General features: G+C 46.3%; 2 protein-coding genes across 2 annotated transcripts; one reads left to right on the top strand and one right to left on the bottom strand.

Annotated features, from left to right (window-relative positions):
• The first annotated feature begins 37,374 nt into the window (after window positions 1-37,374).
• LOC147662852 (uncharacterized) lies at window positions 37,375-39,822 on the top strand. The gene has a single exon (XM_086950851.1). The coding sequence runs from the start codon at window positions 37,375-37,377 to the stop codon at window positions 39,820-39,822; it is 2,448 nt and encodes an 815-aa protein (XP_086806977.1).
• A 22,744-nt stretch (window positions 39,823-62,566) lies between these two features.
• On the bottom strand, window positions 62,567-63,618 carry LOC147662851 (uncharacterized; the record flags this gene model as incomplete). Its single annotated transcript, XM_086950852.1, has 1 exon — window positions 62,567-63,618. A coding segment is annotated over one exon (680 nt), but the record flags the coding sequence as incomplete, so codon positions are not given.
• Between the last annotated feature and the right edge of the window lie 8,471 nt (window positions 63,619-72,089).

Below are 72,089 nucleotides of genomic sequence, written 5' to 3'. Positions count from 1 at the left end.
CTTTCTTTCCGATTGAGTTATTATTGATTAAGTACTTACCTGCATAGAAATTAAGAGAGTAAATGATATATTTACGTCAAAGAGCTCGTCTTCAACCTACGCTGACATATGGGAGCGAATCAACTCTTGGAAAAGATGCGCCGATCCTCGATAAAGTGATCAGTAAAACCTACAGATCCATCTTTCAGCTACCCAGCTATGTATCTCTAGCCCAAATATGCCTCGAATTCGGCCTTCAAAAGCAAACAGTGGAAAGAAGGGGCAGTTACATAAAATGCTGGAACAAGATCAAAAACGCAGAGCAAGGTACCTTAAATGCCCATCTTTGGATCGAGCTGCAACAATGAGAACAATCACTTGCCAGAGAGTATCTGACGGAATCATTGGAAAGACTCGAATTGACTGATCTCTGGGACACACCAATAGATCATAAGAGCTTCAAAAAGGTAGTAACCAAAGTAACAAAAATAATATCGCTAACAGAAGATAAGGAAGCTCTAGCAAAGAGGGCACATGGATGTCCTAAACGACTACAAAACACTTAAGCCTCAAGCTTATTTGGATCATGGATTCAAACAGAAGGCAAAAGAAAAATTTCTAAAGCTGCGGCTCGGTATCTTACCAATCCTCCCTCATCTGCCACCATGGAAAAGGAATCAAGATGATCAGACTTGCCGTCTTTGTGGAGTTGGATCGGAAGATTTAAACCATATAATATGTATTTGCCCAGGCTTATTGGATAAAAGGAAATCTTTACTATGTGTAATATGGAATCAGAAGGGTACCAGAACCTGCAGACAGGCAGTCAAATTATGTTTTAACCCGCAGGAGACCCAATTAAACTGCCGTCTCTCAAAATTCTTTGATGCAGCAACGGAAAGACTCAAGAAAAAGCAAAATGAGGAAGCATACTAACAGGCAGACAGAGCACTAGAGCATAATTCTGGGTCTGCAGTTCTTACAAACAACATTAAAAAGTAAATTGGAAACATGAACTTTATATACTATCACAAAATAAGGCGATCGACAAATTGTAATCTTTGATAATCACTTTTATCTTTGACATATATTTCTTTTTAAGCTGTGTATTTTAAAAAAATTGTGAGTTTTTATTAACTGTACAATAAAGTTATTTACCCTCTACAGCGCTAGGGTCAAAACGTCGACGATTCCCCCACTCTCTTTATGCCTGCACCCCGTCTCCCCCCTCCTTCTGAAAGATCATAAATAAATCATATGATTGATTTTTTATGGGGCAGGATCAACGCTAAGCGAATTGAACCTTAGTCTTTGTCATAACCACTGGATTTACTTTTTTATTCATTTTTATTCATTTTTCACTCTTTCACTTGAGCACTCACTCTTTGCACTTTCTACTGCTCCTGGCAGAACTCTCCCAACCTCTGGGATTTATTGAACTATGTATATATGAATGTGGATTAAATTGTGAATTTGTATTACCATACTGAAATCCGTTTTGGGTACTTTTTTGACAAAACTGCAAACGCATTTGGCCTGTTGTTTTTCTTCCTTTTCTCTTTCAGGATTACGTCCTAAAATGACCATTCAGATGTTAAAATGAATATTGCATCTAAATGTGTTAGATAAATTGTGTCTAGGACCACCTTATTTTCTATATCATACGATACCCAGGTCCTTTGACCCACTCTGGGTTATACCCCATTTTCTTAAGGGAGCACTTACTCAGAGCAGACCACTCCCAGGTCACATAGCCCCAGGTGACTACGACCAATTTGCAGCTGTAGGAGGAGGTGCTTCGTTAGGAGCCAAACATCGTCAGCTCCTTTTTCCTGACCGGCCAGAGACCGGAGACTGGATACCGGTGAGATCGGCAACCGGAGTAGGAGCTCGATCCAGAGCTAGATCGGGACTCGCCATCGCCGGCTTGCTTCTCGCCTCCCTGGGGAAGGTGCTGGGGAAGAAGTTCTCACGCAGAGGAGCCTGGTGCTGAGCCGAGATCATACCGGAGGCCGGAGACCGTTGAGACTCGCCATTGCAGGCAAACTCGCACACATTTTGCTCACCCCTGCTTGGTCATTTGCTCCCTCCCGCTCCCTCCTGCCCACATCAGCTGCCCCAGTTCTGACTCGCAGCGGTCTCGCGGAGCCATGTAGCTCCCACAGCTCTGGCATCATCTTCATCGCACCCTCGAAGGCGCTGGAGAGGTGGAGGTCGTGAGGGGGCGAGGAGCGGTGAGTGGCGGCTGATGACAGCGGCTGACTGTACAACACAGAATTCCCCGGTGGCGTGGTGGGAAGCAGCTCCAACGTCCACCCATCCACGCATTAGACATCAGCGGCAGGCCAAAACTGCAGGCCAAGGGCCCAAAGCAACAAGCATCACCATTCTATCTCTACTGGCAGGTACGCGCACGCGCGTGCTTCGAGCATGGGACTTAAAGCCACTTGGAGCATTTGGAAAATCGTAAGTGACTAGCTGCGTGATTCGTTGTTGAAGTGGCAATTGGTCCGGAAGGCGCAGGGCTGTGTGAGCAGATCTGTAAAGATCCGTAAGAAAAGGAAGTAAAGCTCCCAGTAGTAGCCCCAACTGACAGAGACCAACAGCGAACAGCCGATCAACATGGAGCTGATAGGGAGCAGGGAGCAGGCAGCAGACAGCAGGAGAAGAAAAAGAAAAAAGAGAGCGGTCACCCTTAAAGGCCCAGTGAGCGCCGGGTGCGGCTAGCTAATCAGCAGCGAACCCTGCTCTCATCCTTATCCCTCCTGCACTCCAGCGCGCTTGGACCACTTGCAACTCTTAGGCCGCCTGCACGGATACCTTGAAGGCCCAAGACGGGGCGCCTTGGCTTTCTGCAATAAAACCGGACAAAGCAAAGGATGCGATCAGGGAAGCAGAGTGTAGCCCCACAAAAAATAAAGAAATGGAGAGAAAAGCAAGAGACATCTACTGTCGACACAGGTCGCATACTCGACCTGTCGCCAAGTGCATCTGGAAGCACTACAGTTAGTACTTCCTATCTGCACACGCAGGAAGCTGGGTACTTTGGTTACAAATCATCTGGTACTCAACCAACAATAACATCAAAATTTGCCTTTCTGAAAGACGCAGGGTCAGCAGTCTTCTTGAGCAATACGAAAATCAAGGGATTACCTATACCTTTGAACCCCACAGTGACCATTTGCAAGGGCAGCTCAGGCGGCAACACGGAGATAGGCAAGCCACGAACCAACAAAGCTACAGACATCAGCAACTTTGACAATCCAGAACCGTTACAGGGGGAGGAGAGCCTAATATAACCATGCTGAGCAGTCTAGGGTTCCCACCTCCAGTCTTGGCTGAAGGGAGCTTTCAAATTAGAACCGCATTAACACACCTAGAGACAATGACCGACTTTGAAGCCAATACTGCAGTCTTCCTCCAATTCAGCTCAGACCTCACGTCCAAGCACACTGATCCACCAACAAAGCGAGGCACAAAGTGCAGCACAACCGACACAACGGAAGGGGGAAGCGGACACTCCTGCGATCACACCATCCGTATCACAAGAGCATCCACCACATTGGGGGGGCGGCCAAAGAGACCTTGCCCAGCCCTCACACCATGAGCAGAGCTGGACTATGCCATTGCCATGCAAGGAGGATGCTTGTGCTGTGGAGAGATACCTCTCTTTTTAGAATCAAAAGAATGAGAGAACATGCTTTCATCATATGGCAAAGACGCTCCCGACCATCCCAGGTCATCCCCGGTCCCAAATGAGAGGAAGTGTTAGAAATGGGATTTCCGGTTAGCTAAGGCTTGCGCCAAAGTCAGGCAGAAACCACCAATCCAGTCAGGGCAAAGGAGTTACACGCCAAGATAACTCTGCTAGCCCCCTTGGTAGCGTGACACGAGCAGTAAGGCTTATCCCGGAGGCAATGTAAGTTAAGTATTTGCGCACGTACCCACCAGCAACAACATCCTAGGCCCCCCACAAAAGGAACTCCACACAAGGTTATATATAAAAATAGCCTTTTTATTATACCAAACACATTAGATAATAAACACAATTTACACTGTGCCACTGGCACTGGGCAAAATTTACAGGGGATTATATATACATAAGACAGGGCCCCATGGACCACTGTCAGGAATAGCACTTGGTCGAAATTGGTACTTAGAACATAGGATAATTTGTAGCATAAAATAGCAAATGTAGCACACAAACAGTAACCACTGGTAGAAGGTAAGTACACCCTACGCAATCCTAAACACCTTAGGCATATATCACGCAGGGAACCATGAACTCACTAGCATAACCTATACTAGGAAACACAACCTCCTAAGCATAAAAATACATTTAGAGGTATCAAGACAGGGAGCGCAAAAATGCCTACACACAGTACATTTCCTAACACCCAAAAAGTAGTACATATATCACATTAAGGTCCAGGTTGCGCCACTGCGCCAAAACCTAAACGTAGCAGCTGCCCACTACTTGCTGGGCAGCTGAGGACAAGAACAGGGCCTAAACGCTGCAGCTGTCACTAAGTGCTGCGCAGCTGTGGAAGTGCAAAGTAGGGGCGAAGGAGTGCAACTTACTCCTGAGTCCAGAGACATGTCCCCAGAAAGAAAGCCTAAACGGTGCAGCTGCCCACTACTTGCTGGGCAGCTGTAGACTCAAAACTGCGACATGGGCCTCATGGGCCCTTAGGAGCAAAACTGTGCAAAGGGTTGGAGCCCCCCATGTGCGTGGAGCCTAGTGGGCTCTAGATACAAACTGCCCCCTTTTGAGCCTCATGGGCTCGAGAAACAATGCTGCCCGCTGGGGGAGCGGCCCGCTGCCAACCGGGGTCGCTCTACCCTCTGCAATGCCCCCCAAACAATGGTCGGCCGGAGTGACGACAGCACCTGCAGGAGTGGAGGGGCGGGCACCAGCAATGTGCCCCGACGCCCTCCTCTTCAAAAATAAACACAGGAGGCTCCACTCACAGGAGCTTTGCAGCGGAGCTCCTCTTCACTCGGGTGGCGGCATGCGGGGCTCTCCCCCAATCCTGGGAGCCCAGCGCAGACCAGTGCGTCACCTGTTTCTCCCGGCGGCTCTCCTCATGGCGCGGCACAAGGGGGGCGGGACTTCCTGGTTATCTCCACACAGGAGACCGGAAATGCGGGCAATGGCTTCCCCCAGGCAGGGGGAAGCTGAAGGGATGCACTCCAGGCCCCGCCCACAGTCAGGCGGGCGCAGGCTTCCGGTTTTGCCGCGGCTGCGGCATCTTCTTGTACCCGCAGTACCGAGGGGTAGGCACCCTCGTAATACAAATAGAGTTGGCGTGCGGGGTGGCACCTGCTAGGATAAATAATTAAATATAAAGCAGGGTGGGCTCCTGCTGTATCAAAGCCACCATTACTCAGCAAAAGAAGCAGGGTGGGCACCCGCGCTCGAAGCACAAGGCGAGGGGAATCCCCAGGCAGGGGGAATCCTTTGCACACGATGCAGCCCAGAGCTGCAGGGCTGAAATAAAGCGCTCCCCCAGGAGAAATAAAGCGCTCACTAGGATAGCATTTTTTTTAAGTAAAATACAGCGTTTCCAAGCTACCAAAGGTCCTGGAAGAAGGTAAAGCCACAAGGGTTCCAGGGCAAGGCAGAAGGGCCCCAGAAAGAAGTCCTCCAGTAAAATCCAGGGGCTGGGCAGGGCCCAGGGAGGCAAGGCTTCCCCTGGGCCCCAGCAGCAGCACGCCCCTGGTAGATTCAAGTCAGGAAAACAAGAACATTTTACAGGAGGTTACAGCCTCTTTGTATACACACAAATCCTTTGTCTCTAGGGTGCAGGGTGGGGGAAAACCATACGCAGCTGGTTCTGGAGCACTCTGTTGTGCTCTGCCTCTCTCCCCATTCACTGGACAGGCTAGGGCAATCAGTCGCACCACAGGGGGCGGAGCCAGCATTGTGGGGGGAAAGCCCAGCCCTATTCAGGTCCCAGGTGCAGCTCCTCCTTGCCATCAACATGCAGATCTCCCCATTCACCACCTGGGCAGACCAATCCTGACTCCTGGAGCCAGGCACACCAGCCAGCTCCAGCCAATCACAAGCCAGACAGCCAAATCACATTAACTGCACAGACATGCCAACTTCTAGAAGTGGCACTTCCACACTCGACACAGTAAAGCCGCACACATCATCGCGCAGCATTTACTCTCACGGGTTCGCACATACCAAACTCGACCTTGCACTCCCCACACATCAGGAACTACCATGGACACACATCTCCCCCATGCATTCTTATGGGAGGGCAGGCCCTCCCATAGGAATGCACATAGGAATGCACATAGGAAAGGCAGACACGCACTCAGAGTGCACGCACTTTACATTGCGCCACAGTGCTAAAGTGCGCAAAGACCAGAAATCACTATAATGATGCAACATTAAAAGGCACCCCGTCAGGTGATCCCAGCAGTGCTCAAAGACCCCCCTCAGGTGACCCCAGCAGTGCTCCGAGCATCCCCCCGCCCCCGGTGACCCCAGCAGTGCTCAGAACAGACCTTCCCTCAGGTGACCCCAGCAGTGCTCCGAGCAGCCCCCCCCCTCAGGTGATCCCAGCAGTGCTCAGAGAACCCCACCCCCTCTCAGGTGACCCCAGCAGTGCCCAGAGCAGCCCCCCTCAGGTGACCCCAGCAGTGCTCCGAGCAGCCCTCCCTCAGGTGATCCCAGCAGTGCTCAGAGCTGCTCCCCCTCGGGTGACCCCAGCAGTGCTCAGAGCTGCTCCCCCTCGGGTGACCCCAGCAGTGCTCAGAGCAGTCCCCTCTCAGGTGACCCCAGCAGTGCTCCGAGCAGCCCCTCCTCAGGTGACCCCAGCAGTGCTCAGAGCAGCCCCCCCCTCAGGTGACCACAGCAGTGTTCAGAGCAGCCCCTCAGGTGACCCCAGCAGTTCTCAGAGCAGCCCCCCCTCAGGTGACCCCAGCAGTGCTCAGAGCAGCCCCCCCCCCAGGTGACCCCAGCAGTGCTCAGAGCAGCCCCCCCAGGTGACCCCAGCAGTGCTCCGAGCAGCCCCCCTCAGGTGACCCCAGCAGTGCTCAGAGCTCCCCCTCAGGTGACCCCAGCAGTGTTCAGAGCAGCCCCCCTCAGGCGACCCCAGCAGTGCTCAGAGCAGCCCCCCTCAGGCGACCCCAGCAGTGCTCAGAGCAGCCCCCCCCCCCCCCCAGGTGACCACAGCACCTCAACAAAGTTAAATAAAAGTCTGCTGGCTAAGCATTCAGCCTCCAGAGCCACTCCCAGGCAGTGGTGGAATGGACAGCAGCAGTCAGGTGAGTCATAAGCATTCAACCTCCAGACCCACTCCCAGGCAGTGGCGGAATGGACAGCAGCAGTCAGGTGAGTCATAAGCATTCAGCCTCCAGACCCACTCCCAGGCAGTGGTGGAATGGACAGCAGCAGTCAGGTGAGTCATAAGCATTCCGCCTCCAGACCCACTCCCAGGCAGTGGCGGAATGGACAGCAGCAGTCAGGTGAGTCATGAGCATTCTGCCTCCAGACCCACTCCCAGGCAGTGGCGGAATGGACAGCAGCAGTCAGGTGAGTCATAAGCATTCAACCTCCAGACCCACTCCCAGGCAGTGGCGGAATGGACAGCAGCAGTCAGGTGAGTCATAAGCATTCAGCCTCCAGACCCACTCCCAGGCAGTGGCGGAATGGACAGCAGCAGTCAGGTGAGTCATAAGCATTCAGCCTCCAGACCCACTCCCAGGCAGTGGCGGAATGGACAGCAGCAGTCAGGTGAGTCATAAGCATTCCGCCTCCAGATCCACTCCCAGGTAGCGGCGGAATGGACAGCAGCAGTCAGGTGAGTCATAAGCATTCAGTCTCCAGACCCACTCCCAGGCAGTGGTGGAATTGACAGCAGCAGTCAGGTGAGTCATAAGCATTCAGCCTCCAGACCCACTCCCAGGCAGTGGTGGAATTGACAGCAGCAGTCAGGTGAGTCATAAGCATTCAGCCTCCAGACCCACTCCCAGGCAGTGCCGGAATGGACAGCAGCAGTCAGGTGAGTCATAAGCGTTCAGCCTCCAGACCCACTCCCAGGCAGTGGCGGAATGGACAGCAGCAGTCAGGTGAGTCATAAGCATTCCGCCTCCAGACCCACTCCCAGGCAGTGGCGGAACGGACAGCAGCCGTCAGGTGAGTCATAAGCATTCAACCTCCAGACCCACTCCCAGGCAGTGGCGGAATGGACAGCAGCAGTCAGGTGAGTCATAAGCATTCCGCCTCCTGAGCCACTCCCAGGCAGTGGCGGAATGGACAGCAGCAGTCAGGTGAGTCATAAGCATTCAGCCTCCAGACCCACTCCCAGGCAGTGGCGTAATGGACAGCAGCAGTCAGGTGAGTCATAAGCATTCCGCCTCCAGACCCACTCCCAGGCAGTGGCGGAATGGACAGCAGCAGTCAGGTGAGTCATAAGCATTCAGCCTCCAGAGCCGCTCCCAGGCAGTGGCGGAATGGACAGCAGCAGTCAGGTGAGTCATAAGCATTCCGCCTCCAGAGCGACTCCCAGGCAGTGGCGGAATGGACAGCAGCAGTCAGGTGAGTCATAAGCATTCAGCCTCCAGAGCCACTCCCAGGCAGTGGCGGAATGGACAGCAGCAGTCAGGTGAGTCGTAAGCATTCCGACTCCAGAGCCACTCCCAGGCAGTGGTGGAATGGACAGCAGCAGTCAGGTGAGTCATAAGCATTCCGCCTCCAGACCCACTCCCAGGCAGTGGTGGAATGGACAGCAGCAGTCAGGTGAGTCATAAGCATTCCGCCTCCAGACCCACTCCCAGGCAGTGGTGGAATGGACAGCAGCAGTCAGGTGAGTCATAAGCATTCAGCCTCCAGACCCACTCCCAGGTAGTGGTGGAATGGACAGCAGCAGTCAGGTGAGTCATAAGCATTCCGCCTCCAGGCCCACTCCCAGGCAGTGGCGGAATGGACAGCAGCAGTCAGGTGAGTCATAAGCATTCCGCCTCCAGACCCACTCCCAGGCAGTGGCGGAATGGACAGCAGCAGTCAGGTGAGTCATAAGCATTCCGCCTCCAGACCCACTCCCAGGCAGTGGTGGAATGGACAGCAGCAGTCAGGTGAGTCATAAGCATTCAGCCTCCAGACCCACTCCCAGGTAGTGGTGGAATGGACAGCAGCAGTCAGGTGAGTCATAAGCATTCCGCCTCCAGGCCCACTCCCAGGCAGTGGTGGAATGGACAGCAGCAGTCAGGTGAGTCATAAGCATTCCGCCTCCAGAGCCACTTCCAGGCAGTGGCGGAATGGACAGCAGCAGTCAGGTGAGTCGTAAGCATTCAGCCTCCAGGCCCACTCCCAGGCAGTGGCAGAATGGACAGCAGCAGTCAGGTGAGTCATAAGCATTCAGCCTCCAGACCCACTCCCAGGCAGTGGCGGAATGGACAGCAGCAGTCAGGTGAGTCATAAGCATTCAGCCTCCAGACCCACTCCCAGGCAGTGGCGTAATGGACAGCAGCAGTCAGGTGAGTCATAAGCATTCAGCCTCCAGAGCCATTCCCAGGCAGCGGCGGAATTGACAGCAGCAGTCAGGTGAGTCATAAGCATTCAGCCTCCAGATCCACTCCCAGGCAGTGGCGGAATGGACAGCAGCCGTCAGGTGAGTCAAGCACTCTGACTAGGGTTGTTACATTCCCAAGAGAAGTATATTTGTTTTATCAAGTCTGCTAATGACTGGACATAATACTAAATAGAACTGGAAACAAAATCAGATTTATTCATTTGGAGCTTTCGATTTCTGTTTTTGGTTACTCTAAGTAATAGTCATGTTATCAGCACTAGAACACGTTTAAAGTGCTGTCTTATATATTTTATTTATTTTCAAAGTTTTATAGAGCGTGAACAAGATCCTTGCGGATAACAGAGCGCTTTACATTAAATAAGGTTGGTTTTACATCAATTTAATGCATGTTAAACACATGTACATGACGTCATAAAACAGTAAAGCAGTAAGTTTAAGCAAAGAGAACCATCCACTTGGAGCAAGTAAGGGCTAGAAATAAAGACTCAAGTGTCTAAGTGGACAGTTGTCATAGTAAAGATTATGAGCACAGGTAGGTTTGGTCTCGCAATTTCTTTAGAGAATGCTCAGGAGCATTTTGCCACGAGAATCGCTTTTACTTCCTGTTCGAAAGAAGCCATAGAAGGGCTCAGTCTGATTTCTGGGGGTAAGGCATTCCATATCCTGGGCGCCATCCCTGAGAAGGACCGTTTATAGGTTTTCTTCTTCTTGAATCTTTGGGACTTCAGAAGTAGGTTGTCCGCGCTTTACTTCTTTGTAGTATGTTCAGTTAAAGGTTGCAAATTTTACCAGCTTTGGGTGATTTTGCTTACTTTTTTACATGCTGGAATAACATATCTACCCTGTGTTCATTTGATTTCTGCAGCATGTGCTTACCTGTATTAAGCCGCAATAAAGTGCAAAGGGATGGGAATGTGAAATGCTTCATGATAATTTCTTTACTTTCATATCTTCTATGCAGACACATCATTTCGTATCAGTATGTTAATCTTCTATTTCAAGTGTTTTGAAACAGTTTCAATGTATTTTAGGGTTTCTCGTTGATAAAAAACGTCTAATATTTTATATTTATCCCTTTTCATGCACTTCATTGCTTTGTTTTACTCGAGAGAAAATGTCCCCTCAAGTTTCACACATTTGGCAGTTCGCTGACAACACTAAAAGCCCTTCCATTTCTGGTGTGTTGAGCAGTTTTAAGATCTTAGAGTTTCTTGTTAGTCAGTTGGGTGAAATGTCTGATTTTTATATGGTTCGCTGCTCTTTAGTGTTTGGTTTTGCTCGCGTGACAGTGTCACTCACAGACGCTGAACGTCACTCGTAGACGCAGAACGTCACTCACAGATGCTGAACGTTACTCGTAGACGCTGAACGTCACTCACAGATGCTGAACGTCACTTACAGATGCTGAACGTCACTTACAGACGCTGAACGTCACTCGTAGACGCTGAACGTAACTCACAGACGCTGAACATCACTCGTAGACGCTGAACGTCACTCGTAGACGCTGAACGTCACTCACAGACGCTGAACGTCACTTGTAGAGGCTGAACATCACTCGAAGATGCTGAACATCACTCACAGATGCTGAACGTCACTCGTAGATGCTGAACGTCACTCACAGATGCTGAACGTCACTTGTAGAGGCTGAACGTCACTCGTAGATGCTGAACGTCACTCACAGACGCTGAACGTCACTCATAATTCGGTATAAATTATGAGAATGACGCAGGCAGCGATCGGAAAGCTTGGCAGCTGTGCGTCACATGGCCAAAGCTGAGCACTCACCATAGCCCCCGGCAGCGCAGAGACGGACCCCCCCGGAGACCCAGCGGCTGTGGCCGCAGACCCCCGCATCACACGCCTCTCCCCCGGTCCCCTTCACCTCCAGCCGGGACCCGCGGGGGCGGCCGAACCAGGAGTCCTTCTTCCTGTTTGACGTGGTCTCGTAGCAACTGCGCCGTGACGCCATCATGCAGAGCGTCCTCCAGAGTCACCGCTGACTATGGGCTGGATCCTGAAAGCGCAGGGTGATGTCACAAACGTGTTGGCTGTGCCCCCTCCCCATGACGGCTGCTGTGCGCTCGCCCCAAGGGATCCAGATGCCGTTCCACGCACCAATCCACCCAGCTCTTCCAGGCCGAGGAATAACGTTTCCTGGTAGAGGGTGCCCAGGCTTGTCTGATAAATTCAGAAGCCTTGTCCGAAACTCCTGGCAGGTGCCACTGTTCCCTGAAAGCCTCCATGCCATCAGCGAGAGGCGCCCATCCATCACCATAGGGTGCCGCTCCTGAAGAGGGCCCAGCAACAACGAGTTCGATTCTGGGAGAAACCTGGGGAGATCGCAGCTCCACTACAACAACTTCGGAAACCACCGCTGAGACGTCCACCACGATGTCACCAGGACAATCTCTGCCTGTTGTCTGATCACCTGTGTCATCACTCTGGGAATCAGTAAGAATGGGGGAAACGCCTATTGGATCGCGCCCGACCAATTCTGGAGAAAAGCATTGGTTGCCTGTGCCATTGGCTCCGGCCTCCAGCTGGAGAACTGGGGAATCTGGCACGTGATCTGGAGGCGAAGAGATCCGTCTGGAAGGGGCCCCAAACTGCCTGAAGCCACTGAAAGACTTCGGGAAGCAACTTCCAGTCGCTGTAGTCTCTGAGGTGTCTCAAGTTCCAATCCGCTACCTGATTGGACTGACCCGGGATGTACTCCGCCATCACCGAAATCTGATGAGTGAGGCAGTATTGCCAAAAGTCCTTGGCTATTTCTACCAGAAGAGACGACCTTGTGCCGCCCAACTTATTGACATACCTCACCGCGGACACATTGTCTAAGCGGACGAGGATGCAACAAGAGGTCTGCCTCAGGGACAGTGTCCGAATCGCGAAAGACCCGACGAGAAGTTCTAAGCAATTTATATGCAAGTATAGCTCTTGCTGAGACCATCTGCCGCCCGTGGAGATGTCGCAGCAGCATGCGCCCCAGCCCCAACGGCTGGCGTCTGACTCAATAACCACGTCGGGTTGAGAGTCGACAATTGCCCTGCCCTTCCAGGCGTCAATATGATCCGTATCGCCACTATTCTACCTCCCCCTAAAAATAACATCCCAGCCAGTTTCAGACGTCCCTGGAGAAATTTGAATTTAGAGCATTTCCATCAGCTACTGATGAAATACCATCCTTCACCTCCTACTGAAGTCTCCCGGGGCTATGATACTTTCTGCGAATGGCTCAATCAATCCTTAGATATGCTCATTCCGGCCAAGTGGAGTAAGACCAGATCGAGTCCTTCAAGCCCTTGGTACGATGAATCCCTTAAAGCCCTTAAAGTCTCCTGTAAAAAAGCAGAACGCGCTTGGCGTAAAGCGTATGATACTGACCTCAAGGCGGCCTATAGGGCTTGCACTAGAGTGTATGTATGTAGTTGAGCTTATAGAGCGCACAGCTACCCGCAGTGGGTGTCCCGGCGCTTGCTTAGGGAACCCGTCCTGATATTCCCCTGTGTGATAGCCCCAGCGGGTATCCACAAGGTGAAAGTCAGGCATCCCGCCGCGAGGGGCCGTTGTGGAGATTAAGCAAGCTATTGCCCAGAGTCGCAGAGTGTGAACCCGTGAGTCGAGAAGGCACCGGAGCGAGAATTATCGAGTCCGTAGAATTTTTAGCCCAAGACCCGCCGAGGCGGGGAATTGAACCCTGGTCCAGGACCGATCTCAGCTTCCGGGTCTGCCGCCTCTAACCCCTGAGCCACACTTCTCCACTGTATCATCGGGCCATATGCACTGCTAGGGCTGCTTTTTACGCTCAGGAGATTAAGAATAGTACTAACCCCTCTAAGGTCATCTTCAGGGTGTGTAAGGACCTTACAAGCAAGAGGACGGACATTGCTACTATTGAGCCCTCCTTGGCACACTGCGAGGATCTAGCCTCGTTTTTTGTCGAAAAGGTGGAGGCCATCTACAGGTCATTTTCTCAGCTTCCCATCAGGGAGGAAATGTCTACATCTATGGCTCCTAAATCATTGCTAACTATTTCCAGTCCGACCTGGGATGAGTTCTTAGCTTTGACAACAAAAGTCAAATCCGGTTCTCCGGATGATCCCTTGCGACCCGCTCAATTCCGGGAACTTGCTGAATGTTGTTATCCTGCCCTTCACGATCTCATCAATCTGTCTTTTAGTTCGGGCAGTGTTCCCAAGGCCTGGAAACAGGCGATGGTCATTCCGATCCTTAAGAAACCTACCCTCGATCCGACTAAGCCAGAACAATACCGGACCATTTCCCTTCTTCCCTGGCCAGCCAAGCTAGCGGAAGCACATGCTAACCGTATTCTATCTGCTTACCTGCAAGAAATGAATCTACTGGACATTTCCCAGAACGGATTCCGTGCAGGTCATAGCACCGAAACAGCTCTCTTGGCTGTGGTGGAACATATTAGGAAGATGTTGGATCAGGGTCAGACGGCGGCACTGATCCTTTTGGATCTCAGTGCCGCCTTCGACACGGTGTCCCATCAGATTTTATTACATCGTCTGATGGAGGCTGGAGTCGGAGAGACGGCACTCGAGTGGTTTCGCTCTTTTCTTGAGGATCGAGGTTTCAAAGTGTCCACTCCTCCTTTTGTTTCTGCTTCACGTCCTATTCTTCAGGGTGTTCCCCAAGGTTCGGCTCTCAGCCCCACTTTATTTAATTTATATGTTCAGCCTCTGGCGGAGGTAGCCCACAGTTTTGGTCTTTCCTTAGTGTCATACGCCGATGACACGCAGCTGGCGGTGGCACTAAATGGCGACTCCAACATGGACGCCTCCACCTTCCAGTCAGCGTTAAAAGCTGTTTCTGGCTGGATGGCGGACAACCGGCTCCAACTAAATGCCTCTAAGACCGAGGTCATTATTTTCGGTAAGGAAAGTGGTCTATGGGGAGATCAATGGTGGCCTACTGATCTTGGCCCTGTGCCTACCCCTGTGAGTGAAGTCAGAAACCTCGGGGTGTGGTTTGACGACAAGCTTTCATTTATCTCCCATACCAAACGCATGGCTGGCGTATGTTTTGGTACTTTGCATTGTCTGAGACCCATTTTTAAATTTTTTGATGCTGAGACTAGACAGATTATGGTCCAGGCTCTGGTTCTTACCAGACTGGACTATGCCAATTCTCTGTTTTTGGGTCTAAATCAGGCCGAACTGTCCCGTCTTCAGAGGGTTCAGAACGCGGCTGCTAGGATGCTTGTCGGCCTCCCGAAATTTGTCTCAGCTCGCCAAACCATTCGCAATCTTCATTGGCTTCCGATTGAGCAAAGAGTTAAGTTTAAAGCCCTCTGCTTAACTTTTAAAATTCTTAAACTAGCCTCTCCCCCGATCCTTTCACAGACTATTCTGCACTATGTTCCTGCTAGAGCTCTTCGCTCTGCTGGATTGAACCTCGCCACAGTGCCCCGCTTTAAACGGGCTAGAATGGGTGGTCGCTCGTTTTCAGTGCTGGCGGCTGCCCTTTGGAACTCTCTTCCAGCTCCACTCCGTTCAATCCCAGACCTGTTTCTTTTTAGGAAGACCTTGAAGACCTTCCTCTTCTCCACAGTCTAGTCTGTTTTCCTGTCTTTGCCTTCTCATTCGTGTTGTGTTATTCAGATCTCCAAGCGCCGGGACGCCTCTTAGCTGCGGCATCCGTGCGCTATATAAAAAATTAATAACATAACATAACATAACATAGCCACCACTGTAGTTCGGTCCTGACTTCCTGAGACAATGGGATGGCGTCCGAATAGGACAGTTCCTTCTGAAGGTGTCTGATCTTTAGGCGCTGAAGTGCCCTGTAGTGAAGAGGGCCCGGAAATATTGCCTGAATTGATGAGGCCAAAATCCCTACCACTCTGGCGATGGCCCGGAGCGTTACCGTCTGTCTGCTCAACAGCGCCAGGATCTCCTTCTTGAGGTCCCTCAATTTCGCTTTGGGAAGACATAACTGAGCGGACCGGGAATCGATCGTGAACCCGAGAAAATCTATCAACTGTGTCGGGATGACCACTGACTTCTTCAGGTTGATTACAAACCCTAAGCTCTGAAGCAGCGTTGTCGCGCGACTGAGATGCTGCAGGAGAGAGGTCTGACTCTGTGCCATAATCAGGACGTCGTCTAAATAAATTATTAGAAGTATTCCTCGCTCCCGTAGATGAGCGACCACTGGTTTCATCACCTTGTTGAAGCACCAAGAAGCCGAGGAAAGCCCGAAAGGAAGAACCAAATACTCGTACCATCGGCCGTTCCACCTGAACTGTAGGAACCTGCTATGTGGCGGGACGATTGGGATGGAGAGGTATGCTTCCTTGAGGTCCAGCCTGACCAACCAATCTCCTTCCTGCAATAAATCCTCTAAGAGATGGATTCCTTCCATCTTGAAATGATTGTACGTTAGAAATTGATTGAAATCTTTGAGGTTCAGAACAAGCCTGTTCCCACCCCTTTTCTTCTGCACAATGAAGATGTTGCTGCAGAAGCCGTGAGGCCCCTCGTTGCACGGTGCTATCGCGTGCTTCTGCAGCAATCCTGCAATCTCCTCGTCTATAAAACTGCAATCTTGTAGGGAAAAATGGAGATCTGCTGGGAGATTTGACTGAAAAGGATGAGAGTAAAACTCTAACCGAAAACCCTGGACGGTTTGCAACACCCAGGCATCCTGAGTTAGGTCCGGCCACTGTCGCAGACAGTGTTGAGTACGACCCCCCAAAGGAAGAAGAGAATGGTCTAAAACACTCACCTGTGGATTGATGGGCCTTGAAGTTCGTCCTGTTGTTGCCGGACTGGAAATGCCCTCTGTTAAATCCCCTGCGGGATGGATAGAAAGTACCTCCGCGTGTGGAGTCCCAGTCGTTTCTCCCGCGACCAAAATCGCCTCTCTGGGAACCTTTTTGGAATCCACGGCCTTACGAGCGGCCCCCGCCTCGCCTGCCCGATTAAAAACACCTCTGTTGAAGACTCGTTTTATCCCAGTTTGCGCTTTATCCAGGCTAGTAAATGTACCGACATACTTTGAAACGTCTTTGACGAAGCGCTCCCCGAAGAGCTGTCCCGCCGCTAGGGGTCCGGGTTTTGCGTCCGCCAGCTCCGTAAGATTGCTGTCCATCCTGATCAGGAGTGACTTGCGTATCTCCGACAATATCGCACAATTGGCGTTGCCAATAAGGCAGATGGCCCGTTGAGTCCAAACAGCAAGGATATCCGGGTCTATTGGGGTAGAGCTCTCTTTGGCCGCCCAGGCCATCTCTAGTATCTTGGCCAAAGGGCCCAAAACGTCCAGCATTTTATCCTGGCACGCACGCCAGGCGCGGTCGATGCCACGTTTGGGATCCTTTGAGAATTTCTTTAGGAATGTCAGAAGGCTTACCTCAATTTCGGGCATCTCCGCCACTTTCTCCGGCAGCTCAGGGCGCGGACATTTGGACTTTAGGCGATTACGCACTCCCCTTGGAAAACCTTTCCTCAGGTTCTCATGGAGGTAGGCAGAAACCGTGGGGGGAGGTATCCAGTCCGATGACCTTGGGTGCATAATCTCGGAAGGGTCGAAGGTGAATGGGGTGTTCAGAGGTTCCGCCAGTGACGGAAGAGTAGTCCTCGCCTTCTTTGGTGGGGGAGGCTCCTCTGAGGTGTCAGTGTGAGAGTTGGTGTTGGTTGTGGTGGTATCTGTGTCGGTGTGAGCCTTAAGCTTAGCTTTGGCCTTGGCCCCTGCATAGGAATGATCATCCGCCCCACTGGCGGGCAACGCGGAAAGAGCCTGTGCATAAGGCCATTGCTGGGGGTTGGATGTGCCCTGACCAGAAGTAGAAGCCTCCGATTTTCTCTTCTGAGGCTTTTTATTGTAGCCGTGTCTCCTGGCGAAGCCTTCTAGCTGCTTCCTGATAGGGCGCAAGGCTGCCGCTAGGGCTTGCTGAACAGTTGTGCGGGACCGTGGTCTCCGTCGCCCTGTTAACAGAGGACTGGACCGAGGCGTCCAATGCCTCCACAAGATTGTCCTCTAAAACAGCCTCCTGCTGTCCGTCACACGCCTCCTCCTCATCATTATATCTGGGTACTTTACCCACTCATCCATAATCGAAGGGTGGAGTGAAGCAATTAGAAGTATGAATAAAGTTCAATTGAATTGCTGAAAGTCTATTTCACAGCCACCAGGAGGGGTAACACAACACACTGCACCTATAAGCCCCCTCAGCAAAGTTGTAGTCTAGAAGGTCAGTGACCCAGGCCAACCAAAATGTATCAAGAGCGTGTGCTCACTCTCTTCTGGCCAGAATTTTACAACCTGAGGCAGGCGATATTCAGGCAGAGGGATAACCGTCACAATTTGCGTTTAAAATAAGGGGAAATTCGCGCTGCAAACGCGCCGCCCAAGACACGACTGAAAAGTAGCCCAAAAGCAGTCCAAATCAGCGCGATTGGGGAGCGCGTTACCGCCGAGAGCCACCCGGTGCTTTCAGCATCACAGGGCGATGAGGGAAGCCCTTGTGCCTGTGCGAGGAGCGCGCGCCTAATGGGGGGAAGATAACCGGGAACAAAGGCTCCGTGAAGAGAAAAGGTATCGGTCTGCCCCGGCCCACGACTGCAAATCCAGCGCACCTTCTATCGGCGCGGGTCAGAAATGTACCCAAGGAAGTAAATCAAGGAATGCAGGATGAAGCGGTCTGAGAGACGCGCTCACCACGAAGCGCTTGCCCGCTAATGCACCATTCCCTCACAATAGATTCAAGATTATAACAGTAAGTGGAACAGAGATCAATCAGTCAGTAAAAATACCAAACAATCAGTAAATATACCAAACAACAAGCCATAAAGCAGAGGGAGGGAACAAAAGTGCACTTATCTCTTGCTGTGAGCAGCAAAGAAAGAGGATGATGGGACCACGCAGAGGATTCTTATGGACTATGAAGGCGTGGCTAATGTGTGGGCATCATGGGCAATGTAGTTGTTTATACTGTTTGTAAAGAAAATATGCATTTTCATTGGCTGCTGTGTTTTGCAGTAAAGATAAGAGAAGCATAATCTGAAGCCTCCGGTCCTGTAATAGAATCACAGGGATGACCGCTGCATGGATTCAAGATCCAAAAACAACCGTCTTCAGTAAACAAAAATATTTTTCTCTATTTGATTGTAAATACAATAAAATTAAAAAAGAGAAAAATGTGATTTGTGAGGGATGAGGCCTGAGGGGCGAAGTATTGAGAGCAGCTTGGAGTTTACAGTGTATTAAAAAAAAACCTGCATAATTGTGTGTTGTGATGTCCCAGCAGAGCGCTGCTGCAGGCGAGGGCCAGGAGCTCCAGAGTCCACGCTGGCATCCAGGCGTGCAGATCCCTGCCCGCGCCCCTGGGCTTCGACGCAGGGACGAGCATTGAAGGCTCAGCAGTCATTCACCACTGCTGCTTTCATGCAACAGCCAGTCCAGGGCACAAGACCTAAACAAGCATTTGCAATGCAACGGTCTCGCCTTTGCCAAAGTTAGAGCTATTGGCATTGTAAATGACAAAAGTTTTATTTATGTGTTGGCTTTGAAAACAGATAAATAAATGGCATTGTCATTTACAATGCCAATAGCCTAATCTCTTGCAAATGCGACACCTATTGCATTTGGAGCCACACAAAACCGGATCACAAGCAGGCAACGGAGGCACACCAAAAGCGGATCACAAGCAGGCAACAGAGGCACACCAAAAGCGGATCGCAAGCAGGCAACAGAGGCACATGAAAAGCGGATCACAAGCAGGCAACAGAGGCACACAAAAAGCGGGTCACAAGCAGGCAACAGAGGCACACGAAAAGCGGGTCACAAGCAGGCAACAGAGGCAACGAAAACCCAATCACGCAACAGAGGCACACGAAAACCCGATCACAAGCAGGCAACAGAGGCACGCGAAAATCTGATCACAAGCAGGCAACAGTGGCACATGAAAACCCGATCACAAGCAGGCAACAGAGGCGCACTAAAACCCGATCACAAGCAGGCAACAGAGGCACACGAAAAACCGATCACAAGCAGGCAACAAAGGCGCACGAAAACCCGATCACAAGCAGGCAACAGAGGCAGACAAAAACCCGATCAGAAGCAGGCATCAGAGGCACGCGAAAACCCGATCACAAGCAGGCAACAGTGGCACGCGAAAACCCGATCACAAGCAGGCAACAGTGGCACACAAAAACCCGATCACAAGCAGGCAACAGAGGCACATGAAAACAGCAGATGGGTGCAGAGTATTATTTGGAGGATTGAGCAAACGCACAGACCTTGTGAGTGAGAGGAGAAATAACCAGAATGGGCGGAAACCTTAAAACAAAGGGGAGGCTTCGGTAACTGGGTTGGAAAACGCATTATTAATGTTATCAAAACCCTGCGCCCTAAATGTCAGACCCCCTGAAGGTGATAAAATACCAGGGAAAAGCTAGTGAATAGGGTAATTTAAAGGAATCCTGTATAAACACTGTGTGAAGCACAACTGTGTACAGGTGGATTTCCGTGAATAAGAGACATTAATTTTGTGATGAGGTACAAAACATCCTAAGCCCACGTAAGTACGGCCTGTACCATGACCATGCAATGTTGGGTCTGTGTGTTGTGAAAAGAGAAAAGCACTAAATGCATGTAGGGTTACAGGAATACTGAGCCTTCAAGGCCAAGACCAATACCAATTGGTACGCAGGACACAATTAAGCATAGCAGAAAGAGCAGGGAAGAGAGCAGTTTAAAAAAATCAAAACTTAGTCAATGGGCCATGTGAATGTAAGTACTAATGCTGTGTTGTGTTTGTAATCTCGGGGTGTGACCCCTGGCAAATTGAGGTGGGAGTGCGGAGTTCGTGAACAGCTGGGCAAAATACCGGGCGGTCAGGGGACGTAGCAGATTGCTAAAACCATAAGCACTATGGAGGCCTAGCAGGAAAAATTAACTGAGGCCTGTGCACAAATCAAAAGGGCAATCGATGTTGGATATAGACTCACCAGAAGCATCGAGATGACGACTGAGTAAATCAAAAGAGACGCCGGCAAGCAAGAAGGCGGGGCTTATATGGCTGACGTGCTGGAACAAGCCAGAGGGGAAAAAAACAAAAAACTAATGACGACGAATGAGTCGGCGGCAGGTGAAGTTCTGACAGCACATCCACGGTGAGTGCTGAGCACTAGTTGGCAGACTGCAAGGGACCTTCATGTTTGTCTATTATTGCAATAAACTAGTGTACGCATGAGTCCTTCTTCCATGGTCTTGACCATTGAAGATATTTTCAATAAAGTTTTTGTTTATGTCAGACGAGGTCTTCCTCAGGATCTGTCGAGTTGATATAGGGGCCCACCTCTCGATACCTCCAATTCTGATTGTAGTAAATACACAGAATATTGAAGTGATCAAGCGGGGGGAAAAGGGTGTTGGGAAAGGAACAGCAGGGAAGGAGATCTGAAAAGGAAAAGTTAGTCAAGGGTGTTGGGTAGGGAACAGCAGGGAAGGAGATCTGAAAAGGAAAAGTTAGTGTTGCAAATCTATACTGATATTTTAAGAACTCTGCAACAACTTAAAGTACTATAAATGTCAACTCTCAATAAAAGACCTTTTGTCTTTAACCTGGGTTGAACTCCAAATCAACATATATGATATCATTCCTTTAGGTTATGCATCAAAAGAAAACACATTTGGGTCTCAAATTGAACACTGACGGAATGACTCCTTTCTTGTAAATAACCACTTTACAATGACAGTCAAAAATGCTTCTTCGGCTAGCAAAACATAAACTTTTACATGGATAATCTCTGATGCAGTTTTTACATAAATAATCTCAAGTTCAAAACCTTCACTTGAAAATTCTTTCTGAAACAAAATAATTCTTTCTTTAGTAATATCAATTCGTACTGCGACTGTTGTGGATTGCGACCAAAGAAACCATAAGAAAAAGACCTAACTAGATAGAGCCTAAGCTCTCAGAGAATTATTTCACAAAGAACAAAGAATGTGTATTTTGCGCAGATAAAAGACTCAAAAACACATTTAAACAAGTTTACTATAATGTGCTTTAAATATTGGCCTAGAAAATAGCTTAAAATGTCCTACCTGTAGAGTACGACCTACTCTACTGATACACAGGGCGTGGCCGAAGAAACCTAGACCTCAGAGATCCAACTTACTGGTACTGCAAAGGGATTCCAAATACCTCCTCAGCAGGTTGCGCCTTCCCAAAGGACCTTCAGCAGGATTGCCAACCCCTTCCTGAAGCAAAGTCCAAGAAAATGCTTCCAAAACTCTGAACTCCACTCAGAGCTACTGGAAGACGCTGCTACACCCTCAAGATCCTAAGAATAGTGAGCAAAGAGGCCTGGGCGTGGTCGCGCACGTTAACGTGGCTACGCCCGATGTTAAATGCGACCGCTTGCCGTTTCTCACGCATTTCGCGTGAGGTTTTCAATACCGCTTGCCAAACCTCACGCATCTCGCGTGAGGTCGCCAAACCTCACGCATTTCGCGTGAGACAGTCAAATCTAACGCATTAGGCGGACTAAGGGGTATGAAGAGCATGTTACAAGTACATTTACATCACACATCATCACACATCAGTATGTACATCCACATAAGTTTCTGTAGGTCGTGCAAACGAACCACCAGCGCCCCCTGGAGGGAAAACTGTGAATCTTCCCACACAAATACTTCGAGCATGGCTGATGCCGTGGGGCGGGCCCTAGACCGCAAGCCGCCCTAGTATTCCTGACAGTACCTCCCCCTCCCAAGAGCGGTCTAGGGCCCGGCTTAGAAGGATGAAGGAGGTGGAATCTGCGTAACAACCGAGGGGCATGAACATGTTCTGCCGGTTCCCAAGAATCATTCTCAGAACCGTAACCCTTCCAGGAAACCAGATACCATAGTTTCGTGCCCCTGCGTTTAGAATCCAATATCTTTTGCACCTCATACTCCCAATTGCCCTGAATCAGGATCGGTGCAGGTTTGGGAGTTACACCTTGTCTAGCTGGCTTTAACAATGACGTATGAAATACAGGATGGATCCGCAAGTTCTTGGGAAGTTGCAGTTTGTATGTCACTGGATTAACTTGACGGATCACTGAATATGGACCAATGAATTTGGGACGAAACATGTTTTTGTGTTTAAACTGTAAGTTCTTAGTGGACAACCACACCTTATCTCCAGAAGAATACATTGGTCCTGCTCGATGACGCTTATCATATTGCTGCTTGTATTTCTCTTTACTTTGTAATAGCCTTTTGTGAATTTTCTGATGAATGTTCTGCATATTTTGCACTGTCTCTTGAACTGCGGGAGCATTGGTCTCTTCTTTGGGCAGATTTAGAGGAATTGTTTTTGGTATATAGCCATATAGGGCCTCAAAAGGAGAGGATCCTGTAGAAGAATGAGGTGATGAGTTATAGGCTATTTCAGCAAACCACAGCAAATCCAACCAAGACTCTTTTGAATCTGTTACATAGCATCGCAGATATTGCTTCAGGGTTTGATTTAATCGTTCGGTTTGACCATCCGTTTGAGGATGATGACTGGTTGACATATTTGACGTGATCTGTAGACATTGACACCATTGTTGCCATAACTTGGATGAAAACTGAGAACCTCGATCCGATATCAATACTGAAGGCAGTCCATGTAGTTTCACGATATTTTTTAGAAAGATTTGCGCTAACTGTCCAGCTGTAGGCAATCGTTTACAAGCTATGAAATGTGCGTACTTTGTTAAACTGTCTACAACTACCAAGATAACTGAATGTTGGCTGTTTTGCGGAAGATTTGTAATGAAGTCCAAGGAAATATGTTCCCAAGGTCTGGTTGGAGTGGGTAGCACTTGCAACAGACCTTTTGGTTTACTGTGATCCGTTTTGAATCTTGCACAAGTTTCACAGTTTTGAGCCATTTGCGTCACATCTTTCTGTAGAGTTGGCCACCAGAATAATCTTTGTATTTTCTCCACTGTCTTCCTCGGACCCGGATGTCCTGCCATTGGATGAGAATGTAACCAACTGAAAACAGTTCTTTGTAGTTCTTTGGTTGGTAGATAGATTTGCCTTCCATGAAATGGTAATCCCTCTTTGATAGTTTGATTCTCTTCCTTATTCTCCCATTTTTTCCATTGATTAGGAGAGAAGTTTTCGTGTATTTTCTCTAGAAATTGATCGGCTGATATCAAGCAAAGTACTTTATCTGGGCTTATGATCGCTTGTGGATCTCCTTCGAACCTGTGCAATGAAGAATCTTTCCTAGAAAGAGCATCAGCTTTCTTGTTGTCTTGACCAGGACGATAAGTTACTACGAAATCGTATTCTGCAAAAAACATCATCCATCTTAGTTGTCTGGGTGTCAACATTCTGGCTGAGCTCATAAATTGCAAATTCCTATGATCCGTGTAAACGGTTACCGTGAATTTAGCTCCCATTATATAGTGTCTCCATTCTCTGAAGGCTTCTAGGATAGCAAGTAACTCTTTTTCTGCGATGATATAGTTTTGTTCGGCTGAGTTCAATTTTCGTGACATGTATGCCACCGGATGCATTTGGCCAGTTTTAGGATGCCTTTGAGAAAGAATAGCTGCAATTGCCACATCTGACGCATCTGCTTCAATTATGAAAGGTTCTTTAACATCCGGGTGCATTAAAATTGGAGCTGCTGTGAACGCCTTTTTTAGTTTCTGAAATGCATCATTTGCCTCGAAAGACCATTCAAATTTTACCTTTTTTCTCAACAATCTTGTGATAGGAGCTACTACTGCAGAAAAGTGATCAATAAATCGACGGTAAAAGTTTGCAAAACCCAAAAAACATTGTACATCCCGGACTGAAGTTGGAATAGGCCACTCAGCTACTGCTTGGATCTTTCGATCAGTCATTTTCATTCCTGTTGGGGTGAGTAGGACACCTAAAAATTCCACTTCAAATACATGAAAGTCACATTTTGTTAGTTTACAATACAAATTATGTTTTTGTAGGGTTTTCAAAACTTGTTTTACATGGCGTTCATGTTCTTCCACAGAGTCTGAGTAGATTAAAATATCATCGATATAGACGATAACAAATAGATCTAAAAATTCTCGTAAGACATCATTGAGGAAGAATTGGAATGCTGCTGGGGCGTTACAGAGACCGAATGGCATTACCAAGTATTCAAACAGACCATATCGAGTTTTGAATGCAGTCTTCCACTCGTCTCCTTGTCGGATTCGTACCAAGTGATAAGCCCCTCTGAGATCAAGTTTGGTATAAATCACTGCTGTTTTGACTTGATCCAAAAGGACAGGGATTAACGGCAATGGATATTTATTTTTGATGGTTATTTTATTCAACGCCCTATAGTCGATGCAAGTTCTTAATTCCCCATTCGCTTTTGGAATAAAAAACAAAGGGGAGGCAGCTGGAGACTTAGAAGGACGGATAAAACCATTTTCTAGATATTGGTCTAGATAGTCTCTCAAATGTTGGTTTTCTTTTTCTGATAATGCGTAGATTCTACAATTGGGTACACATGATCCTGGCAGAAGATCAATCTGACAATCATAGCTTCGATGAGGTGGAAGTTTTGCTGCTTTCTCTTCACTGAACACCTCTTGAAATTCTCTGTATGCTTTGGGTAAAATTGTCTCTTTTTCTTCTGCAGTTGCGATTTTACTTACAATTGGTTCCAGGATTTTTAAACAAGATGACTGACAAAACTCTGAGAGGAATACAAGTTCTCTTTTTTGCCAATCGATTAGAGGATTATGCAAGCAGAGCCAAGGCATGCCCAGAATAAACCCATATTGAGGAGCTTGGATCACATCGAATTGCACTTCTTCTAAATGTCTTTGTTTCTTTGAATCCTCACAGATCATAACCACCTTTGAGGTTTGCATTGTAACTGGCCCTCCGGACAAAACCTTCCCATCGACTGCTTGGACAATTTCTGGAGTTTCTTTTTTCTCGCAAATGATACTTAGTCTCTGTACAGTTTCTAGATCAACAAAGTTCCCAGTAGCACCAGAGTCGATTAAAACTTCCATTTGCCAAATCTTAAGAGTTACTTGAATTTGTAATGCCAACCTGAAATGAGCTTTGTAATTGGACACACAAGAGTTTATGGAAGGGTAAGCGATGGTACCCAAGAGATCCCCTTCTAAACATCTCGGGCAAACTAGTTTTCCGACGTTTGATCTGTTTTTTCTAGGATTGCCGCCTTGTTTGCACTAAAAGACTTAGTTTTTGGCTTCATCAAGCAATCCTTCACGAAATGTCCTTTGCGACCACAGTAAAGACATTGTCCATTTTTGCGTCGGGTTTCTTTTTCTTCCTTAGATAATGGTTGTCTAAGAGCTCCGATCTCCATAGGTTCTGAACTGGATTCGGAGTGAGATAATTGAGTCCGGGATCTAGGTTCATTTTTCCAATTTGGCTTCTCGCTCTTTCTTTTATCTGACCTTCTTTCAGAGAGTCGATGATCCAGTCGTAAGGTTAGATTAATCAAATCCGAACATGCAGTTGGTTGTGGATCAATTTGTGCAAGAACATCTTTTAACTCATCCCGCAAACCCTGATAAAAAAGAGCAGCTCTCTTTTCTTCTGGCCAAGAGGTTTCGGCCACCAGTCTGTTAAAATGGGACAAATAAGAAATAAGGTCTCTGTTTCCTTGTCTTAACTGCAACAATTCCCTGTCTGCAGATAAAGTTACAGTTCGCCTATCAAACACCTTTTCAAATTCCTCTACAAAACGTCTCCAGTTATATAATAAGGCACTATCCTGTCTGACCAACGGAACCGCCCAAGTAGCGGCATCTCCAGACAGGTAGGATATAAGGAACGCAATCCTAGATTGAGGAGTAGGAAAGGCTGCAGGCCTGCAAGAAAAATGCAACTCAATTTGTGTCAAGAAGGTTTGCACCTTCGAAGGATCTCCAGTAAAACGTTCTGGGGATGCTAAAGGAATTTGCGGGGGTACAGTAACCGAGATATTAGTGGAAGCTCTAGAACCTGTATCCTGAACTTCATCAGGCAATGGTGTATTCTGAAGTTGAATGTTATCTACTTTCTCAGCCAATAACGCAGTTGCATTCATGGTTTCATTTAGATCAGTTTGCATTTTTACAATTACCGCCATTAAATCATCTAAGGTGGCCATTATAGCAACTCCGACAGATCAGGAGGAAAAGAATTCGTGGGCTCACTATTCTGTCAGACGAGGTCTTCCTCAGGATCTGTCGAGTTGATATAGGGGCCCACCTCTCGATACCTCCAATTCTGATTGTAGTAAATACACAGAATATTGAAGTGATCAAGCGGGGGGAAAAGGGTGTTGGGAAAGGAACAGCAGGGAAGGAGATCTGAAAAGGAAAAGTTAGTCAAGGGTGTTGGGTAGGGAACAGCAGGGAAGGAGATCTGAAAAGGAAAAGTTAGTGTTGCAAATCTATACTGATATTTTAAGAACTCTGCAACAACTTAAAGTACTATAAATGTCAACTCTCAATAAAAGACCTTTTGTCTTTAACCTGGGTTGAACTCCAAATCAACATATATGATATCATTCCTTTAGGTTATGCATCAAAAGAAAACACATTTGGGTCTCAAATTGAACACTGACGGAATGACTCCTTTCTTGTAAATAACCACTTTACAATGACAGTCAAAAATGCTTCTTCGGCTAGCAAAACATAAACTTTTACATGGATAATCTCTGATGCAGTTTTTACATAAATAATCTCAAGTTCAAAACCTTCACTTGAAAATTCTTTCTGAAACAAAATAATTCTTTCTTTAGTAATATCAATTCGTACTGCGACTGTTGTGGATTGCGACCAAAGAAACCATAAGAAAAAGACCTAACTAGATAGAGCCTAAGCTCTCAGAGAATTATTTCACAAAGAACAAAGAATGTGTATTTTGCGCAGATAAAAGACTCAAAAACACATTTAAACAAGTTTACTATAATGTGCTTTAAATATTGGCCTAGAAAATAGCTTAAAATGTCCTACCTGTAGAGTACGACCTACTCTACTGATACACAGGGCGTGGCCGAAGAAACCTAGACCTCAGAGATCCAACTTACTGGTACTGCAAAGGGATTCCAAATACCTCCTCAGCAGGTTGCGCCTTCCCAAAGGACCTTCAGCAGGATTGCCAACCCCTTCCTGAAGCAAAGTCCAAGAAAATGCTTCCAAAACTCTGAACTCCACTCAGAGCTACTGGAAGACGCTGCTACACCCTCAAGATCCTAAGAATAGTGAGCAAAGAGGCCTGGGCGTGGTCGCGCACGTTAACGTGGCTACTCCCGATGTTAAATGCGACCGCTTGCCGTTTCTCACGCATTTCGCGTGAGGTTTTCAATACCGCTTGCCAAACCTCACGCATCTCGCGTGAGGTCGCCAAACCTCACGCATTTCGCGTGAGACAGTCAAATCTAACGCATTAGGCGGACTAAGGGGTATGAAGAGCATGTTACAAGTACATTTACATCACACATCATCACACATCAGTATGTACATCCACATAAGTTTCTGTAGGTCGTGCAAACGAACCACCAGCGCCCCCTGGAGGGAAAACTGTGAATCTTCCCACACAAATACTTCGAGCATGGCTGATGCCGTGGGGCGGGCCCTAGACCGCAAGCCGCCCTAGTATTCCTGACAGTTTAAATAAAAAGTTCTGATGTGGTAGTTGCTTGCCAGTCCTGTTTATTTGTTGGTGCAGGGAGGAAGTTTCCCGAGCAGACGAGCGCAGCAAAGGGCGAAAAAATGCACATCAGAACAGGAAGTTGGTTGGGGGCAATTTGAGCTACATTTTAGGAAGCATATGGTTACACCATGTGACTTTACGTAGTAGACACCTAATGCAATGAGAACAAAGACATATCTGTGAAAAAGAAAGCATTGTCCTTTTCAAAAAACCCTGGCGTTGATGAAACTGAAAGGTCTTCTCTGATGGTATTTAAAGGAAAAGGAATGATTTAAGAACTATTTCGGAGCATTCCATTTATCTTAAAAAAGAGCAAGAGAAACAGGCTGCATTCCAATAAAAAGAAAGTCATTAAAACAGCATGCCGACAGGCGCCCCACGCTGCTAAATAATAGCACCTCTCCTGGAAAGGACCTATAATTAACGCAGCAAGGTCTTCCGGAGAGGAGCACTCAAATTAAATTAACGCGCAAAAGCAGTTCATGTGAAGCACGTTCACAGACCTGCTCGTGGGAAGCGCGTTCACAGACCAAAGTCTGCTTGCGCACTGGTCTGCATTACTTGGAAGGTATCACAACAAGCCATATTTGTGTGTACACTTCCATGCAGGTGAAGTGGTGTGCCTTTTTGTTCGTACCGGCTCTCACAGTTTGCTACCTCTTACTTTTTGTTTGCTCTCGATACTTGCACAAGTGCCACCATTGCCTATGTAACGTTTGTTCTTGTGTTTGAGTGTCCTCCATTTATTGCAGTACTATACCTCTACTTGTACTTTGTACGCTTTTGTAACCTGCACACGTCACTTTTTCCTCGTGTAATGCACCGTTTGCTACCACTTGTAATTTGTTCACTCACGATTGTCACTTTTGCCTCTTGTAATGTAACTTTTGCAATTTGTTAACTTGTATTGTTCTCTTATATCAGTTCTGCTCCTTTTGTAAAACGCTCTGACACCTTCAGGTACAGTCCACGCTATATTAAAACGCATAAATAAAAAAATACAATGGGCAGCTTGCTGCTTGAATGTGAAGGGGTGGGAGAGACGCGCTCGCATTGTGGACGTGCACATTGCCGTGGTCTGCAGCTCGTGCCCCGTGGCGGCGCCTCCAGGCTTCACCGTGCTCCGGTTGGTGGGTGCTGCGCAGCTCGGCGGCACCTTCCTCATGTCGGCTCTGCAGCCCAACATGGACACCTCTTCCCTGGCGCTGCCCTCCGACCATCAGCTGGACCAGCGGGACCGCGAGCAGCTGAAGAACGCCCGCGTGCAGGAGCAGGTGCGGCTGCGCCCCGGGCCAACGGCGCGGCGCAGACCTACGCAGTTGAGCGCACACCTGGGGCAGGGGCAGCACTGCCAAGGGAGGGCCATGGCTGGGGGGGGGGGGGGACTGGGGCAGGGGTGGAAGGTGAGAAGCACCCGGGTGGAGGCCTGCCTATTATCAAGCTGCTGCTGTTCGGTAATTGTGTTAAAGTGTATAGGGACACACGACACAAATGACAGGTGTCATGCATAGAATAACAGAGCAGTATTTAGTCAATTGTTTTGCATAGAGTGGACATCATCCCAAGGCATGTTTAAGTGCTTTACACAGAAAAAGCATTTGTATATTTCACGGGTTAGGCGAAGAGTATATATAATGCATAGTAACTTAAAAAGGAGAGAAAAACAATCATCTAAAAATGTCTAATTTGTATGTACAGTCATTTTTAGGTCTCGCAGAGAGACCTATTGCCGCCCATCCACAAAGCTGACTTTTACGATCCGGATTTGTAGAAGTGCACGTGCTTGTGACCGTGTTTCTATCCCCTTGCCTTGCTCTTCAAAGGCTCCCCTTACTGTGACTCGCATTTCTGCCCAGCCATCTGTTCCACAGCCTTACTCGGATTTCTCCTCCCCCTCCCCTTGTGGACGAGCATGCCCGAGCCTTCCCACTGCCAGCAGCATTTCTCCACGGCCACCAGGCCACATCAAAGGTTTCCCCAGCCCTGTCCCGCATATTAATCACCCTCCCACGCCAGCAGCTCTTCCCGCTCCGCCCCCTGCTCTCCGCCACCCGCTGCATCAAAGGCTTTTTAAAAATTTTTAATTACCATCTGTTCCAAAGCCTTCTTCGAGAGCAGCTCTTCCCGCTCCGCCCCCCCCCAGCCATCTGTCCTTTATTTTCTTGCATTTCTCCTCCCCCTCCCCAGCCGCCAGCAACTCCCCTCTCTCCCCTCGCACACAGCCTTACTCTTTTTTTTTATTTAAACCTTTGCTTCATCGATTTCATGCACCTCTTATTGGGTACATTTCGGAAATGCGTTCTTACCACAACAGTACGCATATCGTATTCCCGTTCAGCTTCTCAGAAGCGGGAGGTAAGATTGACTTACACTGACATGACAATCGGTCATAAGATGTTCACTTTCACGGCAGGCCGTGCATTTCTCTCCCCCCCCCCCCACAGCAATGCCAAGAGCTTGTTTTTTAAATCTCCCACTTTGCTCTCCTGAAATGTTGGCATGTATGGCGTTGTGCTGTCTCATGCAAGCCATAACCCCAGCCTTCGAAACTGCTCGCATGAGAAATGAATGCCATCCTAATGATGTGTGTGCGGCAGAAGGTTTGCAACCTGTAGAGGCACGAGGGCTTTTCGTTCCCCTTCAACCGCAAAAGGAGCAGCTCGGCACATCGCAGTACAAACATATGTGTTTAACCTGGCTCTTTCGTACACGTCAGATTCTTGCAAGTGGTGTGGGTGCAAAGATTTTTTTAAGCCTATCAAATGTGTATAAAATACTGTACTTCAGCCTGAAAATCGGTTCTTTGGAGACACTTTTAGTTCGCAGACTGTTAACCGTAGACAAATACCCGGCCCCAGCCCCATCAGACTTCAAAGGAATGCGCGCCCCCCCACAGCAATGCCGAGTCTTTGTTTCTTTAGTGCAGAGCACTCCATTAGTGTCTGTGAGCCATCTCAATTGAGTATATCCATCCCATAACTCCATGTTACTCTCTGTTGTTGCCTGATAGCTTCTCCCTGCTCCTCTATTTTGCACTTGCCTATGTTCCTTTTGCTAATGCTGTTCCCCACGCTGCCTTTGTGTCCCCTCACCAGCCCTCCCGCTGTTGCTTTCGTGTCCCACCCTTGTTGTTTCAATGTTCTACCCCCATCCTCCCCTGTGGTGCTTCGTTGTATGCCCCTCCCTCTGGGATGTTGCGTCACAGTATCTAGTGTTGCTTCTGATACCATCGGGACCCCCGCCCCTCCCATCTGCCCACTTCAGGAAAAAAACATTTGTGGGTCCTTTTCTTTTCTTTTAGGTTACCGATCCAATTCCGATGGCAACTAAAAAGAAAAAAATGATGTCTGCGTATTTTTGTTTTAGGTGGCTGCATCGGTATTGCGCACTTCTACAAAAGAATGTGCGGCTGTGTCAAAAGATTTTAATTTGCTTCTTTTATTATTATTTTTTTTACTGTTTGATTGTGGGGCGCATGGAGGTTTTATTTATCATGAGTGGACTTGAAAAAACAATATTCGCAGAAGGACTAAGACGAAAATAGTTCGAACTGTTGATGGTGCACAATTAACTTCAGATCTCGTAAGAAACGCTTCTTTAAGATAACAGGTCTCTTTTGAAGAGTGTATTAACTGTACTTTTGGATAAAATAGCCTCTCCTAATTATGCTATGGCTTTTGGCATTCCTTGGCTAAGGAGATATAGTCCACATGTCAATTTCGCTGGTGTGATCATATCTGTCATGATCATTCTGGAGTCTAACTGAGGAGACTAAAGAGATTTGCTATCAACTTCTATTTTAATTGTGGCTAAACTCTCTTCTGTGCTACATCAGTTCAAAGCATAGTCTATAATCTTTGCTAAACCTGAGAACTGCTCCATTTGCCTACACTGCACTAAATGCAACATACACTCCAAATACCACTCAGTGCCACATAATTGCACACCACATAATTACACTGCACTCAATGCAGCTAACACTCTAAATCCCACTCAGTGCCACATAAGTACACGCCACATAATTACACTGCACTCAATGCAACATCCACTCCAAATCCCACTCAGTGCTACATAATTACACGCCACATAATTACACAGCACTCAATGCAACATACACTACAAATACCACTCAGTGCTACATAATTACACGCCACATAATTACACTGCACTCAATGGAACATACACTCCAAATACCACTCAGTGCCACATAATTACACAGCACTCAATGCAACATACACTCCATGTACCACTCAGTGCCACATAATTACACGCCACATAATTACACTTCACTCAATGCAACATACACTACAAATACCACTCAGTGCCACATAATTACACGCCACATAATTACACTGCACTCAATGGAACATACACTCCAAATACCACTCAGTGCCACATAATTACACACCACATAATTACACTGCACTCAATGCAACATACACTCCAAATACCACACAGTGCCACATAAGTAGACGCCACATAATTACACTGCACTCAATGCAACATACACTCCAAATACCACACACTTACACTGCACTCAATGCAACATACACTCCAAATCCCACTCAGTGCCACATAATTACACGCCACATAATTACAGAGCACTCAATGCAACATACACTTCAAATACCACTCAGTGCCACATAGTTATATGCAACATAATTACACTGCACTCAATGCAACATACACTCCTAATACCACTCAATGCCACATAATTACACACCATATAATTACACTCTACTGAATGCAACACACACTCCACACAATACCACTCTATCTATTTATCGCCCTCTATCTATCTATCTATCTATCTATCTATCTATCTATCTATCTATCTATCTATCTATCTATCTATCTATCTATCTATCTATCTATCTATCTACCTATCTAACTATCGCCCTCACTCTATCTATCGCCCTTACTCTATCTATCGCCCTCACTCTATCTATCGCCCTCACTCTATCTATCGATCGGCCTCACTCTATCTATCGGCCTCACTCTATCTATCTAGCAGCCTCACTCTATCTATCTATCGGCCTTACTCCATCTATTTATCAGCCTCACTCTATTTATTTATTTATTTATTAGAAAGTTTTATATAGCGTGAACGTGACCCTTGGGTATCAGAGCGCTTCACAGAATACATATACATGAGGTAGATTAGAAATACAGAATACATATACTTGAGATAGATTAGCAATACAATTTACATAGCGTTACCATAAAGGGGATGAGGTAGGTGGTTATAGTTCCATATATTAGGTGTAACCTACTGCTACAATTCACATAACATTGCCCTACCGGACTGAGGTAGGTAGATTATAGCTCTAAGTAGTAAGCGTATCACACTGATAAGAGGTAGATTCGGCAAATGTCAATCACGAGCTATATTCTGACTATGTACACTAGTTTGTTAGAGATTCGGTTAGTACTACCACCGGGATTACAATGTTGTGATTTCAACCTGCGTCTTTCCCAAGTTGACATAATTGCTATAACTGTTCTTCGATATCCTATAGACCATACTGACTTGGCTTTGATTGTGCAGTCTTCTTCTAGTTCTAATCGAGTGTAGCGCCTCTAGGTTGTTACTGCTTACTGGACATTGTTTCTATTTTCCAGTCGCTGCTTCATGTAGTCACCTTCCAGATGCGGTGGCGTTGAAGTCCGTACTTGACTATGTAAGGAACTTACTCATTAGGAAGATCTTAGCTTCCTTTTTGAATGAAGAAATGTTAGTAATTTTCCTGATATTCGGAGGGAGTGAGTTCCAGACTCTGGGGGCTGCCCCAGAGAACGCTCTGTCATAAGTTTTCTTCTTCCTGAATTTGGGTGGCCTCAGCAGCAGCTCCTTGGCACTTCTGGCAGGTCTGCAGCCTCCCGATATCTCGATCTTCTGGGCCAGGTACCTCGGTGTTTTGTAATGGAGTGCTTTGTGGGTGATGCATGCCATTTTAAATTGGATTCTGGCTTCATATGCCGGTGATGAGCCTTGCAGCTGCATTGAGGCATGCTTTTAGTGGTGCCGTGGACATTTTTGGTAGGCCTGCTAATGTTGTACATCCATACTCAATCCTTGAGCTAACTAAAGATTGAATTGCCAGTTTGAGATCTGCCGACGAGATGAACGGTTTCACTTTCCTTAAGTGGTTCAAATGAAAGCGTGCACTTTTTGCCATTAGTTTGATGTGTGCTTTCATGTCTCGATTCTTATCCAAGGTGACTCCTAACGATTTGGCTGAGTCCACCAGCGTAGGGGTGCAGTTTAGTGCTGTGATCATTTTGGTCCACTCTATCGTCTCTGTATTGTTCTTTGGCTGTGAAATTAATAGGAATTCAGTTTTTTGTGCATTCAGCTTCAGGTGATTACTGGTTAACCAATAAATTGTCTTTTTTAAGGCCTCATTGATTAACTTGATATCCTCTAGAGATGCTACTTTGATGTAAATCTGCGTGTCGTCCGCGTACATGTGATAGGATATGTTTGCGTCTTGGAGGATTTCTGTCAGAGGTTCAACGTATAGGTTAAAGAGTGAAGGAGATAAGGTAGATCCTTGAGGGACCCCGGTCGAGTTTGGACAAGAGGGGGATAGAGACTGGTTGACCAAGAATCTTTGCGATCTGTTCTGAAGGAAGGATTCAAACCATTTCAGTACAAGTCCTGACATTCCCATCCTCTTGTGTAGTCTGTCCAGTAGTTTTTCATGATTTACCGAAAGCTGACGACAGGTCCAGAAGGACTAGTAGGCATGTTCTATTAAGATCTAGGGCCTGTAAAGCGTCATCAGCGATATGTAGAATCGCTGTTTCCGTACTGTGTCCTGTCCTGAATCCTGATTGGCAGTTGTCCAATAGTCTGAAGTTTGTGATGTGTTGGCTTAGTTGCTTTTGCACGCATTTCTCGATTAGTTTGGCCAGTAATGGAATATTGGTAACTGGGCGAAAGTTATTAGGATCTGCTGGGTCCGTTGTTGGTTTCTTGATGATCGGTGTAACTTGGCCTGCTCTTAGGCATTCTGGAAGGACCCCTTGCGATAGCGATGCATTTATTATTTTTATCCATATTGGGATGATGATGTGGTTGATGTTTTGTAAACATTTGGAGGGGAGTGGATCATTGAAGTGGTTATTTGTTTTGATGTCCACTAGTGTTTTGGCGACGGTATTCTGATCATACATCTTGAATGTGTCCCTATGCGCTTTGTTTTGAGTTTCCTCAAGGTCGTTTGTCTGATTGTTATTGTACAGACTGTGTGGTTGGATGGGTAGGTTGTCCGCTTCAGATTTGAGCTCAGTATCCAAAGTGATGGCCTTGTCGGTGAAAAAATTAGCGAATACTTCACAGCTCAGAAGTGTTTTAGTAGTTTCTTGGGCCGATTTTGCCGATTTGTTGGATTGTTGCTTTAGGACCTCAAATAGTTTCCTTGGTCTGTTTTTGGCGTTATCCAACTCTGATCTAATATATTCCTTTTTGGACTTTAGGATCTTTTTGTTGTAGTCATTTCTTATTTTTCTTAATGATTTCAGCTCTGGTGTTGTCGGATGTTGTCTCCATTTCCTTTCGGCCATTCTTAGTTTCCGTCTATCCTCATTTAGTGAATCATTAAACCATGGGTTCTTGTCCTTTTCTGATATTCTTTTTAACTTTAGTGGCATGGAGGTGTTAACTATATTTGGGACTGTTGTGTTGAAGTGGTCTATTAGGTCATTCACGTTCTGCATGTTATTCGGTAACTTGAGATCTTTCTCACACTCTTCTACTAATCGTTCGATATTCGACTCTTTAGTCTCCCGGGTCCACTTTTTGAGTTTAGTAGTCTGCTTAGTCTTTCCCCTTTTCAGCGTTGGTATTAGGAAGTGTAGTTCTGAAAATTCTGGACTCGTGCAACAAACTTTGTCGTAGCATGACGATTTTGGTGTCAAAAGACCTATAATGGCTAGTACACTATGCAAAAGCATTTTTGCCATAATCAAGTAACGATTTCACCTCGAAATCGCCATTTTCGTTTTCAAACCCTTGGGTTCCATTTTACGCTTGGCAGCCATTTTGTGAGTTGCCCTTCACATAGGCTTGTAACCACAGCTGAATTTGATATCAAAGAACACATACACCTTAATTGACTTTTCTGTGACCTGGGCAAGCTGGAACCATTGCCTCAAGCCAAATCTGTTTGGTCAGTTTCTCTCCCAGTGGCCGAACAAGATAGCATCAAAGCACAACAGGCCATAAACTGTTCCCATCGCACACACCCCCGCCCAAATCTTGCTCACACCTGTCCCTGCTCTTTTCTCTTCTTTTGCTTTATGATGATTAGGAGCCCGGTTTTATTGAGGGTACACCGATATCTGATGGAAATGTTGGGCCTTGCCGGGTAATTGATCACGAACTGGACACACGAAATGTATACTTGTCATCATGACTCTGCTTTTTCTTTTGTAATGAAAATATGTGAATAGCACACTGTAAATCCAAGAATGTTTGCACTGTAAACCTAAGAATGCTTGCCTGAAGCTCAAAAAACTGTATAAAAGGAGAAGCCAGGCTTTGTAAATTTGAGCAGTCTCCTGAGAACATACATGCTGTTGTACTTCTAGGACGCTTGTTACTTGGTTGCAGCCAATAAATTCGATCATTGACTTCACCTAGAAGACTCATGTTTCTGTGGTCTGAATCAGGAAAGTACTCGAGGTCTTTGGGTGTTGCCCTGACACCGCTGGGTTACTGGATCAGTACCGGTTCTGAAAAACCTAGTACCTCAGTTGGCGCCCAACATGGGGCGGTATCAGCGGTACCGGTCCAAGCCAGAAGTTCGTGAGGAGCTTCGTGTGAAAATTCCAGAGGACGGCCAGCCACTTCAGCGACCCCTGTATGTCGACGTGGTTCCGAAGGTCTTTGCTGCGAGGTTCCCCGCTTCCCGACGGCTACGAAGGACTGCTGCCCTGACTATCGCCCTGATTTGGACCCTTGATGTTTGGTAGAGCGAAACAATAGACAAGTCTTCTGGTGATGTCATCGATACCTCAGTTAAGTATAAGTGGAGCACCTCCCAGTTAGTCCTTAGTTTTGTTTTGTTTGGAACTTGCAAGCGCCAAAGCCGAAGCACTCGTGTATTCACGAGAAATATCGTAATCGATAATCCTTTGAAGTTTGAAGCTAGACTAGAGAGCGAAGATGCCTGGTCTTAGCAGACTTGGAAATTTGTTTTGTCTTGGTTGTAATAATAGGGACTCCCGACTGGAGGACTCGTGTCCGGTTCCTCCAATTGGAACTCCAACCTACGAATTATATGTGAAACATGGAGTAGGCCCCATCACATACAATGAAGTGTGGATCAAATACACCAGCAAGGATGGTGTTTTAAAATGGCCCCAATATGGTAGCTTTGATACGGAAATCCTAAACAATCTCGAAGTTAAACTTTTTAAGAAGAAAGCCCGGCCGGCAATGTTTGACTCTTTCCGCTTATGGCGTAAGGAGGCCAAACAAAAGGAAATTAAATTAGAGAAGAAAAATAAGAGAGAAAGGGGTATCTCAATAATGCAAGCTGCTTGGCAGTATAAAGACAATGAAGAAGAACAGATGAGTGAGCAGTTGCACAGGCAACGTAAAATGGTAATAGATAAATGTTATCCAGTCTTGCCGCCTCTTCAGCAGGAAGCAGCAAAAGAGCTTGAAAAAGATCCCCTAATGTCGCATTTGTTAAGTTCACCACCCCCCTATGCGCAAAATGCTACATCACCTCCACAACCTCTAGTTGTGCAACCCATGGTTGTTGTGCCTCCTGTTCCTCCACAGCACCCACCAGCTACTCTTCAGCTGGCTCCTGTTCCTCCGGTGCAGCCTCCCCAAAGGTCACCGGCTTTTACACCTGCTCTTCCTATACTTCCTCCAACTCTAACTATTGTATCAACAACCACTCCTGGTACTCCTCCTGACACTGCCTCTGCATCTGCCTCATCTCACCCTGCCTTCCCACTTGTCTTTTCCTCGACTTCTCCGTCTGTCCGCCAGAGAGTGGCAAGCACTGTTTCTAGTATTCTATATCCTTTGTTTGGAGCGACAAGCGCCACTCATACCCCTGAACACAAAGAGTTGCGCAGCCACCTGCCTGATTCTAGGGAGAAAGAAATATTGGATCGTTTGGCACATAAATGGGTTACTGACCCGATGAGATATGAACTAGAATCTGTTATGGATGTCTTCCATCAGTGGGAAGCATCAAAGCAGAGGTACGTTTTCGAGAAAATGTGTGTTTTCCTATGTGAGGATTTAGAGGAGAATGATTTGGACTCTAGCCCGCCCGAGTTGAACCGTGTGCGGCTCGAATTTTCAAAAGGTACAATTGTGGGTTCAGATGTTAGGAAAGTAGTTGCGACGTTGTTATCACTTAGGACTGAATGTGTTTCCAAGTCATTGTTTGATTATGATTCCTCTGTCAAGAAAAAGGGAAGACAGTATCCCATGAGAGAGGTTCCCCCAGTTTGGAGGGAAGGTGATGTGAATGCGAATCCAGCCATTCCACCACATTTCCAACGTGTATGGGTACATGTCCCTAGGAAAAGATCTGAGGTTTTGGCTTTAAAGCAGACATTGCCTGATCCCCGTAAAAATCCTGCAGGATATTATAAGGAGTTATCACAGACTGCAAGCTCCTGTATCATGAATTTAGCCGATATAGACATGTTGTTTGGAAATGTTGTTCCACAGCCTTTATTGGGAAAGATTTGTCATACGGATCATGATCAAGAGCTAGGCAACACATGGGTAAATATTACCGCTGCTGATGCTAGACAAGTTGGTGGTGCTAAACCTGAGCCTTTAGTAGCAGAACTTCCTGGTAGAATTATTACGTATATGAAGACTTTGATGCCCGAATTGCGTGTAGATTGGGATAAGTTGTCTGCATGTAAGCAGAAGAAAGATGAAACGGTGTCTGATTTCTTCACCAGGTTTGAAGAAACGTTTGTCGACCAGAGTGGTCAAGATATGAGTACAGAAGGTGGTCAGCGACTGTTCGTCGATAAATTTGTGCACAATCTGCTTCCAGAGTTGTGTAAGAAGTTGAAGGATTCAGAGAGTTCATGGGCAGTTTCCTCTTCAGCACAGATATTGGCCACTGCGCAATATTATGAAAATAGAGACAAAGATGAGAAAGATAGAGCAGAAAAGAAAACTAAAGAGTTGAAAATGAAGGTCCTGTTACAGCAAGCATACCCGCCACGTGGTGGTAGTGGCCAGAATAATGGCGGTCAGAATAACTATCAGAATATTTATCAGCAACCGCCACAGTTTCAAAAGCCAAGAGTAGAGTATACTCAGCCACGCGTTCCTGTGGGTCCCAATCAGTGTTCGTATTGCAAGGAAGAGGGTCATTTTAAGTATAGTTGCCCTATACTGTTACAGCGCGCAAATAGTGTGTCAAGCACAAGAGGTAGAGGTGTCCAGCAAACACCTAGAGGTAGAGGACGTGGAAACGTCCATCAGAATGCACGCTCCTTTCCGCCCGAGGATTCTATGAATAAGTTTGATCAGCAGAATAACGCATCTGGTAGGACGGCTCAGTACTATGCTGATGATTACTATGCAGAAGATGAGTATATGGAAGGTAATGATTGCTAGGACAGCCATAGACAAAGAGAGGGAGTTGTTTCAGTTCCAGTAGATCAGAGTGGACCATACGTTGAGGTGATTACATCAGGTGTGTCAGAACCTTTTCTGTTGGCTACTGGTGCTACAAAGAGTTCTATGATGCACTCAAAACTCCCTGGCGCATCTTTGTCTGGCAAAATGAATGTTTCTGTAGGTTTTTCTGGCGCCCCGGTTAGGAACCCGATTTCATGTCCTATGTCCCTGTCTGTTGGTCCTTGTGAATTCGAAGCACCCCTTATTTTAACAACAGGTTGTGGTGAAAACTTGTTGGGATTGGACCTGTTAAAAAGATTGCATGCGACTTTGTACTGTTCTCCTTCGGGGGTACAACTTACACTAGGTAAGAAAGTGGTTTCTCCAATGTATTTGTCGAGGGATAAAATTCCGACAGAATTGCTGTCTCTACCTGATATTCTTTGGGCTACTGGTTCTAACGATGTGGGTCTCTTGGAAATACCACCATATGTTGTGACATTGAAAGCCAATGTTAGAATGCTGCGCATTCCCCAATACAAGATCTCCAGTGAAGGTGAAAAAGCGTTGTTAGCGATCATTTATGCTTTAATTGAAAAAGATGTGATTGAAGAGACAAGAGGCAACGTTTGCAATGGCCCTGTTCTGCCTGTTTTGAAACGAACTGACCCGTCCCAGCCACCTGTGTACAGATTTGTGATTGACCTTAGAGAGGTGAATAAAATAGTAGTGCCACAATTTCCAGTTGTCCCAGACATTACTGCCCTGCTGACTATGATCCCAGCCTCTGCAACCTGGTTTTCGGTGATTGACTTAAAGAATGCTTTCTTCAGCATCCCAATTGCTGAAGAAAGTAGGGATATTTTTGGCTTCAGTTTAGGAGGACGAAGCTTCCGCTTTAAACGCGCTCCCCAGGGCTACTGTGAAAGTCCATCAATATACAGTCAAGCTCTAAAAACGCAGCTTGATACGATTGTTTTACCTGAAGGTGCTACACTCATTCAGTATGTCGACGACTTGCTTATTGCTGCAGATTCTGAGGAAATCTGTAAAGAAGCCACGTTGTCATTGTTGCGTCATTTGTGTGACCTGCATCACAAAGTGTCCCTGTCTAAATTACAATATTGTCGACAAGAAGTGACCTACTTAGGTCATCTCTTATCGAAGGAGGGAAGGAAACTGACCCCAGAAAGAATCCAGGCAATAGCAAAATTAAGTATGCCAAAAACACAGAGAGAAGTGCGTGCTTTCTTGGGTATTACATCGTACTGTAGACAGTGGATTCCACATTTTTCTTTACTGGCCAAACCATTGGTGGCATTAACATGTAGTAAAGATACACCAAATCCTGTGCCTTGGTCTGAAGAGTGTCAGAAAAGTTTTTCTGAATTGCGCACAGCATTATGTTCGGCTCCTGTGTTGGGTACCCCCAACTACAGTAAGCCCTTTACATTGTATGTCCATGAGCAAGAGGGTTGTGCATTATCAGTGTTGACACAGTTGTTTGGAGACAAGCAGCGTCCATGCGCATATTTGTCGTCGACTTTGGATCCGGTAGCTAGGGCGTTGCCGAGTTGTCTAAGAGCCACAGCTGCAGCAGCTGTTTCTATCCGACAGTCTGCTGGTTTAGTGATGAATAACACGTTAGTGGTTATGGTTCCACATGCAGTGGACACGTTATTGAACAGAACCAAGACACAGCATTTAACTAGTGCTCGATTGTCTGGTTACGAACTAACTTTGTTAGCAAGCCATGTGCACATCAAAAGATGTAGCACATTAAACCCAGCCACGTTGTTGCCAATTTCAGTTGAGACAGAGAGTGCTGAAGAACAGCATGATTGTTTTCTTAGAACAGAAGAAGAAACAAAAGGGAGAATAGACCTCCAAGATACTCCTCTTTCTGAATGTGATGGTACCTTATGGGTGGATGGTTCAAGCTTCAAGCTTCCGAATGGTGGCACGACTGCAGCTTATGCTGTCACCACTTTACATACAGTCGTTGAAACTGCACGTATTCCACATAACTCCGCCCAAGCAGCAGAATTGATCGCACTTACAAGAGCGTGTGTGTTGTCGAAAGGAATGAAAGTAAATGTGTACACTGACAGTCAGTATGCGTTCGGTGTGGCTCATAGTTTTGGACGATTGTGGAGTGAACGTGGGTTCCTGACTTTGCATGGCACGAAGATCCAGCATGGTCAGTTGGTGAATGAGCTTCTTGAATCACTGACTTTGCCTCTACAAGTTGCGATTGTAAAATGTAGTGCCCACAAGAAGGTGACTGATGATGTTGGTCGTGGGAATGCATTTGCTGATGAAGTTGCGAAAGAAACCGCCAGGAATGTAATGAGCCGAATGTATGCTGTAGGTCCTGCAAGATGGGTTGGTGATGTTGGAATGTGTGAGGACACGATAGAGAGTGTGAAATCGATACAATCTGAGGCTACAGAGAAAGAGATGAGCATGTGGAGAGAAAGTACGGGCAGAATGGATGAAAATGGCTGTTGGGTCGAATTGTCAGAGCATCAGAGATGGTTGCTGCCCGATGCGTACGTGCTTGCAGTGGTGACAATGGCTCATGGAATGGCTCATATCAGCGTGAAAGGGATTTGCAAGTTGTTGGCCCCAGTATGGCAAAATGCTGGAATCCCTAAGTGTGCAGAGAATGTGGTTAAAAATTGCATGGTATGTCTGAAACACAATCCTGGTAAGGGAACCCCAACTCCAGCTGGCCATTTTGCACCTCCTATGTATCCGTTTGAGGTTTTGCAGCTAGATTTCATACACATGGAGAGGTGCAACAATCTAAAATACGTACTCGTTGTTGTCTGTGCCTTCTCCAGGTGGGTAGAAGCATATCCCCCTAAAGGACAACACTGCCTTGTCCACAGCGAAAGCCCTTGTGAAAGAGTTTTTCCCTAGATTCGGAATGCCTAGAATGGTCTGGAGTGATAATGGGAGTGAATTTGTGGGACGAGTGATGAAAGAAGTGTGTGAAGGGCTAGGCATCAGACAAAAATTCCACGCTGCAAATCACCCCCAATCAGCTGGATTAGTAGAATGCTACAACGGCACCCTAAAACTAAAACTAGCCAAGATTCAAGCGAGCACTGGTCTTAAATGGCCTGACGCTCTGCCTTTAGCACTCCTATCCACCAGAATGACAGTGCATTCTAGAGTAAAACTTAGTCCCTATGAAATTGTCTTCGGCCGTCCGGCCAACATATGGGGGGTGCCCAGACCCACCAGGTTCAGTGAGATCGAACATCCTGTTTTGCTTGACTATCTGTATGATTTGACGACTAAATTGCGTGTCTTACACCAACAGGTCAACGATGCTCTGCCTCAGGCCTCTGAAACTCCAGGGCATCCTATCGATCCTGGATCCTGGGTATTGGTCAAGAATTTCCAGCGAACAAAGAATGACCAGCCCCGGTGGACCGGCCCTCACCTAGTCCTCCGCTCAACAAGATCTGCCGTTCGAGTGGAGGGTAAAAAACACTGGGTTCACGGCACCCACTGCAAACGGATCCCTCTGCCTCTGCCTTATGACCGATGGGTCCAGGAGGGTGTCGCCGACTCAGAGACTGAATCTGTGCCAAGGTTCGTCCCTTTCAGTGATGCTCGTGTGAAAGGAACAATTACAGAACAAGAGAGTGACAATATTCTGCAACCAGCCGTACCATCACCAGCCCAATTGGACACTCCAGAACCTGAAGCCTTGTTTCAAGACCACACAATACCGGGAAAACAACGGTATAATCTGAGGCCGAGAAATACCAACTAATAAAATTGGACTAATACATTTTTTTCCCTAAGTACTATTTTTGAAAGCGCAGCTCTCCCACCTGAGAAACTTGCTCATTTTAGTTTTTTCGAACCGCCATCCGGGTTCCGCTGCTAGGGTCGCGGTTGCCACAGTCTTTGGAGTGCAGCTAGAGACGGTTAGGTCGACAGTTCTGGTTGGTCTAAGGGAGTTACTCTGGACTGAACAGAAGCACTCCTTAGCAGAATCAATCTCCCACCGCGGGCAGCAACATAGAGAGGATGGAGTTTTTCAAAATGGAGAGACCTGCCAAAGCTGTGAATTTTAAAACAAGAATATGTGGATTGATGACAAAAAAAGTTTTTTATTATTATGCATTTTCCTGTTATTAAGTGCAATGATGTTTTTAATAGGATATGTACTGTTTTCTTTACAAGTGACCTTTGCACCGTCTACATCGCCCATACCTCCTCCTACTATTTCTGCACATTCTTTTCAACCCCTTCCTGAACATGAGTCAGCTAGGAGATTAGAATTCATTAATAACTCCTTCATTCAGCTCTTGCACCAACACCAATTAGTAATGAACACAACTAACTGCTGGGTGTGTGGTCTTATGCCTCACACAACGGATAAAGGCATCCCTTACCTTGTCCTGCCATTCAGTCACACTGGCTCTGTGTGGGCATACAGGACAATGTTCATTTACGCACACGAAGTCTACCCCCTACGTTCTGTAACAGACAATCCTAAGAATAGTGCTCTAGTTAAGGGTATAGTGGATATGATTAAGGAAGATATTTCCTATGAGACTATCCCGAGAGATGAGACACTAGTATACATAGGATGGAACGTGACCGGATATGGAGCTACTCCGAGTGAGAAGCAGCAAGCTAAGAGATCTTCCCCGATTTGGATTGTACCCCATCAGGGTCATCTGTATCTGCAAGGTACTGGCAAGAATCCCAGAGCTCAGTTAGGGAAGAGTGTCTGTACTGAAACATATGTTTTTGCATCTCAGACTTCCCATTCGTTTTTAGCAGCTAAGGGTACCTATTTCATCTGCCATGATAGAGCCTATACATGGTTGCCCCCTGACTTTTCGGGCACATGTTTTGTTTCGTTCCTGTTGCCTCCCACCTACACGGCCGTGGCAGATTACCATCGGACAAGGACAGTTAGGGGTGTTGTGAGTAAAGACGACACCGCGGAACAGGAGTTTGGGGATTTCGCAAAAACTTTTTCTGCCGTTTTGGGGGCCCATGGTTAACAGCAGAAACATAAGGCAATTAGCAAGGGTGGTTGAATCCACCGTAATTGAAACTGCTGGTGCCCTTAGTAACTTGACTGCTGAGCTCCAATCGGACCGTCTTATGACCCTTCAGAACAGGGTCGCATTAGATGTCATACTTGCAGACCGAGGTGGGGTATGTAAACTGATCCAATCGAGCTGCTGTGTTTTCATTCCAGATAACGCTCCAACAGTGTACCAGGCTATCCCCAAACTGCATAAAACTTCCGAATCTATTCATATGGATAAAGGGGATTGGTCTTTTATGGGATGGTTCTGGGAACTGATATCCGGGTGGGGATGGAAAATTCTAATGGACGTTGGGATGGTCTTAGCCATTCTCTTCCTGTTCTGTCTGTGCGTACAGTGCGCTCCTGCAATATGTGGCCTCTGTGCTACATCATGTGTAATGAAGCCTGTATCAAAAGACGAACTAAGTACCAGAATGATGTTGCAGCAACATCTCAATGACTTTAGGAATATAGACCTGGACTCAGACTAGCATGAGATTAGGTTAACTTGCCTATGTTAGGGCAAAAGGAGGGTTTTTAGTTCTGAAAATTCTGGACTCGTGCAACAAACGTTGTCGTAGCATGACGATTTTGGTGTCAAAAGACCGATAATGGCTAGAACACTATGCACAAGCATTTTCGCCATAATCAAGTAACGATTTCACCTCGAAATCGCCATTTTTGTTTTTGAACCCTTGGGTTCCATTTTATGCTTGGCAGCCATTTTGTGAGTTGCCCTTCACATAGGCTTGTAACCACAGCTGAATTCGATATCAAAGGACACATACACCTTAATTGACTTTTCTGTGACCTGGGCAAGCTGGAACCATTGCCTCAAGCCAAACCTGTTTGGTCAGTTTCTCTCCCGGTGGCCGAACAAGATAGCATCAAAGCACAACAGGCCATAAACTGTTCCCATCGCACACACCTCGCCCAAATCTTGCTCACACCTGTCCCTGCTCTTTTCTCTTCTTTTGCTTTATGATGAGGAGGAGCCCGGTTTTATTTAGGGTACACCGATATCTGATGGAAATGTTGGGCCTTGCCTGGTAATTGATCACAAACTGGACACACGAAATGTATACTTGTCATCATGACTCTGCTTTTTCTTTTGTAATGAAAATATGTGAATAGCACACTGTAAATCCAAGAATGTTTGCACTGTAAATCTAAGAATGCTTGCCTGAAGCTTAAAAAACTGTATAAAAGGAGAAGCCAGGCTTTGTAAATTTGAGCAGTCTCCTGAGAACATACATGCTGTTGTACTTCTAGGACGCTTGTTACTTGGTTGCAGCCAATAAATTAGATCTTTGACTTCACCTAGAAGACTCGGGTTTCTGTGGTCTGAATCAGGAAAGTACTCGAGGTCTTTGGGTGTTGCCCTGACACCGCTGGGTTACCGGATCAGTACCGGTTCTGAAAAACCCAGTACCTCAGAAGGTTATGGCGTGGTGATCCGACCAGTCGCGTGGCATAACTGATTGGATCTGTATGTTATTGCTTCTTGATAGTATCCAATCTAGAGTTCCTCCTTTCGAGTGTGTTGGTTGTGTGCATGCTTGGGTAAAGTTTAACTCAATCAAGAAGTCTTTCAGAGTGTTGATCAGATTGTCCTTACTGTCGTCCCAATGTAAGTTAAAATCACCCAGGAAAATGTTGTTAGAGTGCATGTTAGAGTTTTCCGTGATCATCTCCATTAACTGGTCAATAAAGGTAGCATTATTTCCTGGGGGATGATAAATGGCATGCAGGATGCAACTCTGAATGCCTGTTGATCGTACCTTAAGGCCTAGGTATTCAAAGGATTCCATAGGATCGGATTGAATTTGGTTGATTTCTATATCAGATCGGTGGATGCAGGCTATCCCCCCCCCTATCTTTTTTGGTCTATCCAGTCCTACTATGTTATACTGAGGAGGCACTAACAGGTCCATGCATGGAGATGATGATTCCGCAAGCCATGTTTCAGTTAGTATCGCTAGATCAATTTCCTGGTTAATGATAAGAGCAGCGACGTCTGACGCATGTTTTACTGCTGACCTGCAGTTGAGCAACAGACAATTCAACGGTTTTCTTGCATTATTAGTTACCTGTTCACTCAGGTTCGTGGCTATTTGGACTTGTTGCAAGTTGTTAAGGTCTGGTTTCCTACCATTATGTTTGGATGTTCTGTTAGCATCAATCGGAACTGTTTTAATTATCTCCCCTCCACTGTGTTCTTTGGGTTCGTAACTATTTAGTAAGGACAGGGTTTCTTCTTCTGTTAAGTCCCTGCGGGTTCTCATTGGTCGATTTTGCCTGCTCGACTTCTGCACTAATTCTTGCATGTGCTCAACTTTGGAGTGTGTATCTACCGTGACTTCCAGGATCTTTTCCACTGTTTTCAGTGTGTTTTGTATGTCTTTTGACATGTTGTCAATTTGTGTCTGTAGTCCTTTAATTTCTTTTTGAGACTGATGCCCTGTATTCGTAGTGTTCCTCCTCTCTGTTCGGTGTTCATCTTTTGTTTCCCCATGTGTAGGTTCCGTTCCTTTTCTCAGGTTCCTTTCCTTGTTTCCCCCAGTTCTGGTGGCCGTGCCTCTATTGTGTGGGATGCGTGCGGTAAACGCTCTTTTGTGTGAGCTCACTGTCGGTATTGGGTGACGACTATTTTGTGTGTTCTTACCTGACCTTTGGCTTGTACATGGGGCGCTTGCTGGGGTGGTAGCGTTTTCCAGGTCACTTGCGTTTAGATTCCTACTGGGTGGCCTATTTAAAGGCGAAGTCATAGCCTGTGAGCGCAGCCTTGATTCGTCCCTCAGTGTCTGCTGCGGGGCAATATTATTAGTGGTTATGGGTATTACTTCTCCGTTTTCAGTCACTTCATCCAGCCTAACTTCTCTTTCCATTGAGTCTTCTGGCGTTGTTAGGCATTGCGGCTCAACGTCTTGGTGGGGCAGAGATGCCTCTTCCCTCTGTGCTTGTGCTGGAGCTAGAGCTGTAGTAGCCCAAGGTATCGTGTTTCTGAGCTCTCTGTACCTTCTCTATTCAGATTATCTTTTGTCTCAGACGTGTCTTTTAATGTCATTGATTGTTGGGAGTGTTGATATTCATTAGGTTGAGTAGCGCCTGTGTCACTTGGAGGCGTTACTTGTTGCGAGTCCTGTGTGTCTCTCAGTAGCATGCTGCCTGTGTTGGTAGATTCGCTGGAGTCTGGACTATCTACTTGCACGTTCCGAGGACGTTGTTGTTTCCTTGTGTTCTCTACACATTCTTTTAAAGTAGGGAATATGTGGTAAAATTTTTCTAAGTCGGCATTGGCTGCTTGTATAAGCACTATTCCATTCTTATATAGCGTTATGCCCAAGTCTGCCTTGATTCTAGGTGACGGTATGATCACTAGTTTAGTGCCATGTGGTATATTGCTGACTGATTTTATGTCAGTATCTATCTATCGGCCTCTATCTATCTATCGGCCTCACTCTATCTATCTATCTATCGGACTCACTCTATCTATCTAACGGCCTCACTCATCTATCTATCGGCCTCTATCTATCTACCTATCGGCCTCTATCTATCTAACTATCTATCTATCGGCCTCTATCTATCTATCGCCCTCACTCTATCTATCGCCCTCACTCTATCTATCGCACTCACTCTATCTATCGCCCTCACTCTATCCATCTATCAGCCTCACTCTATCTATCGGCCTCACTGTATCTATCTATCGGCCTCTATCTATCTATCTATCGGCCTCTATCTATCTATCAACCTCACTCTATCACCCTCACTCTATCTATCGCCCTCACTCTATCTATTGCCCTCACTCTATCTATCTATCGCCCTCACTCTATCGCCCTCACTCTATCTATCTATCGCCCTCACTCTATCTATCTATCGCACTCACTTTATCTATCTATCGCACTCATTCTATCCATCTATTGCATCACCCAGCATCACTCAGAGGCACCACAACATCACTCAGGAGTACCATAATATCACTATGCGTTACCACAGCATCACTGAACGCCACAGCATCACTTGTCGCCACCACAACATCACTCAGCGCTACCACAGCATCAATCTGTGCAACCATTCAACAACAACTGGTTCAAATATGTTCTCTCAATGTTTAAAGCTCTGTTACAAATGTCACAAAAAGATGTTAATATTTCAATACAATGAACATAATCTTCACAAAAGTTATTTACAAAAGTTTAAGCTATTGCCATTATAAAGTACACTAACTTCTTTTTTAAGTATTAATTATTTAAAAAATTACAAGCCATTGTTATTTGTAATATCAATACATCTAAGTCATGTAAATACAACACACATTGCGGTACAAATGCTATAGGTGTCACATTTGCGAAAGTTGAAACTATTGGCATTGTAAATGACAAAGCTATTAATTTCGCTATATTCAAAACCAACACATAAATAAAAAAAATGGCCATTTAAAATACCAATACTCAAACTTTCCTAATGCGAGACCTATTGCATTGCAAATGCTTGTTTCAGTACCAGCCAGTTAAAGGGTGAGGATGGGGCAGTCAGATGGGCGTTATAGTTTATTGTTGTCAATATAAACGTGCGTAGCTGTAAGGGAGAGTGAAGGATGGGTTTGGTGGTGGTCTTGGCGGTGTGATTATATAATGTGACTAGACTGTCCACACAGCCTGACACATGATGTGTGGCTGGGGCGTGTTACACAACACAGCACCAGGTAGGCCACGAAGCTCTAAACGCCAAGGCCTGTTTGGTTTCATACTGCACTGCAATTTCGCACGTTCACACTGTTGACTCGAGCCAGCTGTGCACGCTTTGTGGCAGGCGCGTCTTACGTGCGCGTCCACGAACCAGAATCGCCGCGCGTGCCCCGGTCTGTCTCCCTTGAGAGGCATCTCGACGACAATAGGTCTCGAGAGCGAGACCTAAAAAGAAGTGGGGGGACTAACCTAGTTAACCAGTATACAAGGGGGCATCACAGCACGTGACACAACAGCGCGTGGCATTACAGGAAGTGGCATCATAGCGCTGGCACCCACGTGGGCAAGACAGCCGTGGTTCACCACGCTGCTACAACTCTCACAAGTACCACATCAAAAGCTAAGGTTATTACCCATGCATCTTACACAGAACCATGGAGAAATAATGCACCCAGATCCCAAACAACTGAACCTAGCGATCTGGCTCCTGAGGTCATAGAGTTTGGGTATTTAGATTTACCACCAGAATGCATGGAAATCATTAAACAAGCAAGACGTCCTACTACCAGAGCATGCTATGCAGCAAAATGGAAGAGGTTTGCTATACACTGTAACAATAAGCACATCAACCCTTTGGACGCATCTACTAAACAAATCATTTGCTATTTGTTACACTTACAACAATGTAACCTAGCATATACCTCTATCAGAGTGCATCTAGCAGCCATAGCGGCATACCTACAAAACAGACAACATCTGTCATTGTTCAAAGTACCAGCAATTAAAGCTTTCATGGAAGGACTCAAAAGAGTCATTCCACCAAGAAGACCACCTTCCCCAGTCTGGAATCTCAACATAGTGCTTACCAGACTAATGGGGCCACCATTTGAACCTATGCATAGGTGTGAAATACAATTCCTCACATGGAAGGTAGCCTTCCTCATAGCTATCACGTCACTTAGAAGAGTAAGTGAACTGCAGGCTTTTACGATTCAAGAACCATTTATGCAGCTACACCAACATAAAGTGGTTCTTAGAACAAACCCGAAATTCCTACCGAAGGTTATTTCAGCATTCCACATCAATCAGTCAGTGGAATTACCGGTTTTCTTTCCAAAACCACAAACAGTAGCTGAAAGAGCCCTACATACACTGGATGTTAGAAGGGCCATATTGTACTACATAGAAAGAACACAAACTTTCAGAAAGACAAAACAGCTATTTGTTGCGTTTTCTCCCACACATAAAGGCAATCCCATCTCCAAAGCGGGCATTGCCAGATGGATTGTAAAATGCATTCAAATATGCTACTTAAAGGCAAAGAGAACATTAACTGTTCCTCCTAGAGCTCACTCTACACGTAAACTAGGAGCATCTATGGCATTTCTGGGGAACATTCCACTAGATGACATATGCAAAGCGGCTTCCTGGGTTACACCACACACCTTCACAAAACACTATTGTGTAGATGTGCACACAACACAACAAGCTAGAGTGGGACAAGCAGTATTAAAAACATTGTTTCAGACAGTTGCAACAGACACGGGCGACCACCGCTAGGGAGAGAACTGCTATATAGTCTATTCATAATGTACCATCTGCAGCCCATATGCCTCGAACGGAATATGCTACTTACCAGTATGCATCTGTTCTTGGCATAGAGGGCTGCAGAGTGGTACATGCCCTCCCAGCCTCCCCGGAAACCTGTGTCTGTTCCAACATTATCTTATTTAGATACACTTACATGGGCACTCTTATCTGTATTCTACTATACTACTCTATCTAACCCTACTATGGCAAAACAATCTAAGGATGGAGCCGATGCCCATGCGCACTACCAACCAAGGGAGGAGTCACCAAGAGACAAAAGACTCTCCAAGAGAAAAACAAAGTGCAATCATCCGAGCCCAACACCAGATGGCGATCTATTCATAATGTACCATCTGCAGCCCAGGTGCACCCTCTACAGCAGACTGAGGAGTTGGTGCACCGTCTACAAGATGAGCCCGATAGGGGCTTCAATAAACTGGAGGTGCACCCTCTACAGCAGACTGAGGAGTTGGTGCACCGTCTACAAGATGAGCCCGATAGGGGCTTCAATAAACTGGAGGTGCACCTTCTGCAGCAGACTGAGGAGTTGGTGCACCGTCTACAAGATGAGCCCGATAGGGGCTTCAATAAACTGGAGGTTCACCCTCTGCAGCAGACTGAGGAGTTGGTGCACCGTCTACAAGATGAGCCCGATAGGGGCTTCAATAAACTGGGAGGTGCACCCTCTGCAGCAGACTGAGGAGTTGGTGCGCCGTCTACAAGACGAGCCCGATAGGGGCTTCAATAAACTGGGAGGTGCACCCTCTGCAGCAGACTGAGGAGTTGGTGCGCCGTCTACAAGATGAGCCCGATAGGGGCTTCAATAAATTGGAGGTGTACCCTCTGCAGCAGACTGAGGAGTTGGTGCACCGTCTACAAGATGAGCCAGATAGGGGCTTCAATAAACTGGAGGTGCACCCTCTACAGCAGACTGAGGAGTTGGTGCACCGTCTACAAGATGAGCCCGATAGGGGCTTCAATAAACTGGAGGTGCACCCTCTACAGCAGACTGAGGAGTTGGTGCACCGTCTACAAGATGAGCCCGATAGGGGCTTCAATAAACTGGAGATGCACCCTCTGCAGCAGACTGAGGAGTTGGTGCACCGTCTACAAGATGAGCTTGATAGGGGCTTCAATAAACTGGAGGGGCACCCTCTACAGCAGACTGAGGAGTTGGTGCACCGTCTACAAGATGAGACCGATAGGGGCTTCAATAAACTGGAGGTGCACCCTCTACAGCAGACTGAGGAGTTGCCGCACCGTCTACAAGATGAGCCCGATAGGGGCTTCAATAAACTGGAGGTGCACCCTCTACAGCCGACTGAGGAGTTGGCGCACCGTCTACAAGATGAGCCCGATAGGGGCTTCAATAAACTCCAGGTGCACCCTCTACAGCAGACTGAGGAGTTGGTGCACCGTCCACAAGATGAGCCCGATAGGGGCTTCAATAAACTCCAGGTGCACCCTCTGCAGCAGACTGAGGAGTTGGTGCACCGTCTACAAGATGAGCCCGATAGGGGCTTCAATAAACTGGAGGTGCACCCTCTACAGCAGACTGAGGAGTTGGTGCACTGTCTACAAGATGAGCCCAATAGGGGCTTCAATAAACTGGAGGTGCACCCTCTGCAGCAGACTGAGGAGTTGGTGCACCGTCTACAAGATGAGCCCAATAGGGGCTTCAATAAACTGGAGGTGCACCCTCTGCAGCAGACTGAGGAGTTGGTGCACCGTCTACAAGATGAGCCCGATAGGGGCTTCAATAAAATGGAGGTGCACCCTCTGCAGCAGACTGAGGAGTTGGTGCACCGTCTACAAGATGAACCCGATAGGGGCTTCAATAAACTGGAGGTGCACCCTCTGCAGCAGACTGAGGAGTTGGTGCACCGTCTACAAGATGAGCCCAGTAGGGGCTTCAATAAACTGGAGGTGCACCCTCTGCAGCAGACTGAGGAGTTGGTGCACCGTCTACAAGATGAGCCCGATAGGGGCTTCAATAAACTGGAGGTGCACCCTCTACAGCAGACTGAGGAGTTGGTGCACCGTCTACAAGATGAGCCCCATAGGGGCTTCAATAAACTTGAGGTGCACCCTCTGCAGCAGACTGAGGAGTTGGTGCACCGTCTACAAGATGAGCCCGATAGGGGCTTCAATAAACTGGAGGTGCACCCTCTACAGCAGACTGAGGAGTTGGTGCACCGTCTACAAGATGAGCCCGATAGGGGCTTCAATAAACTGGAGGTGCACCCTCTGCAGCAGACTGAGGAGTTGGTGCACCGTCTACAAGATGAGCCCGATAGGTGCTTCAATAAACTTGAGGTGCACCCTCTACAGCAGACTGAGGAGTTGGTGCACTGTCTACAGGATGAGCCCGATAGGGGCTTCAATAAACTTGAGGTGCACCCTCTACAGCAGACTGAGGAGTTGGTGCATCGTCCACAAGATGAGCCCGATAGGGGCTTCAATAAACTGGAGGTGCACCCTGTACAGCAGACTGAGGAGTTGGTGCACCGTCTACAAGATGAGCCCGATAGGGGCTTCAATAAACTGGAGGTGCACCCTCTACAGCCGACTGAGGAGTTGGTGCACCGTCTACAAGATGAGCCCGATAGGGGCTTCAATAAACTGGAGGTGCACCCTCTACAGCAGACTGAGGAGTTGGTGCACCGTCTACAAGATGAGCCCGATAGGGGCTTCAATAAACTTGAGGTGCACCCTCTACAGCAGACTGAGGAGTTGGTGCACTGTCTACAGGATGAGCCCGATAGGGGCTTCAATAAACTTGAGGTGCACCCTCTACAGCAGACTGAGGAGTTGGTGCATCGTCCACAAGATGAGCCCGATAGGGGCTTCAATAAACTGGAGGTGCACCCTGTACAGCAGACTGAGGAGTTGGTGCACCGTCTACAAGATGAGCCCGATAGGGGCTTCAATAAACTGGAGGTGCACCCTCTACAGCCGACTGAGGAGTTGGTGCACCGTCTACAAGATGAGCCCGATAGGGGCTTCAATAAACTGGAGGTGCACCCTCTACAGCAGACTGAGGAGTTGGTGCACCGTCTACAAGATGAGCCCGATAGGGGCTTCAATAAACTGGAGGTGCACCCTCTACAGCAGACTGAAGAGTTGGTGCACCGTCTACAAGATGAGCCCGATAGGGGCTTCAATAAACTGGAGGTGCACCCTCTGCAGCAGACTGAGGAGTTGGCGCACCGTCTACAAGATGAGCCCGATAGGGGCTTCAATAAACTGGAGGTGCACCCTCTGCAGCAGACTGAGGAGTTGGTGCACCGTCTACAAGATGAGCCCCATAGGGGCTTCAATAAACTTGAGGTGCACCCTATATTGCCACGGGTCCAGGACCCACCTGTCCAATGTTACAGCAGTCTATTCTTGTAAACCAATAGAGATTCTCCTGCTAACTGGGCTGATGCAAAAGGATGCATGTGGGCTGGTAAGGAATCAATACAGTCTAGGTCAGCGTTTCTTAAACTGTGGCTCGCAAGCTGATTTTTGGTGGGTCATGAAAGACCAACTAATAAAGATGCCTTTAAATTCTGTATTTATCGTGTCCCTTTTGCTGCGCTTCAAAGACATCGGTCAGATGTGAAGCTGTCTGACAAATTGCTGCTTACTTAAAAAAAAATGTTTTTACTGGGGAAGTAATGGTTGTTTCAAACCACACACTCTGCAGTCAGAGAAGTAAAGGGAATCTGACAATCTCGGTGGGGTATAGAGTGTTGAAAGGAAAGACTATAGGAGGCCATTAAATACCTGATAACGAACTATACACATTCAGCAGTTAGGAAAGCAAAATTGAAGCACATTTTTTGTAGTTCTGAAGTGTGATGGAAACAAAGATTTTAATAGGATCAAATGAAGACACTACTTGGTGATACACAAATGATTATATCACCATGTAGATTAAATGCAGCACACTAGCGCTTTAAATCTGCTGAGCCAGAGACTGCATATTCGTATATTTTCCCATAAGAAGGTAATTGCCTGAAAGAAAAGACATTGGCCCACATGCATCACAGCAAAAACTGGTCGCAAACGGGCAGATTCTCAGAATCTGCCCTTTTGCGACCGGTATTTTTGCATTTGGGACGCATCATCCCAAATGCAAAAATCGCAATTTAAGTAATCTCTAAATTGCGATTACTTAAATTGCCATTGCATTTAAGGAATCGCAAATTGAGATTCCTTAAATGCAATGCATTCAAGTAAAAAAACCAGCGATTTCGCTAATCGGGGCGCAAATTACCATGAAGTTGAACGTCATGGTAATTTGCAAAAACTTTGAAAAATGCACTAAAGTGCATTTTTCTAAGTTCCATTTTACACAAACACATGCCCTTGGGGCAAGTGTGTGTGCAAGATGTACTCATATGCAGATTTCAAGGGTGCAACAGGGTGTCCATTTGACACCCTGGCACCCTTGAAATTGCATTCTCAATTTGCGATTGTCTAATTGAGAATCGCAAATTGAGAATGTCTTCCCATTCATTCCTATGGGCCTCTAGGCCCATAGGAATACATGGGGAGGAATTCCTTAATTACGATTGGCAATTTGTGAGTCGCAATTAAGGAATGTTAACAAATCGCTATTTTTTTAAGCCATTTCTACATGCATAGCCTTTTGCTAATCCTTACTAGCGAATCCTTATTTGTCGCTAATAAGGAATCTCAAATTACATTGTTGATGCATGTGCCAGATTGTTGGGTCTGAATAGGAAATTCTTCAAGCCTACAATGAGAAATAAAGACTGAAAAAGGTTTTTGAAATGTATGTTGTCTGTTTTTAAGAAAGATATGGTGGTTGTTTGAGCACACAGAAAGAGTAAAGTTGATTTAAATGTTAGATTGTCTGATGGGTTTACTTCTGTGGTCCAGAGGAGAATGAGATGGGTACTTCTAGTTCTTGCTATGGTTCGGGAAAACAATTCCGCTCATAAGAACGAAACACATACTATAAAGAATTACTTCGTTAAAGTTACCAGGTCTCGGACCACTGATACCAGAATCCGAGTACAGGACTTCTCAATCAGACAAGCGAAGCAACACATTCAATCCACTAGAGTAATAGTTTTAAGACACCAGACCCTTTATATCTGAATATAAAATAATTTATTAGGCTATTGTGCTTGGATATCAAAAGCAAATCAATCAGCAACAGAATAATATTGCACTCCATAAAGTATGCTAAATGACCTGACAAGTCACAAGCATCTATGAAAGTGTTTATAGTTTTAAAAAATGTGGAAGTGAAGCTGAGCAAAGTTGGCCGGTGAGTCTACCTGAACAATTCCTGCTATTGAAGAGCGGCCTCTTCCAGGAAACTAGAGATGCTAACACACTTTGCTAATGTTTTGTTAACACAATTTTCTCATGTTGGGGACTGAGTGTTGTTTTATTTAACCCCCTCTGCAGGATCTTAATATGACAAATCAGTATAATACATTTTCAAAGTACAGCTTAAATGCCTACAACCCGGAGGCTGACGCGGAATTGGCATCAATAACTGGCTTTTGGCAAGCAATAAAAGAAGATCTTTCCTCCTCCCCTTGTTTCTAACCTGGATAACACCCACTCTTCTGCCCCCCCCCCACCTCTGTCGAATTACTCTCTTATATTTTAATTGCATCTCCTGGTTTCCTCTCTATGCCTTCATGTTCTGAGAGCTCACTGTAGCTAGTCCGTTCCTCTCACGCGTATCATTTAAGTGGATTGTGTTGGGATGATTCTAAGCACCCCTGAGATATCAGGGGGTGGAAGTTCCCTGAACTCTGTGGCGAGATGACCTAGAAAAGGGACCCATAATGTGTCAAAATCAGAGGATTCCCGGTTAGCAAGAAAGCAATCTTTTCCACTTCCTGAATAGTGCATAATCTACAGAGGCAGTCATGTAGAGTTGGTGTCCTTGTTCTCGCCCAAAGGGCACTTACAGCCTTTCTGATGGACGTCTGAAGGCTGCTACATTGAAAGCTATATAGATGACTGATGGTTTGGTACTGACCTGCCCATTTATTGCTCGCATTTGTGATTATTCATTTATTGAGTTAGGGCTTGGCAGGTTGGATGCTAGAGCCAAGAACAAGTTTGGGTCCAGTGAGGCTTCACAAATGATTTGGGGGAAGCGTGAATCAAACCATTTATAAAACGCATCACACCCAGTGAATTAAAGATAGTTGGTCAAGTAAACACAGAAAGGGTAAAAGAGCAGACAGACAATCTTTCGCTGTGCCCATCTCAAGGCCTTGCTGGACTAATGAACAAACATGCACGGGAACACCCACCAGTTTAGAAGGAGACAATGTTTCAGGCACCGCACCAAGCAACTCTTTCTTCCCAGTGCACCGCAAAGATAGACTTTGTAGAACGACATTTGGCTACAAGAATAGTATCAACTACCTCGGTTGGCAAAACAAACGCAGGAGGTTCATCTGAGCCCGCATCGGAGGATAGATACTCAAACTCAGGAGCTCTGGGTACCGCACTCTCCGATCCCAGCCCAGGGCGTGGAGAGTGACTTCGGCCGGGTCTGTCTTGATCTTCCTTAGAATTTGAGGCAAGAGGAGTAGAGGTGTAAATACATCCAGATGCCCTTCCTTTCATTGCAGCTGGACTACTACTGAGTATCTTGTCAGGACTGCAAGGAATAGATTTGCTGACACTAGTTTCTTGATAGTGGCAAATAAATCTAGTCAGAATGTACCTACAGGACCCATAAGTGACAGCTGGCGGTCGGGATAAGGAGGATACACAAGGAGCCTCACAGCCATCCGCACTGAAACCCAGGATTGACCCCTAAAGGTCGGGTTCATATCCTGAATGCTCTGGACTTCCTGCTGCAGTGGACCGGCTTTAAATGCCACAGTCTTCAGAACTGCCCCAATGAATGGAATGTTCTGCTCAGGGCTCAGGTGGGACTTCGACTCATTGTCGGTGAAACCCAACAAAGTGAGGAGTATGACCATTGTCCGTAGGTGGTCTGCGATTGGCTGTGGTGCGTTGGCCTTCAGCAGCCAGCTGTTGAGGCATGGGAATATGTGTCCTCCTGACATCGGAAGTTGGGCAGTTGCCACTACTATCACTTTTGTGTTCCCCGAGGTACCAAGTTAAGGCTGAAGGGGAGCACAGTATAAGGAAAAGCTCCTGGCCCACCTTGAACCACAGGTAACGCCAGTGAGACTGCGGAAGGGGAATGTGAAAATATATGTCCTGTAAGTCTAAAGACACCGTCTAGTTTCCTGAGGCCAGAGCCTGAAGGTTCTGAACCAGAGTTAGCATCCAGAGGGCAGAGGTCCCCCATGGGTTTGAGGCCTCAATCTTTCATTGGAATGAGGAAGTTACAGTATCCTTCTCCCTTCTCCCACTCTGCTACCCACTCCATGGCATTCTTAGACGACAGAAGATTGACTTCCTGAACCAGGACTGTGGAGTGCTCTTCTAAAAGTTGCTCTGGTGTTGAAAGAAGATGGAGTGGGGAGGAAATGAGAGGTAGGGCTCAGCCTCTTTGAACAATGTGTAAGACCCACCTGTCTGACATGATGGGTTCCAGTCAGGTAGGAAATGGTGTATTCTGCCTTCTACTGGTCAGCTACGCAGGAGCCTGAGGACAAACTAAAGCCGCTTGGTAGCCGCCTCAGCAAGCAAAGAGGAACTGGAGGATTGCGGTCCCTTCTGGTTTGAGTGGTTTTTGCCAGGCCCACGCCCATGGCATCGACAGGGCTGGGACGGTTGCTGCAGTGCACACTGGGAGGTCTGGCATTATCTGTGAGCGAGCCCCCCAGGGCTTCACTATTGGCGGGGGACTGTTCAGCTAGTATCAATAACCCCAGGGATTGTGCTGCTGCACAACTGTCTTTGAATCACGCCAGGGCAGTATAAACCCCGTCTATGAAAAGTCTGGAGCTATCGAAGAACATGTCAATTAGGGATGCTGTAGGTCTCCACAAACCTCGTCCCGGCGGCCTTCTGAGCAAGGTGCCAGTTCCAATGACCCTGCCATTGCGCTCTCTAGTGTCCAGGTGAGATCAGAGCGCATACTTGCCTGCGTTCTGACCATCATGGACCATTTGGGCTAACAAGGCCCGAGGTCCTCTGGGGCGCCATCATGATTTCACTAGCCATGTCCCATGGGCTTGGGTGTACTTACCAAGAGAGCAAACTCCATTGATAGAGCTGGGTGCTAGATTAGCTGAAGAAAACATTCTCTTTCTGAATGCATCAATGTTTTTGGGTTACCTATCGGGACGATTGGTTGGAAAGGAATTTTGATTAACCTTGTCTTTTAAAGCTTGAACAATCAAGCTTTCTGGTTTACGGTGCTTGGTTAGGTCAAACCACTGGCGGGCATGAGGATGGCTTAGAACATGTATCAAGGCGAGCATCCGTAAGGGCTTCAAGAACGGCTCAGATGAAGCTGGCCCTGGCTGAAGGATCTCAGTCAACACATTTATCGCCATCCATCAGGCCGTGATTTGCAGTGGAAGAAGGACCAATGCATTAACTCAACCTCTTCTTATAGTTTCGCTTCAGCTTCCGAATCAACTTTGAGTCCTACGTGGTGGTCCCCCACACCAGAAAGACCAGATCGGGAGGCCGCTCCTTCTCCTTCCTCGCAGCCAGAGCCTGGAATGCTCTTCCGCTCCACCTCCGACAGACAACATTGCTTCCCATCTTCGCAAGAAACCTCAAAACCTGGCTCTTCGACGGATCCCCTCCTTGATAGACTGGAACCTGCACACCCTTACCTCCAGCGCCTTGAGACCCTTACGGGTGAGTAGTAGAGCTTAACAAACGCCTGATTGATTGATCAGAGCCCAAGCTCCACAGATGCAGCTTGTGCAGGCCCATGTCAGACATCTGCTTCCTGTAATCTAGGTGTTCAGTGGGGACTTTGTTCCCTTGCTCATTGTGACTGCAGGAAGACTGGAGTGGAGCTCCAGATCCGTGCCAAAGGGTGCAGAATGAAAGGAACTAACGTCCATGCGCGGGAGTGGCACATATATGCTGTTTCGCTCTGTCAGTTATAGGGCAGTATAGAGTCGCCACAATGCCATACTGCGCCACCTACTGATGCACAGGAGCATTGCTGGAAGAAGTCTCCAGATCCAGTCTGGGGCTTGGATGTGTTCCAGAGGCGAAGAATCTGCAGCTAAAAGTATCCATCAGAATTTTTTATTTTGTTTTACATAAAAATGGGGAATGATTTCTGTAAAACAATTAACAAACAGCCCGGCGCGCCAGCAGTTTCCTCTTAGCACAGGGGGACACTTACCCATATTTCTTATTCATGACCATCATAGCTTGCACATACACAACTGGCAGGAGAGCCACTCGACAGACAGTGCATCTTCAGACCCTGTTGAGCTGCCTATTCTGGGGCGGAAGGACTGCAAGCAAAGAGATTCGAAAGGTGGAGCTGGACGAGTCCCCACAGAAGAAGAGTAGCAATTCTACCACCCTTTGAAATGAGGTGCGAGAACCAAGATGTGGCTATGGCCTCCCAAGGGTTAAGGGTTCCCTGTTGAACTTAGAAATGCATTTTCTACCGGAAGGTTATCCTAAGGGCCCTTGATCTGCAAATGAGTTTGTTAATCTATGAATGAAATTTAGGCATTTGGTATCTACACAGATACTTTAATGCACTGATGTTAAAACTAAATATCAATGGTGACCGGAGTGAACCTTGGCGGATTCCATGACTGATGGGTGGCAGTGAAGATAAAAAATATACACACTAAACTCACCTCTTTACATCCACAACAAGAAACAACAAAACCAGACAAGGCTCGACCTGTAGAGCCGGGCCAAAATGAAAGACATGATCAGGGCAGTCGAAGGCCCAGAGAGATTAAATGTCGCCTGCATGGACAGCCCTCCGTTTGCTTGGACATGGGAGTGATTCCAAGCACAGACCAACAATATATTTGCCTCAGTATTGATGGACTCCAGATTTCTGGTTCTTCAATCGGTCCCAGGTTTCACCAATGGTGCCTTGTTACCTTCTCTAAAACAGCAGCGCCTCCTGGTAAGCTATCCTAATTTACATCATGGGCTCTGAACTGGATCTCTTTAAGAGGAGGTGGCCATTGCAGGCCTGTAAAGAGCTGACGGACAGCATCTCCCTTCAGGCAGGGGATAATTACTATATAGTCTGTTCGGTCATTTTTGCAGCAATATTGGATTGAATGTTAAGGTTTTTGGAGATTACAAATGTATTCAAGGTTTTGTGCACAAAGCCTCTCTTCCCAAAGACAACTTGAGGTCACATAATCTGCACTGCTTCATACACTGCCCGTGGTATGTTCCCTGCTACATCAATACTACTTCCCAAAATTATTTTTTTACTCTCACATCCTCTTTGAAGCATCACTTAGTTCCTGGACCACATCTGCGGGCTTTGTCCTCTGCCAAGTGGTCACCAGATAAGAAGACTTTCTCCTACTACCAAGATCTTCATCAGCAGGTCTCTAGACTCCATCAGCCTTATTTCAAATCCAGCTGCAAGACACCAATGGAAGGCAACACTAACTGCTATCTTCCACTATCCTCGTTTTACGACAAGTTGGTTAACATGGCTATAGGAGCTGCCTCAGTTGAATTTGTGGGCTCCACCTAGGTCCACCGGCTGGACAGAAGCGCTGTCTCCCTGCTCCACTGCCCCAAAACAATGCCCATGGCCTAAAACAGTAAGTGTTTAACCTTCTAGGACTATCACATAAGAGTTGGACACATGTGAGTGGGCAGGGCAACTGCCATAGTTATTAGCTGTGTTTTCAGGAGTTTCTAGTGCTATAAGGAGTGGCAGGCGGCCATTTCTAGTGTCTACATTTTAGCCAGTGGGCGTGTCAGTTTGTGGATAGACTCAGCCCTGTAGAACAGCTGCCGGCAGACCCCTCAATACCCATGCTAAGAGTGAGATCTAGCTATTGCATGGACATAGATTGCACTAGTGGGTTAAAAGATATCTGGTACTTTGTTTGATACTGGAAGAAAAGAGCCATAACCGTCAAGGACGGAGTCAAGTATACGTCTTTTCCAGGTTTTTAAGTAGTGTGGCACACTGCCTGTTCTTTTTAAGCAATGCTGTAAAATTGACTGAGCATTTCGCTCTTTGTTGAGTAAAAGCCTGTTTCCAAACCTACGATGATGGACCTATACTCACTGTGTTTTTGTAAAGGAAGTGATGTATGTCTGCTTTCTTGGTTTTTAGGTATACCTATAACATTCCACCCACCTCCTTCCTCTCATTTCTCTGACGTTTTTCTGGTAATGTACATCTAACACACACTGTAGTCTTGGGATGGCAACTCTACACTCAGCTTCTTTTTTTTGTATACCAGGTCAGGACCTTCATCAAGCGACAACGGTTGCTACTATTCTCTCAAAGTAAATCCAGATTATTGTTAACACTTAGCTTCTTTATGGGGTCCATACCTAGTCCCTTTCATAGACTCAATTTCTAAGTTCAGTCACAAAATCAACGAAATGTGCCACAACACATCTAGAACGATTTATACACTTCACAGTTTAGACCAGATGCTGCAATCATCACTGGCCATCTTTATTCCTCTCACTATTTGTGGGGAAGACTTGACAATCAGTTGCAATAACATTTCTTCTTCTGAGCCATATATGTGTAGTTGTCTTTAATTCTATCTGGATGTCTCTTATAACTCTCTTTTCTATGCATTGGTAAAAGGACGATAACAACTCCATGTGCTCCCTAATTCGCTCATGGTCCACACTTTGGTATTTACATAATTTCCACTAGATGGAACTCACAATCGTCTACCATGTTTGGGTGTATTTTCTTGTGGACCTGCAGGTAGTCCTTTCGGTTGAATCCTTTTCCGCATACAGTGCACCGATGCAGTCTTTCTCCTGTGTGCATTTTTTGGTGCCTATTTAAAGCTCCTATTTGATTGAAGCTTTTTTCACACACGGTACAATGATAAGGTCTCTCCCCTGTATGTATTCTCCTATGTATGAGCAAACTTGACATCGCTCCAAAGCTTTTACCACATTCAGTACATGCATATCTTCCTTGTAAATTGTGTTCTTGATGATATTGTACATAGCAGCTCATTGGGCTGGTCTGCCCACTGTCAGCATGTGTGTATGGTTTGCTACTTTGCGGTGTGGTTGATTCACAGAGAACACTGTTGTTTTTCACTGTACTCTCACAGCTCTTGTCTAATCTCCACTCGTAGGGTGTCGACTTCTGCAGAGCACTGCAAGCTCTTGGCCAATCTGCACTTTTCTCTCCTCCTTGTTCTTGAGTACTCGCTGGTGGCATCTGGCTATTGGAATGTCTTATCTCAGAAATGTTCTGGACCATGTTTACTTTCCTCTTTTGTGCCACAGATTTGAAAATTGCAGGTTTTTCATGATATTGAAAAGAGGTACTCATGTTGCTCTTCATCGATCCATTTCCTGTAAGATTGAAATAAATGAATGTTAGCTTTCTAGAAGGGAAATGGTGCATCAATCATTTCCACAGCAGGAGTGTATCGAAAGGCAGTAAGAGCACAAGCTCTGTATACACAACCAAGCACTTTGTGGCTGGACCATGGGTACCTGGTGGTAGAATCACGACTGGCTGACTAATTAAAGAGTTGTAAGGGTAAGCAGTGAAGACAGTAGGCATTCTTTATGTTGAGACAATAACAGCATGGGGCCGGAGAGAGGACAATACTTTGTCTGCAGGCAGACATAGACTGTGAAAAGAAGCAGGGAAATGGGTAAGAGTTCAGCTCTCAATGAAGCCACCCAGGAAAGCTACAGAATGAGCCTAACTTGAGCAGACAGAACAAACTACCCAGACAGGCTTATAGGAGTGAACCATCACCACTTTCTCACATGTGCAGACTTGCAGAAGGAACCACTGAGACAGATCAGCCAGAGAACCACTACCACCTTGTAACGTGGAGCGACAGGAAGCCAGTCAGACAAGCCATCCAGAGAGAGCTATTGACATCTCCTAACATGTGCAGACCTGCAGAACTAAGCACCTACATAGGTGCCGAGAGAGGACCACTGCCACCTTGTAGTGTGTAGGAAGAACGAGCCACCCCGAGAGAACCATTGCCACCTTGTAACATGCAGACCTACCAAATGAACCTCCCAGGGAGAGCCTGTGCCTCCTTATAACATGCAGACTGAACGAGCCACCCAGAGAGAACCACTGCCGCCACCTAAGGTGCAGAACTGCAGAACAAGCCAATCGAACAGGCCACCCAGAGGAAGCCTTTCCCACCTTGTGATATGCAAGCACAATGAGACACCCAAATAGGACACCTAGAGCAAAATATTACTGCCCTCTAATATGCAGACAGAACAAACCACTCAGACAAACCAAGCCCAGCCCACTTGGGCTGTCAACCACCCGTTGCACATCAACCAACCCCTTCTAAACAAAGCCACATGCTCATTTCAGTGTTTGACTCTGCTTGTGCTTTTTTAAAATCACTCCATAAAACTCCTGAGTCTGCCGCAACTGGAGTCAGAGATATACAGCCTAATTCACAAGGGTAACGTACACTTGTGAGTACTTTTACACTTTTGAATAAGCTTACTAGAGGCGCGAAGGGTGCAGAAAGAGCAAGAGAAGTGCAGAAAGAAGCAACAGAGGTACAGAAAAAGGCAAGAGAGGTGCAGAAACAGACAGGAAAGGTACAGAAAGAGGGAACAGTGGTGCAAAAAGAGGCCCAAGGGGTGCAGAAAGAGGCAAGAGGGACGCAGAAAGAAGCAAATGAGGTACAGAAAGAGGCAACAGAGGTGCAGAAAGACGCAAGAGAGGTGCAAAAGACAACAAGGGAAGTGCAGAAAGAAGCAGGAGAATTGCTGAAAAAAGCAAATGAGGTGCAGAAAAAGGCAACAGAGGTGCAGAAAGAAGCAAGAGCCGTGCAGAAAGAACCAACAGAGGAGCAAAAAGAGGCAAGAGGGGTACAGAAAGAGGCAGCAAGGGTGCAGAAAGAAGGAAGAGAAGTGCAGAAAGATGCAACAGAGGTGCTGAAAGAGGCGCAAAGGGTGCAGAAAGAGGCAAGAGAAGTTCAGAAAACAGAGGTACAGAAAGAGGCGAGAGAGGTGCAGAAATAGGCAGGAAAGGTGTAGAAAGAGGAAAGAAGGGTACAGAAAGAGGCAAGAGGAGTTCAGAAAGAAGCAAGTGAGGTGCAGAAAGAGGCAATGGAGGTGCAGAAAGAGGCAACGGAGGTGCAGAAAGACGCAAGAGAGGTGCAGAAACAAGCAAGAGAAGTGCAGAAAGAGGCAAAAGAATTGCTGAAAAAAGCATCAAAGGTGTAAAAAGAAGAAAGAGAAGTGCAGAAAGAGGCAAGTGAGGTACAGAAAGAGGCAACAGAGGTGCAGAAAATGACAAGAGATCTGCAGAAAGAGGCAAGAGGGACACAAGAAAGGGAAGAAGGGTGCAGAAAGAACCAAGAGAGGTGCAGAAAGAGGGAAGACGAGTGCAGAAAGAAGCAACAGAGGTACAGAAGGAGGCAAGAGAAGTGCAGAAAGAGGCACAAAAGTTGCAGAAACAAGAAAAAGGTGCAGAAAGAGGGAACAGGTGTGCAGACAGAGGCAAGAGAGGTGCAGAAAGTTGAAACGACAAGTGCAGAAGAAGGCAAGGGGGTGCAGAAATGTGCAAGAGAGGTGTAGAAAGAAGCAAGAGCAGCACAAAAGAACCAACAGAAATGCAGAAAGAGGCAAGAAGAGTCCAGAAAGAGGCAGGAGAGGTGCAGAATGAAGCAAACGGGGTACAGAAAGAGGGCAAAGGGGTGCAGAAAGAAGCAAAAGAAGTGCAGAAAGAAGCAACAGAGGTGCAGCAAGAGGCAAGCGAGGCGCAGAAACAGGCAAGAAAGGTACAGAAAGAGGGAACGGGGGGCAGAAAGAGGTAAGAGGGGTAGGGAAATATGCCAGAGAGGTGCAGAAAGAAGCAAGAGCAGTGAAGAAAGAAGAAAGAAGTACAGAAATAAGCAAGAGAGGCGGAGAAATAGCAAAGAAGGGTGCAGAAAAAGGCATGAGGGAGGCTGACATTTGCAAAATAAGGTGCAGAAAGAAGCAAAAGCAGTGCAGAAAGCACCAACAGAGGTGCAAAAAGAGACAGGAGGAGCACAGAAAGAGGTAGGAGAGGTGCACAAAGAGGCAAGAGGGATACAGAAAGAGGCATGAAGGGTGCAGAAAGAGCAAGAGAAGTGCAGAAAAAAGCAACAGAGGTACAGAAAGAGGCAAGAGAGGTGCAGAAACGGGCACGAAAGGTGCAGAAAGAAGGAACAGGGGTGCAGAAAGAGGCAAGAGAGGTGCAGAAAGAGGCAAGAGATCTGCAGAAAAAAGCAACAGAGGTGCCGCAAGAGGCCAGTGGGGTGCAGAAAGAAGAAAAAGAGGTGCAGAAAGAGGCAATAGGGGTGCAGAAAGAAGCAACAAAGGTGCAGAAAGAAGCAAGAGGGGTACAGAAAGAGGCAAGAGAAGTGCAGAAAGAGGCAACAGAGGTATAGAAAGAGGCAATAGAAGTGCAGAAATAAGCAACAGAGGTGCAGAAAGAAGCAAGAGGGGTGAAGAAAGAGGCAAGAGAAGTGTAGACAGAGGCAACAGAGGTACAGAAAGAGGCAAGAGTGGCTTGCCCACCATTAGTGCCAATTTAACACCTACATTTAGCAATAAGTAACAGGTGATCATTCTAGGTTTGCAAAGGGCCTTCCAACACGCTCTAACACTTGTTGCTGCATTTTTGGTAACATTTGAGCTGTTTGAGCTAGAAACAAGGTTTTTTGTGTTCAAATCTGCAGATTAGGGAGCAGACGGTAGATTATGTGGCTAATGCGGAAAATGTATAATTGTGCGAAAGTCGGTGCAGCCAAACAGTTGCATTATTCCAGTGGTCCTGCTCATACCTCTGACTAGGTCCACAAGTGCTCCTCATTGATTCCTTTTTTTGTCTTACTGAGTTCATAGTTGAGCTTCTATGGAAACGAGGAAGACTAAACCTGAGGTTACCAGTCCACAACACAAGACTATCATACCACATAATTACTCTCTATAACACAGTCCCACTCTACATAATTCCTATACACTAAATACCACATACTTTCTATCTACATAATCTCACCGCACAACTTACCACATGATTCCACTACACACAACGTACATCCACTCCAAAAAACTTTAGTAAAAACGTTTACATTTACAACGCTAATAGCTCTAACTCTCGCAAATGCAAAACCTATTACATTGCAAACACTTCTTTAACTAGTAGTCACGTTTGCAGAGTGGTGGAGAAAGGGTGCATGGCCTCCTAAAACGTTTTAGCAATCCCACTGTGTGGGGCTTACTGGAGGTAATAGATAAGTAGTTGGTCTCCAAGGATGTCCTGGGGGGCAAACTACCCCTCCTATTACCTCCATTACGTCCCACACAGCAGGATTGCTAAGTTCTCATAGCAGGCCACGCCCCCTTTGCCCACCATTCTGTAAACGCGCTCCCTGGTGTGCTCTTGGATGGGGATTGAAGTCCACTTCGCTGCTGGGGTCCTTAGGGGCCAACTAGCCTACCTCTTACCTCCAGTAAGCCCCACACAGTGGGATTGCTGAGAGGTGGACACAGGCCATGCTCTCTTTCTCCACCACTCTGCAAACGCACCTCCTGGAGTGCTCTTGGTTGAGGGATGAAGTCCCCTTGCCTCCTGAGGGTCCCTGGGGGCCAACTAGCCCTCCTGTTGTCTCTAGGAAGTCCCTCACAGATGGATTGCTGAGAGTGGTCTGGGGCAACGCCCCCTTTTTACACACACCTCCTGGCGTACTGCTGCTCGGGGATGAAGTCCACTTGTGTCCTGAGGTCCCCAGGACCCCAAAAAAATGTTGTATGATTTTCTTTACCTAATAACTCCTGGTTGAAAATTTGAACACAAATACTGGTCTTTGCTGGTTGTTTCTCTTGCTCGAGTTGTTAGTAATTCAGATCTATTGATTGTTCCTGCTCTTTCTTTTGCTCTGGTCAAAACCGTTTCTGGATAATTCCTTTCCTTGAATTTTGCGAGCGTTGTGTTCTGATTCTCCACTTATGTACTGGCCTGTGAAGAGATTCTTTTTATTCTTAACAATTGAGAATACGGAAGATGTCGTTTTAAGGACATCGGATGACAGCTGTCAAAATGTAAAGAATTGTTCCTGTCTCGACTCTTTGTGTATACATGTGCTGACCGAATTTGTGAATTGAATGTGGTCGTCTATATTGTTGATGAATGTAATAAAGTCCTTAATCTCATCTAGAGGCCTTTCCATATGAGAAAGATGTCATCAATATAGCGCCAAAATCTCAGGATCTTCTCATTCCATCTCGGGTTGGATAAAATGTTGTCCAGTTCCAGACAATGCATAAACAATTTAGCTTAGCTGGGAGCCGCACAATTGTCCATTGATGATTCGGCTAATTGTAAGAAAAAGTCGTTGTTCCATGTAAAGTAACTATGATTTAAGGTGTATTGAAGTAGTTCTAAGAGGAAGATCTTTAATTCTTGTCTGATGTTGTGGTTGATTAGAAACAATTCAATTCCTTCTATGCCTCTGTTGTGCGGAATGGATGTTTAGAGCCACATGCATCGATGGTGAATAAAGTTATTGTCATGGTAGGATCCAAAGTGGCGCCGTTTAATCTGGTTACGAAATCTGTTGTGTCGCATATGTAAGTAATTATTTGTTTCACTATTGGTTGTAGATGTTTGTCTAAGTACCTTCCAATTGGTTCATGGATGGATCCCTTCGTAGACACAATTGGACGGAACAGTGGTTTTTTAGAATCCTTGTGTATTTTGGGAAGAGTATGCAAACTGGGGCTCCACGGGTATTCTTGTATCAAATATTTTTTGTCCTTATCAGTGATCACACCCATTGAGCAGGGATTCTCCACAATGGTTATTAATATTTTAGCAAATTCCCTTGTTGGATCCTGGGGTAGTTTCATGTATAAATCAACATTGTGTACATGTTCACTAACACTCCTTTGGTAGAAGTCTGAATCCATTATCACGAGTGCGACTCCTTTGTCAACTTTGCAGCAAACTATATTCTGATTGTTGACAATTTGATTGATCGCTTGCCTTTCTCTGATGGTAAAATTGGTGTTTTTGTAACAGGTTTCTCAAACAATTCCTTAATTTCGTTCATGGTGATGGTCTCATACGAGTCAAATATTTTGTGACTAACTGGTGCCATGAATGAGCTTTTGCTCCTTAAGCCCATATGAGTGTCTCCAGTTTCTCCTGTGGACTCGGGCGCCACATTGGTGAAAAAATGTTGAAGTCTGATGTTCCTCATGACTTTAAATAAGCTGGCTTCGGTTTCAGGCTCATTTGATTGATACGTTGGTACAAATGACGTGCCACGTTGTAGTGTGGCTATTTGACAATGGGCCAGTGTTTCCTTGGATATGTTAATGATTAGATTCTTTTAACAGTGCACTTTCCCTAATATAAACTTTGACACACGCATTCTAAAAGGCAGAGTACGATTTTTGAAACCGTACACACAAGAATGCCATATACTACATACCACTCACTATTTCCTAGGTCTACACAGACATATAATGACTTACACTTGTAGTTACTCATCAATACAGGACTATAATATGCACTTGTCCATCTATACATGCAGTCACACTCTGCCACTCGTCCATAGAGTTACTCACACACCTAGTTAGTAAAGCAAATAATCAACTACATACCTATTTGCTCATGTATAAAGTTATACACACCACCTTTGTTATTTTTAGACATACTACATCACTTATTTATACAGATACTAACACATATGTGCTGTGTTATACAATCACTGATAGAATCAGACACTTATTTAGCCACACACTCTTCAAATAACTTAGTGTCACTTATACTCATTTATATACTCCAACACTCACATATAGTGCCTTAAAACATATGTAGTTATTCACAGATATACCACTGAGACATCCATTTACTCACCAACACACCCATACACACACTAACTCACCCATACAGCCCTTCCCAGATGCACTTTATAATCCATACAACAACTGAATCACCCACTTAGACATCTATGCACAGACTCATACACCCCCCCCCCCCCCACACAGACACTCAGGGACTCATAGAGATACTCAGACTACAAATCAATAACTTATATAGACACTCATGTAGTTATTCAGCAACCCATGCAGTTGCTTACACACCAACGGAGAGACTAACACAGACTTTTACACTGTTTAGTCACTAACTCATGCATTCAGTAAGACACGTTCAATTACTCACTTATACAGTCAGTCACGCACCTACTAAATAATCTCTTAAGGTATTTATAAATGCATTCATTCTTCAATACACCTTGGCATATATATATATATATATATGAGCTAACTATAACTCGCATTCCCGCAATGCACTGCTGATGATGTCACATATTACATCACTCATGACATGGTCAGTGACATCAATGATGACATCACTGATGACATCTCAAATGACATCACTGATGACATCATCCAGTGACTGTGTGTTTCTGTAAAGGTTAAATATGTTTTATATATATATATATATACATATGCATATATATACATATGCTGCCGGTTAGCTGCCCGGTTAACGTACCAGGAAGCACCTTTACCGCGAAAAATCAATTTTTTTTTTTCACCCCCCAGGGAACTTTAATAGCCCCCTCATCAATCCTAGGGGTTCAGGAGGGGTCTGCCTTACCCCTTTCATTCATTTACACCTTTTTTCCACCTCTTGTCTCTCGATCCCACAGAGAGACAAGATGGCGGCCGCTCCAGACTGTTTACAATGATAACAGCCAATCAGCTTCTCCTCAGACTCCCGTTACACTGCCGGTTAGCTGCCCGGTTCGCGTACCAAGACTATATATGGAATTTCAATGGTTTTGTGCAAATAAAATAAGGTTTTTTAAATGCTAATCCCTAACTATATATGGTCTATAACCTATGGTTTTTTCAGTGAATTTTCAAGGTTTTGTAAATGCAAATTCCTAACTATATATGGTCTATAACCTATGGTTTTTTCTGTGAATTTCATTGGTTTTTTAAAAGCTAATATCTATAGCTGTAAAATATATTATTTATTAAGTGACGTATCACGTAGCCCGTGAGACGCCTCATGATGCATCGCATAACCGTGACGTATCGTCTCTGCAGCGCAAACCAAACCCAAAACGTAAGCGCGCCAGAACACGCTTAAAGATATATATATATTTTTTTAATCTTAATTAGACAAAATCCACACGTGCACATATCACAAACGTTCAAAAAACACAATATGTCGGACTCCCGTTACGCTGCCGGTTAGCTGCCCGGTTAACGTACCAGGAAGCACCTTTACCGCGAAAAATCACATTTTTTTTTTCACCCCCCAGGGAACTTTAATAGCCCCCTCATCAATCCTAGGGGTTCAGGAGGGGTCTGCCTTACCCCTTTCATTCATTTACACCTTTTTTCCACCTCTTGTCTCTCGATCCCACAGAGAGACAAGATGGCGGCCGCTCCAGACTGTTTACAATGATAACAGCCAATCAGCTTCTCCTCAGACTCCCGTTACACTGCCGGTTAGCTGCCCGGTTCGCGTACCAAGACGCGTCTCTACGGCGAAAAAATCGGATTTTTTTTTTTGGGCCCAGCGTGGCTCTATAATATCCCCTCATCAATCCTAGGGGGTCAGAAGGGGTCTACCTTGCCCCTTTCCTTCATTTCCCCCTTTGTTTTGGCCTCCTCTTGTCTCTCGATCCTACCGAGAGACAAGATTATATATATATATATATAAAACATATTTAACCTTTACAGAAACACACAGTCAATATATATATAATATATATATATATATATATATATGTATATATATATATATATATATATATATATATATATATAAAACA

Source organism: Lissotriton vulgaris, unplaced genomic scaffold (assembly GCF_964263255.1).
Source record: "Lissotriton vulgaris unplaced genomic scaffold, aLisVul1.2 SCAFFOLD_2265, whole genome shotgun sequence".
Taxonomy (NCBI): domain Eukaryota; kingdom Metazoa; phylum Chordata; class Amphibia; order Caudata; family Salamandridae; genus Lissotriton; species Lissotriton vulgaris.
This window is presented reverse-complemented; position numbering and strand designations above follow the sequence as displayed.

Bases quoted from the DNA above. Each gene is read 5' to 3' on its own strand.
- LOC147662852 (XM_086950851.1), top strand. From the start codon at position 37,375: ATGCCTGGTCTTAGCAGACTTGGAAATTTGTTTTGTCTTGGTTGTAAT.